The sequence below is a fragment of the Salvia miltiorrhiza genome, chromosome 2, assembly GCF_028751815.1.
Source record: "Salvia miltiorrhiza cultivar Shanhuang (shh) chromosome 2, IMPLAD_Smil_shh, whole genome shotgun sequence".
In the NCBI taxonomy this organism is placed as follows: Eukaryota; Viridiplantae; Streptophyta; class Magnoliopsida; order Lamiales; family Lamiaceae; genus Salvia; species Salvia miltiorrhiza.
In genome coordinates, this window is record NC_080388.1 from 19,025,806 (window position 1) to 19,097,894 (window position 72,089).

Here is a 72,089-nt window from a genome sequence, read left to right on the forward strand (position 1 = left end):
AGATAACATCTAACAATCACATACTAAAGTTATGAGGTTATAACACATTCTTTAACATATATCAGATAAGGGTTCCGCAGGGCGGGAATGTTCCCTATCTCTTTAGGGCTTCGTTCTCTTTTCTCCAGAGCCTTCGTCCTCTCCCCTGAGCTTCCGTCGGCGGCCTTCTCCGCCTGTTCTCCTTTCTTCCTTCCCCTTGTCATCCCCCAGCTTGTTTTACCCCCTCTGGTCTGGTGTCTGTTGATTTTGGGGGTTTTGTGTGGTTTTTTCTGTTTCATCGCCGGACTCTCCCTGTGAGTGGCGAGGTGTTTGGTATCTGGTTTTTCTGTTTTGGTTGTCCTTTCTGCAGGTATGGAGCGCGGTGGACATTCGTCGGATTTTGGGTTTGCTGAAGGAGCTGAGGTACGCACCGACCGTGAGAAAGAGGTTTTTGAAATCACTGGGCTATCGAACACGGATAACACTGATAAAGGCTCTTCTCCCTGTTTGGTTGGACGCCTAATCTGCCAACGGCCCCCAAATGGGTTTCATCTTCTTGAAATAATGAAAAAATCTTGGAAAACTCGGAAGGAAGTCACTGCCCGTGAATGGAGGAAGAACTTGTACCTGTTCACCTTCGCCTCCCACTCAGATAGGGATTGGGTCATCCAGAGGCAACCGTGGCACTTTGACGGACATCTCCTGGCAATCTCAGTACTGGATGAATCGGCCCAACCCTCAAACATCAAGATCGAAAGATGCTCCTTTTGGATTAGGGCTTATGACCTGCCTATGAAATGCACTCACCCAACTGTCCTAAGGAAAATTGCTAGTCAGATTGGAGACGTGGAAGACATAGACACAGAGGATAATCATGCCGGGTGCTTTGCTCGATTCAAGGCGAACATTGACATCACTATTCCCATTCTTCGTGGCATTACCATTTTGTTCGAAGGACAGAAATTGTGGATCCCATTAAAGTATGAGAACCTTCCAATCTACTGCTACAGATGTGGAAGAATGGGCCACCAAACACGCGCTTGTGAGATGGAAGTGGAGGAAGACGACAATGGAAAGTGCTTTGAAGACCTCTTGTATGGACCCACTCTGAAAGCTTCTCCCTTGAAGCGCGTCCGCCATGTCGGACAACAAACCAAAGAAAACTACAATACCCACATCCCGGCATCCAACCCAACCCACCATAAATCCGACACCCATCTATATACCCCTGACACCAATAACCCCCGCAGCAAACCACGACCACCACCCCTCTCGTACAACCCAATCGAAAAGCACTTAAATGCTATTATCCCAAACACCACCAACCCCTCGGCAAACAAACCTCATAAATACTCATCCTCTATTTATCTCCCACCACATGCCATCCGCCAATCACTCATTTTGGAACAGCAGACAAAAGCTACCCCTGGAAAAGCTCTAGCACCCACAAATACGCCCCAAGCCCCAACCATTTCCAATACAAAGAACACTGCCCAAACTGACTTTGTCCCCTACACACCCACCTCTGTCCTGGTCACCCAACTGCAACTTAATCCACAACTAAACCAATCCCACCAGCTACCCACACCCCTCACCAAACCTAACAAAACTACCAAATGGACCCGCCGAGCTCGCTCACCGAATGTCCCCGAGGTGGCAGCTCTCCCTTCACAACCACAGGACAGGAAACGACACTCTTGCGAGGAGGAGAGTGTCGAATCCAAGAAGTACGATGTTGATATTGAGCTGGTTCAAAAGAGGCTCAAAGGACCTTTACTTCAAGAACTTATCCCCTCAAATGCGAAATCGGCGGAGATTGCCTCGGAGCAATCCCGCCGGGCACAATGATTTGCATACTTTGGAATTGTCGAGGGCTTGGGAACCAATCGACAATTCGGCAATTGGTTTGGCTTACCAAACAAAAGAAACCCGACTTGGTTTTCCTAACGGAAACCAAATTGCTTGCGGAGGAATGGGAACCGATTATCGTGAGGATGGGTTTTAGTAAGTTTGCTGTTGAAGATTGTGATTGTTCGTCTGGAGGCCGAAAAGGAGGTTTAGCTTTGCTTTGGATGGAAGATATTTTGGTTACTGTCAAGTCCGCTTCAACTAACCACATTCTTGCCTCGGTGAATGACGGTATTCACCCCCCTTGGGATTTCTGTGGGATTTATGGGTGGAGTGCTGTGGAAGAACACTACAAAACTTGGGAACTCTTGAAGAAGCTCAGTAGCATGGCAGCCGATGCTTGGATTTGTGGAGGGGACTTCAACGAGACACTTTTCCACTTTGAGAAAAAAGGGGGAAACACTAAATCTGATAGACGACTTCAAGCTTTCCGAGAGGCTGTGGACTCTGGTGGTCTGACCGATCTGGGATTCACCGGTGATCCTTACACATGGACTAACAATCAGAGCGGAACCGACCTTATCATGGAACGACTCGACCGAGTTTTTAGCAGTAATTCTTGGATTCAGATCTTCCCGGGCTTTGAGGTGACACATCTCCTCCGAAAATCTAGCGATCATTGCCCGCTGTTACTAACTCTAGAAAGACCGGAGGACGACTTCATACACCGGCAGAAACCCTTTAGGTTTGAGGCAATGTGGCTCAAGGATGAGCGAGGCAAAGAAACCTGTGCAAGGCTTTGGGCTTCAGGTGGGGATGCTCGAACTGTTGAAGGCACCAAGAACAAACTTCAAGCTGTTGGTCAGGAATTGAAACTTTGGGAAAAACAGGAGTTCGGCCATGTGAGAAAGCGTAGCGCTGAAATCAGGAAGGAGTTAGCTTCTCTTCAAAGCCCACAACAGGCCCCTTTTTCGAAAACAGAGCAGGGACAGCTCGAGAGAGAATTAGATGACTTGCTTAAGAAAGAGGAGATCATGTGGAAGCAACGCTCTAGAGCCGATTGGTTGGCCGAAGGGGATCGAAACACTGCTTTTTTCCACAAAATGGCGGAAGGAAGAAAAAAGAGAAACTATATCCGTGAGATTCACAAGGCAGATGGCTCCAAAACTAGGAAGAGTGTGGAGATTGAAGAAACTTTACGGTCTCACTTTAAAGAGCTCTTCTCCGCAGGCAATACCCAAAATCCGGTGGACGCCCTCGCTGCTATCGAACCTGTGGTTACGGACGCTATGAACAGAACCATGACCTCTCCTTACACTCAGTCGGAGATCGTCCAGGCGCTTAAACAGATGCACCCACTCAAGGCCCCCGGCCCCGACGGTATGCCTGTTATCTTTTACTCCACGTGTTGGTCCTCTGTGAGTCCTGACCTTATTCCTATGTTACTTAGTGTTCTCAATGATGGCATGTGTCCTTCGCCTATCAACTCCACGTACCTCTGTTTGATTCCGAAGAAGAAAAAATGTACTCACCCAACAGACTTTAGGCCTATTAGTCTGTGTAACGTCGTCTATAAACTCATCTCCAAGGTCATTTCAAACCGTCTTAAAATCATTCTCCCTTCCATCATCAACGAGAGTCAGTCCGCTTTTGTGCCGGGTCGTCAAATCACCGATAATGCTCTCTTGGCTTTTGAAATTTTCCACATGATGAAAATGAATTCGGCTAAGAAAAAAGGAGTATTTGCTTTTAAATTGGACATGGCGAAGGCTTATGATAGGGTCGAGTGGACTTTTCTTGATTGTATGATGCGAAAACTTGGTTTTCATACGTCGGTTGTTGAGTTGATCATGCGTTGTGTAACTACTGTCTCGTTTGGTGTCTTGGTGAACGGTTTTCCTGGGGAGAGTTTTGAGCCCAGCCGTGGTCTACGGCAGGGCGATCCCCTCTCACCTTTCTTGTTTCTTTTTTGTGCCGAAGCTCTTTCAGGTCTTCTCCGGCAAGCCGAAACCCGTCAGCTCATTCATGGGGCCCGCCTCTGCCGCACGGCTCCTCGTGTGAGTCACCTTCTCTTCGCAGACGACTGCATCATTTTTGGTCAGACTTCTCCCAATGAAATTGCTCTGGTGCGGGATATTCTCGGCGTTTATGAAAGCGCCTCTGGGCAAAAAGTTAACTTGGAGAAATCCTCGATCACCTTTAGTGGGGGTACCCCTGAGGAGATTCGGGCGGCCCTTGCTGAACAACTTGGAGTGGCGTGTGGAACGAGACATGGGACGTATCTCGGCATCCCTAGCACCGTGGGCAGATCAAAAGCGGAAATCTTTCAGATGCTCATTGATCGGACTCGGAAAAAGGCCAAGGATTGGAAACGGAAATTTCTCTCTGGGGCTGGAAAAACGGTTCTTATCAAGGCTGTTCTCCAGTCTATTCCATCCTATTTAATGAGTTGTTTCGCGATCCCGGAACAAATCTGCCAGAGACTTAATAGTATTGCAGCTAGCTTCTTCTGGGGCCAAAAAAATGACGAGAGAAGAATCCATTGGAAGAACTGGAAAAAGCTTTGCATCCCTAAGGAGAGTGGAGGGCTCGGTTTCAGAGATCTCAGCCTTTTTAACCAAGCTTTATTGGCGAAACAAGCATGGCGTATCCTTAATGATGAAACGACGTTGTTGGCCCGCTCTCTTAAAGCTCGGTACTTTCCTCGATCGGACTTGCTCCTTGCTAATAATGCGCATTGTCCATCCTTTTCATGGAGAAGCATTTTAGTAGGACGTAATCTCCTTTCCGAGGGAATAGCTTGGCGTATTGGAGATGGCTCGAGGATTAGGATTGGTCAAGAGGCGTGGCTACCGGATGGTAATGGGCAGTTCAAGAAGGCTTCGGTTCCGGTGTTTTGGATGGATAAATGTGTTAAAGAGCTTCTGTTAGAGTCGGGAGGGTGGAACTTGGATGTGGTGCAAACGGTGCTTCCACCGGGGGAGATCTGGAAATTCACAAACCAACTATCAGCTGACCCTCTGTTTCCCGATCGGCCTTTCTGGCCCCTTGGCAAGGGTAATGCCTACTCTGTTAAAACTGGGTACAGGTTGGCATGCTCTCTAAAGCACCGTCTTGAGGCCTCGGCTTCGGGAGGCATGGTGAATCTCTTTAAATGGATCTGGAATTTGGAGGTTATTCCAAAAGTCAAGTTGTTCTTATGGAAATGTTTGGCTGGGGCCGTCCCGACTGCGAAGGAGCTTTTTGACCGCTCGATTAACGTTGATCCGATTTGTCGTCGATGTGGTGAGCACACTGAGACTGTTGAGCATGCACTCCGCGACTGTGCTTGGGTTAAATTCTTCTGGGAATCTTCCCCCCTGCGGTTACAGCCTGTCCCGGATGGAGAATTTTGGCCCATCCCCTTTTGGCTCAATAAGATTTGTGACTCCCAACACAAAGAAGTGCACCAAATCTTCGCCAATCTCGTCTGGTCCCTGTGGTACGCCCGAAATCTTCTGATTTTTCAAGGAAAAAAGATTAGCCACCAAGACTGCCTCCTCATTGCGCAAAGGGCGACGTGGTCCGAACCCACCTGCTCTCCGGCAGCCACGATCAAACCTCTGCGCGTTTCCTGTTCAAACCCCGGTCAGGTTAGGATCTCTTATGATGCTTCTGTTACGATTGGTGTCGGAATGGGCTTTGGGGCGGTTGTTACTGAGGGAGTGGAGTCGCCATCGGGCTGCCGTTTTGGTTTTGTTCCTGGTGCTGTTTCTGTGCTTGAAGCGGAAGCCTTAGCTATCCTTGAAGGGTTGCGGCTGAGTGAAAAGTTGGGGCTCCAAGATGTGATTTTGGAAACGGACAGCCTGGGGCTTTTCTGGATGCTCTCAAAAAAGGAGTCGGATCTCTCCTACCTTGGTGACACGCTCAGGGCGATTTATAACCGGGCTGCCACCCTCTCAAGCGTCGTGTTCAGCTGGACATCGAGAGAAGGAAACATCATAGCCGATAGGCTTGCTAGCTTTGCTTTTGTTTCCCGGGCGATGCCCTCGTTTGCAGGCTCCCTTCCTGCTTTGTTGAACACCTTTTCTTCTTCTTAATGAAATCCTTTCCCTTTCTCAAAAAAAAAAAAAAAAAAAAAAAAACATATATCAGATAACTCACATAACGCTTAATGACTTCACCATGTGGTTAATTATCTCAAGAGAACCAAATTTGGTTAAGTAAATTTATCTCGGAAAAGTATTACATCTAACATATATATACCATTAGCATTTTTATGAATTACTAAGGTGTATAGTTATCGCCATTAACACATGCAATTAACCAAATCAAAGGTAGGTGTACTTGTGAAAGACCATACTTGACTTCATATACTCTGTCCCAACTTCAAGTAATAAACTGTTTTATCTCGGAACTCTTCTGGGTTTGGGACTCATATTATTTGAGACCTCTTAAAGTCTAGTTTCATTTAAAAAAAAGTAGGTTGTCAAATTCTATGTGATTTAAGAGATATGACCATTTTCCTACAGTCTACCATATTCGACAGTTTTGTGCAACTGAAAGTTTTGATTTTAGAAAAATAGTAGATCTTGTCGAAAAGACTTAAACTTTTATGGATAGCTATTTAACATGTTCATATTGTTCATATAAAAATTTGGAAACCATAAACTCACGAGAAGCTACTGGAAAAGTGACTCTAGTATCTGTTTCATCCACACTTTCGGTAGAAAGTTGCAGTTGGAGACTCATAATTTAAAAGGTTATCAAACGATATTCAAATGACCTCAAATTTTACATGAACGTTCCTAACACTTATATATACTTACCATAAAATTTTCAAGGTTTTTGGGTATCAATAACCCTGTCGAATTCAATCAAGTCAGTAGCTTAAAAGCTAGCCAATTAACTCATCAACCTAGTCCATTTTAAGCATATAGCCAAGCATACTTTATTTTCTTGTCAAACCAATTCATCATAATCTTTATCAATCATCATTAATCATCATTTTAATCCATCAACAATCATAGCTACAATCTCATAAGCTCATTTTTTTATACTCTAGCCCTTACTTTCTTCATGAACTTTAACTTTCCAACATCACACAACCAACATCTTTATAAACCATATCTTAAAATCAAATCATGCTTTTCATTCAAAGACCAATAAACAACATCTTAATAGCATGCATATACTTTCCATCTTAAAGTTAGAAGACGGCAAAATTTTAGAAGACTTCCAACCCTAGTAATCTTCGAAAATTACCAACTTGAATTAGGAGTTATTTTCATGCTTTGATCCTCCATTTACATGCTCATAAAGCTTAGATATAGGTAGATTCATGTGTTTAGAAGCTTACTCTTATGGTCTGTATAGAGAACAGTAAAATTCCACCTTCTGGACTCCTAGCTCAAACCTTCGTCCAGCTTTCGTTCTATGGATATACGAGTGTTTTCAGCTAGATTTAATCGGTGGTTATGGGATACAAGTAACTTACGAAGGTTTTTACCAGCTTATCAATGGCGTTGGGTGATGACAGTCGAGAGAGAAGAGAGAGAAGAGAGAGAAAAGAGATAGGAAAGGGACGTCTGTTATGGGAAATGAAAGAGAAAGGTGTTATTTATATAACCCTAAAAACTTAGCCTTCAAGTATCGTATAACAACACATGCTTAATTATCCACTTGCTTAAAATATCTTATCTGATAACTCTGTTTATCCACTTGCTTTGACTTCTCTCTCTCTCTTACGTCAGTTCTGCATCCGAGCAGAGGAATGCTCGCCAGAGGAATGCATTCTCTGTCTGGGCAGAGGAATGCCTTCTGGGCAGAGGAAAAGACTTCCCCTCTGTCTGGGCAGAGGAATGGCTTCCCCTCTGTCTGGGCAGAGGAATGCCTTCTGGGCAGAGGAAAGGCTTCCCCTCTGTCTGGGCAGAGGAAAGACTTCCCCTCTGTCTGGGCAGAGGAATGCCTTCTGGGCAGAGAAATGACTTCCCCTCTGTCTGGGCAGAGGAATGGCTTCCCCTCTGTCTGGGCAGAGGAATCGGCTCCCCTCTGGCAGGGCAGAGGAATGAGCTCGCCTCTGGCAGGGCAGAGGACTCGGCTCCCCTCTGGCAGGGCAGAGGACTCGGCTCCCCTCTGGCAGGGCAGAGGAATGAGCTCGCCTCTGGCACGGCAGAGGACTCGGCTCCCCTCTGGCAGGGCAGAGGAATGAGCTCGCCTCTGGCAGGGCAGAGGACTCGCATCCCGAGCAGAGCTCACAAGCCAGAGTAAAACTCCCAAACCAGAGCAGAACCCAAGGCCAGAGCTTGGCTACACACTATCAAAAGAAAAGACTTTTTAACTTCATCATCGTTCAACCATTATCTCTATACCCCCTTATTTCCTCAAAGTATTTCATTCTCTAATCTCATCATCGAAAATATAATAGCTCAAACTATTGGACTATCTCATCTCATCAAAAATGTAACTCTAATGCTCAATATCTCTATTTATCATCATAACTCCATCTCATCTTAATTAGTATAAACTTATTTTTATATCTCAGTGCTCTCAGTGCTCTTAAAACTCAAAATATTTAATAAGGAAAAAGCGGGGTGTTACAAAAGTACTTGTGAAAATTACACAAGTAAGCCACGTGGGGTGGACCGTTACTGCATAACTCCCACTACTTTAATGGATTTAAATATTTTTTATAGAAACCTCTTCTGACAAACTTATGAGAAACAAATACGAAGTAAGCCACGTGGGGTGGACCGTTACTCATATTGCTAAACACTTTGTCTAGAGACCGCATGTGGAGGTCTATATAATTTTAAGAATAAAAATTATTTCAAAATAACCACAATCTAACTTTGAAATTAAATTTTCGAATTTGACATACTCACTCGGACCATGCTGCATTCAATTTAATTTCTTAGTTATCTTATTTAATTCCATCCTCTAAAGTACTCGTGAAAATTATACAAGTAAGCCACGTGGGGTGGACCGTTACTGCATAACTCCCACTACTTTAATGGATTTAAATATTTTTATAGAAACCTCATTTGACAAACTTATGAAAGAACAAACATGAAGTAAGCCACGTGGGGTGGACCGTTACTCATATTGCTAATCACTTTGTCTAGAGACCGCTTGTGGAAATCTAAATAATTTTTAATCATCCATAAAATTATTAAGCTTAGTCTTTTTTTCTTTCAAAAGGTTTATACATGCTCAAGCACATAATCCTAATCATGCTTTTCTAGAACGCAACATGTAAAACATGCTCGCAGAATTCTAAAACATGCTTAAGAAAACGATAAACCTACTATCATGCTTGTCTAAGCGCAGTTAATAAAACACATTAACAAGCAGAGACGAACAAAAGTAGGTAAAGAGCATAAGGGATTAACACCACGACATGCAAAGAACAGAAATAAATAATTAAAATTCTTCGTGACCCATTCGTGGAATCCCAACATCTATTCTATTTTAAATAAAAATAAAATAAAAGGAAAAACCAAAAACTAAAACTCGGCCCGAACACTTTAGGCCCGTCTTTGGAAAAACTAGGGTTTGGGCCTCCTAGGGTTTGAGATACGCAGCTAGCCGCCGCCTCCCTTGGACAGCCGCCTCTTGGCGCGCAGCGGCGGCCTGGCGCGCGCAGCGGTCCGGCGTTTGCAGCTCGGCCAGCAGCCCGCCGGTCGGCAGCCTTCCAGCATCGTCCAGCAGCAGCAACAACACTCCTCGACGCCTCCAGCAGCAGCAGCAGCAGCGGAGCAGCTCCAGCGCACGGCACCAGCAGCGACAGCGCGTCGCCCGCCGGGCGCGCAGCTCGCAGGCGCGGCCCCGGGCGCGCACTGCCCCTGCCGGCTGCCTCCTTGCCGCCTCGCCCAGCCCATAGCCCGCAGCAACACGTCGCGCACGGCATGCACGGCAGCCTGACCAGGCGCGCGTGGCACACGGTGCGCAAGCGCTCGTGCGCGCGCTGCCCTCGGCGCCGGCAGCCCTTGCCGCACCGCACCGGCACGCCTCCTCACACCGTTCATCCGTCGTTGATTCGTCGTCGTCCTCATCTCGTTTCTCAGTTTTACAGATTACAACGAAAAAACAAATACAATTTGAAATCCTAATCTAACCACGAATTTTCTCGCGGTAAAAAACGATTAAAACGTCAAACGACGTATTCCACGAATCAACAGACCACGAAGAACAACAACAGTAAAAACAACGCACATTATTAATCGTACATAAATTAATAATAGAGCCAAGAAATTAATCCTGGGCTCTGATACCAATTGAAGGAATATTAAATTGAATTAACGTTCCGTTCGCCCGATGATCGTTTCTTGGATTATTATTAATTTATCATACAACGATTAATCTTAAACATGCTCCTATGAATTTAACAGCTGCACGTAGGTGTTAGGAATACTTACTTGTAAAGCGGATGCAGAGGTCGTTGATGATCGTATCGAAAGACTCCAGTTCTGATTTTCTCGACTGTATCCCGCTCAGCTTTCACCGTTGGATGGACAACGAGCTATGAAAGTCCCAAGCTGGAAAATCCCACACGTTTCCTGCGCCTACCAGCTCTCTCAAAAACTCTAATTTTATCAGTGTGTATTTCCTGAGAGCTGACAGCTGTATTTTAAATAGAAAATACAGAGGGAGGGGGCGCAGGTTTAGGGTTGGACGATTTCCAGCTCTTTCTGGGCTAGGAGACTTTGGGCCAGTCCAGGGACCAGATGGAACTGTTTCTGGGCTTTCCAAACCCTAGGCGGCGCTTTTCTCAAAGAAACCCTAGGCCCAATGGAACTATTTTGGGCCGAGCTTTCAGTTTTATTCTTTTCTGTTAAATGTAATAGATTAGAATTGGGTTTTCATGAATGGGTCACGAAGAACTTTATTTTCTTTTATTCTATTCTTTGCATGTCGTGGGGTTAATCCTTTATGCTCTTTGCCTGCTCGTTTATCTCTGCTTGTCGATATGTGTTTATTAACTGCGCTTAGACAAGCATGCAAGGTTTATCGTTTTCCTGAGCATGTTTTAGAATTCTGCGAGGATGTTTTACGTGTTGCGTTCTAGAAGTGCATGTTTAGGATTATTTGTTGAGCATGATCAAACCTTTTGAAAGAAAAAGACTAAGCTGTTTTAATAATTTTTATAGTGCTTAAAAATTATTTTAGACCTCCACAAGCGGTCTCAAGACAAAATGATTGAAGATGTGAATAAACGTCCACACTAAAGTGTCTTACTTCATGTTTTGATTTCACGAGTTTGTCAAGTTGAGATTTCTTTTGAAAAATATTTAAATCCATTTATGTAGTGGGAGTTATGCGGTAAACGTCCACACTAACGTGGCTTACTCGTATGATTTGCACAAGTACTTTAGAGGATGGAATTAAAGAAGATAACCAAGAAATTAAATTGAAAGCGGCATGGTCCTTGTGAGTATGTCAATTTCGAGAATTTAATTGTCAAGGTTAAACTGTGGTCATTGCTTAGATATCGTATCAAGTACAATGTACAACTCCCCAACGGAGTCCTTTCTTGAATATGATATGGTCTAGTTAAAGTCCAACTATTAATTTCTTTTGTCAAAAAGGTTAAGTTGACGTGGATTGAAATTAAACGACTAGGTGTATAGTCTGGTTGAGGGGTTCATGTTTAAACGTCCACACTAACCTGGCTTACTCATGAGATCCTTTGGGCAGTTGGAGGTTTCAATCAATATTATTTTATCAAAAGGTTTCAATATTGTTGTCACGAATTATGTGCTTTTAAGTTTGTTTGTTTTTTTTCAGATATGTCTATGTCTCCAATTTATTAATTTTCTTTCTTGCACAAGTCTTTAAACCGGTCCTTTTTAAATGGAAACACAATTTGGAGTTTATCTTCATCACAAAGTAGCACATTTTTGTGTTTCTTGCTACTCCGCATTGAAGGAATATTAAATTGAATTAACGTTCCACTTTGCCCGATGATCGTTTCTTGGTTATTATTAATTTATCATACAACGATTAAATCCTAACATGCTCCTATGAATTTAACAGCTGCACACAGGTGTTAGGAAAAACTTACTTGAGAATCGGATGCACAAACTGTTGATGATCGTGTCGAAAGAATCTGACTCCAGCTCTGATCTTCTCGACTGTATCCCGCTCAATTTCCAACTTTGGATGGACAACGAGCTATGGAAATTCCCAAGGCAGAAAGATCACTCACGTTTCTGCGCCTCCCACTGCTCTAAAAAACCCTAATTTTTATCAGTGTATTTTCCTGAGAGCTGACAGCTGTATTTAATAGAGAATTAAATACGTATGGGGCGCTCCTTTCTTGTGAGGGACGATTTCTGGCTCTTCTAGGGCTAGGAGACATTGGGCCAGCCCAGGGACCAGATACAAGGAATAAAGATGGGCCTCAAATAAATTAATTTATCTATGGTCAGCCCAGACCATAATTAATTTATAAATATCAGTTCATTCCACTAGAGAACCGATACTGACTTACCCCTTTATTGCCGGTGATGAGTCGGGGCTTGTATTTAGACTTATTAAATCTCCGTATTTAAAATATCCGACATCCATTAATTAATTAGAGCTCTGACAGCTTAAATTAATTAATCTCTTAATAATTCCTTAAGCAGTACCACTCAAACTTTATTATTACGCCTGAACTTAATCAACCTGCAGGGTTTAGCGTAATAAACCTTATTGAGCTCCTTAAGGGGATGTCATTATCCTATACCGGATACGGGTACTAATACAGATAATCAAATATCATATATTAACCGCTATCACCCAAGATACAGAGTACTCGAGTTAGTATATAACTTTCACCCATAGTAAGTCAAAGTGATATACGAATTAATATATATATCTGAATACTTATTAGTATTAAGATTTATCAGTCACCGAGATCTTGATTCTTCACTTAAGTCAGATAGAAGAATACATCTCAAACTGTGGTCCTATCAATACGTAATGACGTACCAGTATAGACAAGTAGCCAAGACAAACTACTTCCATCTATACTGCAGCCTAAACCAATAACTTGTCCTAGAGTTATTTCGGCTGTGATCATATTATATCTCTTAAGGTTATTCCAATTATATGGTCTTCTGTGATCTACAACACACCATATAATCTACTTATACAGAGATAAAGAACATACATATGCAATCATGAACACAATCAGATAGGAGATAGGAATAGTGAAAACAGGAATCATTGTATACAAGCATAAAGTTCTTGCTTTCAGTATACAAATCCAACAATCTCCCACTTATACTAAAGCAAAACTTTTAGTATACAATGTGTCTAAATACTAGCTATTACAAAAACTTCACTTCATCTCTCCCACTTATACTGAAAGTTTTTCTCTAAGTGGGTGGCATCAACCGCAATCCCATCCCTCGAGCATGCTTCTCATAGGTCTTTTGCGGTAAGCTTTTCGTGAAAGGATCAGCTAGGTTCTCTAATGTATCAATCTTTTCTACTAGCACATCTCCTCTGTTTACGATTTCTCGTATGATGTGGTACTTTCTCTCTATGTGTTTTGACGCCTTGTGGCTCCTGGGTTCCTTAGAATTTGCCACTGCACCCAAGTTATCACAATAAATTATGATACTCTTAGGCAAATTAGGGACCACTCCTAGATCCAAGAGGTAGTTCCGGAACCATACAGCCTCTTTAGCAGCTTCCGAAGCAGCTACATACTCGGCTTCCATGGTGGAGTCTGCAATGCACTTCTGCTTTGCACTCCGCCACGATACGGCTCCACCTCCCAAGGTAAACACATAACCAGAGGTAGATCTCTTCTCATCCCGGTCAGCCTGGAAATCCGAATCGGTGTAACCCAAAGGAAATAGACTGTCTGACTGGTAAACTAGCCTATAATCTCGAGTCCGTTTTAGGTACTTGAGAATATGCTTTACCGCAGTCCAGTGTCCCGGTCCAGGGTTCGACTGATATCTTGCAACCATGCCAACGACATAGCAAATATCAGGTCTCGTGCATAACATCGCATACATGAGGCTACCTACGGCGGAAGCATAGGGTATCTTCCTCATCTCCTCAACCTCACTAGGCGTCTTAGGACACATGTCCTTAGACAGAGGAATGCCATGTCTAAAAGGTAGCAAGCCTTTCTTGGCATTTTGCATGCTAAAACGAGCAATCACAGTATCAATGTAAGACGCTTGAGATAAGCTCAACATCCTTTTCTGGCGATCACGAACGACCTTGATCCCCAGGATGTACGCTGCATCTCCTAAGTCTTTCATTTGAAACTGTTCGGATAACCACTTCTTTATGTCCGATAATAGCTCAACATTGTTGCCAATGAGGAGGATATCATCTACATAAAGTGCAAGGAAAACCACGTCACCATTGGCATCTAAACGGTACACGCAACTTTCGTTCTCACAACGAGTAAATCCATAGGATTTAATGACCTCGTCAAAACGTTTGTTCCATGACCTCGAAGCTTGCTTAAGTCCATAAATGGACTTCTTAAGCTTCCACACAAGATGCTCTTCGCCCTTCTTCACAAACCCTTCAGGTTGCTGCATATAGATGTCCCTTCCTTCTTCAAGTAAACCGTTTAGGAAAGCGGTCTTGACATCCATTTGCCAAATCTCAAGGTTCATGTGGGCTGCTATGGCAAGGAGTATTCAGATAGACTTGAGCATGGCAACCGGCGAGAAGGTCTCATCATAATCTATACCCTGTTCCTGGGTATAACCTTTCGCCACCAGTCTAGCTTTGAAAGCTGCGACTTCGCCATCCGAATCTCTCTTTCTCTTGTATACCCACCTACTACCTATAGCTAAAAAGCCATCTGGTAGTTCGGTCTTCTCGTATACATCCATAGCACCCATGGATTCTATCTCAGAAACCATGGCCTCGTACCAAGAATCTGCATCTTGATCTTTCATCGCTTGTCTATAGTTATCAGGGTTGACATCCTTTTGTTCATCAACAGGGAGTAGATCCGAAGATTCTCCCAAGAACATAAATCGATCGGGTTGAACTATAACCCTCCCACTACGACGAAGCGGTGGTGGTACAGCTGTGACAATGGTTCGTGCAGTGTCTTGTGGTGCATTCACTTGCACACTTGGCTGGGGTTATGGAATCGCCTGCCCATTGCCTTCGATTTCTTGAAGGACAATCTCGGACCTAGACTTGTGGTTATCTATATAATCCTGTTCCAAGAATCGTGCGTTGGTGCTAACAACCACTTTCTGATCCTTAGGATTATAAAAATAACCACCTCTCGTTCCTTTAGGATATCCTATAAACAGCATTAATTCGCATCTAGGTTCCAATTTCTTCGCTTCCTTGTCTAGCACGTATGCAGGACAACCCCATACCTTTATATGGTGCAGGCTGGGCTGACGCCCTGACCATAACTCGATAGGAGTTTTAGGAACCGATTTGGACGGTACCTGATTCAGCAAATAAACCGCTGTTTCCAAGGCATATCCCCAAAACGAGATAGGCAAAGATGCATAGCTCATCATAGATCGTACCATTTCCATAAGAGTTCTATTTCTTCTCTCCGCCACACCATTCTGTTGGGGAGTACCCGGTGCAGTCAATTGGGATGTAATCCCTGAATCTGACAAGTACTGCAAGAACTCGTTCCCGAGGTATTCGCCACCGCGATCAGACCGCAATGACTTGATAGATTTACCCAATCTCTTCTCCACTTCCGCCTTGAATTCTTTGAATTTCTCAAAGCATTCAGACTTGCGTTGAAGTAGGTAAATGAAAGTGACGAAATACTCATATCTTGAGTAATCGTCAATGAAAGTGACGAAATACTCATACCCTCCACGAGCCTTTGTGGACATTGGTCCACACAAGTCAGAGTGAATCAATTCTAACACATGCGAGGCCCTATTCCCCTTGGCCTTAAAAGGCCTTGCCGTCATCTTTCCTTCTATACAGGATTCGCAGGTTCTAAATGGAACAGCTTGAAAGTCTTTCAAGACTCCATTTGAAACGAGCCTTTGGATCCTATTTAGATTGATGTGGCCTAATCTTAGGTGCCACGCATGTGTATATTGTTCATGAGAATAATACTTCCTCTTATTTGGATTTGGAAGAATTTGTGATGTAGATGCAACATGGACAGAGTTATTCATTGGACATGTAATAGTATAGAGAGAGTTGTTCAAAATTCCAGAACAAATAATCTTGTTATCTCTCATGATAGAGACACCCCCATCAAAAGTAACAGAATATCCATTCAAAAACAACTTTGAAACAGAAATTATGTTCCGCCGAAACTCCGGCACATATAAAATATCTCTCAAAACTAAAATGTCATCACCAAAACATAAAGATAAATCTCCAATAGCAACAGCTGCGACCTTCGACGCATTGCCCATGGAGATGGTGATCTCATCACTTGCTAGCTCCCTTGTTGGGTTGAACCCCTGCAAGGTGTAACAAACATGGTCAGTTGCCCCCGTATCCACTACCCACGAATGAGTAGAAAACGAAGCTAAACATGTTTCTGTTACCAAAACTTGTGACGTACCTTGTCCCTTTGCCTTGAGCACTGGACAATCTTTCTTCCAATGCCCAACCTTGCCGCACTTGAAGCACTTTCCCTTGGCCGTTGGCTTGTTCACGCCGCCGGTAGGGCCATCAACTTTGGCTTTACCGCTCCCACTAGCTTCATTGTCATGCTTGCCCTTTGGACCTTTCCACTTCTTTTTCCCGCCTTTCGACGAAGAAGTAGATCCCTTGGCAGCAACAAGGACCTCTTTCCCACGGCCCATCACTCCCTCTGCCGCAACTAGAGCATTCAACAACTCATTAAGAGTGTAGTTGACTTTGCTCATAACGACATTGAGACGGAAGTGCTCAAAAGTTTTGGGGAGAGTATTGAGGATGATATCGACCTTGGCTTCGCCTTCGATACCCCCTCCTAGCAGATCAAGCCTGTCAAACAAATTTGTCATATGCATGACATGATCGTGCACAGGACTGCCCTCGCTCATCCTACAAGATAAGATTTCTCTCATCAAGTTAAAGCGAGCAGACCTCTCGGACTCCCCATAAACCTCCTTGAGGTTTAACATGATGGTCGCTGCGTCATCCATGACCTGATGCTGGAGTTGCAAAGTTTGCGACATAGTCATCATAATATAGCACTTGGCCATATTATTCGACTTGTGCCACCTTTTATGCGCCTCACGTTCCGCATCAGTCGACTCATCAGTTAAGGCCGCGGGACGTGGAGTGGTAAGCACAAAATTGTGCTCATCAGCGTCAAGTATGTACATAATATGGCGTTTCCATTCGGTATAATTAGGACCGATGAGAGGATTGTTTGCTAGAATGTTAATTATCGGAGACATAGACATATCTGAAAGTAAACAAATAAACATGTAAGTGCATGAAACTCATATAGTTCGTAACAATAATATTGTAACCTTTTGATAAAACAATATTAATGAAACCTCCAACGGCTCAAAGAATTCTATGTGCAAGCCACGATGGGTGGACGTTTACACATAAACTCCTCAACCAGACTATTAACCTAGTCGTTTAATTTCCATACATGTCAACTTAACCTTTTGACAAAGGAAATTAATAGTTGGCACCTTAACTAGACCATATCATTATCAAGAAGGGACTCCGATGGGGAGTTGTACATTGTACTTGAAATGATATCTAAGCAATGACCACAATTTAACCTTGAAAATAAAATTCTCGAAATTAACATACTCACGCGGACCATGTCGCTTTCAATTTAATTTTCTTGGTTATCTTATTTAATTCCATTCTCCAAAGTACTTGTGAAAACTATACAAGTAAGCCACGATGGGTGGACGTTTACTGCATAACTCCCACTACTTTAATGGTTTAAATATTTTTTATAGAAACCTCTTCTGACAAACTTATGAAAAACAAATGTGAAGTAAGCCACGATGGGTGGACGTTTACTCACATTGCTAATCACTTTGTCTAGAGACCGCATGTGGAGGTCTAAAAATAATTTTAATTGCTTAAAATTATTAAAACTGCTTAGTCTTTTTAACTTCAAAAGGTTTGTACATGCTCAAGCACATAATCCTAATCATGCTTTTCTAGAACGCAACATGTAAAACATGCTCGCAGAATTCTAAAAAATGCTTAGGAAAACGATAAACCTACTAGCATGCTCGTCTAAGCGCAATTAATAAACAAATATTAACAAGCAAAGACGTGCAAAAGCAGGTAAAGAGCATAAGGGATTAACAGCCACGACATGCAAAGAACAGTAATAAAAGAATTAAAATTCTTCGTGACCCATTCGTGGAAACCCAACATCTATTCTATTACAAAATAAAATAGAAAACAAGAATGGACAAAAAAAAGCCCAAAAAAATGGCTGGAAAACTCTCCAACCCAGCACTTGGGCCCAAAAGCCGCGGCCCACCCGCCCAGGCCCGTTCAGCAGCCCAAAACCGCAAGGAGAAGCCCAGGCCCGCAAGGAGCAGCCCAGACCCGCGCTCAGGACCCGTCGACCCGCGCCCTGCCCGTCTGACCCGCCATCGACCCGCGTCTGGGTTTAGGGTTTCGGAACCCTTTTCGCGCCGCCTAGGGCTTTCTGCTGCCAAGAGCGGCGCCGCTGCCTGCCATCTGCTCCGGTCGGCAGCCTCCAGCAGCAGGTCCTCGGCGCCTCCAGCATGCTCCTTCGCGCAGCCCAGGCAGCAGCAGGCCCCCGGCGTAGAGAAACAGCAGCGGCAGCAGCGGCTGTGCGCCGCCCGCTGGGCGCGCAGCGCGCAAAGCGCGCAGGCGCGGCCCCGAGCGCGCGTAGCCCCTGCCGCCTGCCTCCTCGCTCTCGCCCGACCTGCACACCACCAGCAGCCCACGCAGGAGCCCTGCACAGCACCCTCGGCGTCTCCAGCACAGGCGCAGCAGCAGCAGACCTCGGCGTGGGCGGAACAGCAGCAGCGGCAGCGGCAGTGCGTCGCCCGCCAGGCACGCCGCGCGCACAGCGCGCAGGCGCTGCCCCAGGCGCGCGCTGCCCCCATCGCTCGCCTCCTCCTCGCTAGTTTCCGGTGCCGGGCGACCAGCGGGAGAGACAGCGATTTGTTCCCGTTCTTCGTGTTCTCCGTTTCGTTCTCCAAAAGTACAGATTACAACAGAAAAACGAATACAATTCAAAAATCTAATCTAACCACGGATTTTCTCGTGGTAGAAAAACAATTACAACGTCAAACCGACGTATCCCACGAATCAACAAGCCACGAAGAACAACAGCAGTAAAAACAACGCACATTATTAATCGTACATAAATTAATAATAGAGCCAAGAAATTAATCCTGGGCTCTGATACCAATTTAAGGAATATTAAATTGAATTAACGTTCCACTTTGCCCGATGATCGTTTCTTGGTTATTATTAACTTATCATACAACGATTAAATCCTAACATGCTCCTATGAATTTAACAGCTGCACACAGGTGTTAGGAAAAACTTACTTGAGAATCGGATGCACAAACTGTTGATGATCGTGTCGAAAGAATCTGACTCCAGCTCTGATCTTCTCGACTGTATCCCGCTCAATTTCCAACGTTGGATGGACAACGAGCTATGGAAATTCCCAAGGCAGAAAGATCACTCACGTTTCTGCGCCTCCCTCTGCTCTCAAAAACCCTAATTTTTATCAGTGTATTTTCCTGAGAGCTGACAGCTGTATTTAATAGAGAATTAAATACGTATGGGGCGCTCCTTTCTTGTGAGGGACGATTTCTGGCTCTTCTAGGGCTAGGAGACATTGGGCCAGCCCAGGGACCAGATACAAGGAATAAAGATGGGCCTCAAATAAATTAATTTATCTATGGTCAGCCCAGACCATAATTAATTTATAAATATCAGTTCATTCCACTAGAGAACCGATACTGACTTACCCCTTTATTGCCGGTGATGAGTCGGGGCTTGTATTTAGACTTATTAAATCTCCGTATTTAAAATATCCGACATCCATTAATTAATTAGAGCTCTGACAGCTTAAATTAATTAATCTCTTAATAATTCCTTAAGCAGTACCACTCAAACTTTATTATTACGCCTGAACTTAATCAACCTGCAGGGTTTAGCGTAATAAACCTTATTGAGCTCCTTAAGGGGATGTCATTATCCTATACCGGATACGGGTACTAATACAGATAATCAAATATCATATATTAACCGCTATCACCCAAGATACAGAGTACTCGAGTTAGTATATAACTTTCACCCATAGTAAGTCAAAGTGATATACGAATTAATATATATATCTGAATACTTATTAGTATTAAGATTTATCAGTCACCGAGATCTTGATTCTTCACTTAAGTCAGATAGAAGAATACATCTCAAACTGTGGTCCTATCAATACGTAATGACGTACCAGTATAGACAAGTAGCCAAGACAAACTACTTCCATCTATACTGCAGCCTAAACCAATAACTTGTCCTAGAGTTATTTCGGCTGTGATCATATTATATCTCTTAAGGTTATTCCAATTATATGGTCTTCTGTGATCTACAACACACCATATAATCTACTTATACAGAGATAAAGAACATACATATGCAATCATGAACACAATCAGATAGGAGATAGGAATAGTGAAAACAGGAATCATTGTATACAAGCATAAAGTTCTTGCTTTCAGTATACAAATCCAACACGCGTTCTATCTGTCCGAACGATGAGTTAACTGATGGGAAAAAAAATTTGCATAAAAGGTGACATAAGACGAATAATGTGATTATATGCTATATTATGAGAATAATGTCGTAAATCTTGCAGCTCTAACATCAGGGCATTGACGATGCTCTTAGCATCATGCTAAATCTCAAGAAAGCGTTCGGAGAGTCGGACCGAGCTACTCGTTTAAATTTGATGAGAGTAATCTTGTTATTTTTATGAGCGAGCATAGCTCAGTGTACGAGCATGTCATGCATTTGGCAAACTTATTTTTGATGGACTTGACTTGCTTAGTGGGAGTATCGACGGTGAGGCAAAAGTCGATATTATCCTGAACCATCTTCCCGAGTCTTTTAATTAAGAAGTTCCGCCACAACGCTATTATGAGCAAGAATAATACTCCCTCTGTCCCTGAAATAAGTTCATCTTTTTCCTTTTTGGGACGTCCCTCAAATAAGTTCCTCTTTCTTTCTTTCCATTTTTGGACAACTACCCCACCACTAATAATACTTTATTTATTCTTACTTTTCACTTTTTCACCACTCCCAATACTAATTATAACACCTTTTCACCTTTTCACCACTCCCAATACTAATTATAACATATTTTTCTCCACTATCAATACACTTTACTATTTTTCCTTAAAACCTGTGCCGTCCCCAAAGAGGAAATTATTTTGGGGACGGAGGGAGTAATACTTTTTTCGAGTTGTTGAATGCTCTAGTTACGGCTAAGGAAGTTGTGGGAAAGAGATGTGCAAGCACTTGTTATTGCCAAAGGAGGCCATCTTCTTCGTCGAAAGACGGGAAGAAGAAGGGTCTAAGGGGCAAGAAAGACAAGGAAAATAGTGGGAGTAGTGGTGTGATAAAGATTGAGTATTGGAGAATTTTTCTTTCAATACTTAAGGCAAAGGGTTAAGGTGCTTCACTTGCTGTAGTAACTGAGACATGTCAAATCATTTTCTACTCAGTTGTAAGTAGTGGATAACGAGGGAAACTGATCATGATTGTTGCACCTTGCATGGCTTTTTAAGTTGACAAGGAAACTGAAAAGTGATGAGATGATTGTCTTCATAGGCAACGCGACAAGAGTCGCAGTTGTTGCAATTGGAGACTTGTCTTTATGTTCTAAATACATAGTTTAGTTTTTTGAGAGTTACTTATCATGTTCTAAAAGTTTGAATAGATGAATATTATGTCATTTTTGATAGTGGTGTCTCTATCATAGGAAATGACAAAGTTGTCTATTCTGGTATTTTGAATATCTCTCTTTATACTATAACTTGTCTACATAATACCTTTATATTGCATGTACATCATCGAACAAAAGAAAGAGAAAAGTTAAGGCTAATCTCTCATGAGGATCTTACACATATATTGATACCCTAGATTAGGTCACATTTATCTTAACAGGATCCAAAGGCTCGTGTCTAAATAGTACATTGGATTCAATCCAAGTTGTACCATTTGGAACCTGTGAATCATGTATAGAGGAAAAGATGGAGACTGGGTCATTCATGGCAAAGGGGATAAAGGGCCAATAATGTGTTAGGAATGATCTTTTCTGATTCATTGTTAGTGTTTGGGATTCCAACCCAGTTTACTACACCGTGTAATCCCTATATACGATGGTGTGGTGGAGAGAAGAAATAGGCCACTCGGAAAAATATGTTCGGTGATGAGTTTTGCATCTTTGCAATTAGTCCTAAAGAATCAGAAGATGGTTATTAGCAATGACATACGATTCTTAGAAGTGGACTATGTGAATTATCAGTCATCCAAGTCAGATATTATGCTTCAAGAAATTGAAGGCAATAGACAGGCGTTTCCATAACCCAAGCCGAGTGTGCAAGAGTTTGTACCACAAGACACTGCACACACTGTTGACATATACGTGCTACCATAACTCCATTGTAGTGGGAGGGTTGTGGGACAACCCGATCGATTTATGTTCTTGGGAGAATATTTAGATTTGGTCCCTGATAGTCAATATAAGAAAATCGACCCAGATATCTACTTGGAATTAGTGGGAGATGAGAATGTAGATTCCTGGCACACCTCAATGGAGCAATCCATTAATACCATGGGTTGTATACTAGAAAAATCTTGCTACCAGAATGCCGTAAAGTCATAGGTTGCAAGTGAGTATACAAGAGAATGATAAGTCCGAATGAGAAAGGTCGTAGCTTTTAAAGCAAGACTGGTGGCGAAAGGTTATACCCAGTATGTATGAGGGTATAGATTATGATGATGTTCTTTCGCCAGTTTCTATGCTCAGGAATTCGAACCATTTTACCCACAGTAGCTCACTTAAACCATCAAGGTCTGGCAAATGGATGTCAAAAATATTTTTCTAAAACTATTACCTTGGAGAAGGCAGGGACATCTATGTGCAGCAGCCTTAAGGTTACGTGGGGAAGGAAGAGAAGCATCTCGTGTCATCGGTGATGTGGTTTACCTGCATTTTATGTAGATAGTACCCTCCTAATTGGCGACAATATGGAGTTATTATCAGACATAAAGTAGTGGTTATCCAAACAGTTTCAGATGAAAGACTAAAGAGGTATGGTATACATCTTTGTGATCAAAGTTATAAGGGGTCACTAGAAAAAGATGTTGGGCTTATCTCGAGTGTCTTACATTGATACTGAGAATACTCGTTTTAGTATGCATACCGCCAAGAAAGGATTGCAACCTTTGAGCTATGGCATTCCTTTATCTAAAGACATATGTCTTAAGATGCCAATTGAGGTTGAGGAAATGAAGGCAGTATTCTACGTTTCCGCAGTGGATTGCTATGTACGAGATCTGATATTTGCTATGCAGTTAGCATGGTTGTAAGATATCAGTATAGTCTTAGTTAATGACATCGAACTGTGGCAAATTATATTCTCAAGTCCCTGATTAGAGAATAAGGATAGTTTACCAGTTAGACAGTTTAGTTTTTTTTTGGATTATACGGTTTCGGATTTCCAGGCTGACCGAAACAAAGAATAATTACCTCGAGCTATGTATTTTCCTTGGGAGGTAAAAATCATTTGGTTTGACCACTACCTCCAGGATCTAAGAGTGATTTCTAGTTTGCGTGAGAGGATTACCTTCGTGATAACTCAAGTGCAGTTGCAAACTCTAAGGAATCTGTAAACAATCTCAAGATCGAAAGCAATATAATCAGAACAAGAAAAAGAACAAGACAACGCGAATTTACGTGGTTCGGCTGTAGCCTACATCCACGGAGGTCAAACGTTCTTTATTACTCAATCGCCGGAAATCTACCGAACTCACAATCAATACAACAATCCAAGAAACTCAACTTGGATCTCACAGTGTATTTCTCACCTTTCTGTAACTCTCAAGACTCACGCAAAAGAGATGAAGAAAACGACACACAGTGACTAACTAACTAACCTAATATGCGTTTATAATAATGAGCACGAAACGGTGTCGTTAGAGAATAAGCGTGTGAATAATAGAATCGCTATTACTACTCAGACTAATCTATATTACATTCAAGTCCCTGGACTACAAACTAATATCAGAAAAAATCCAAAATCTTCGAAGGCATAGCTCTTCACAAATCTCCGCCTTGCCAAGAAGATTCTAGAAACAAAGCTTCAACGTCTTTCCCTCAATCATGCCCCGTTACAGGGCATCCAGAATATATCACTGAGAATGAGATTTGAGGCACACTAACCTCTGACAGTGCTTAAACTTGGAGGTAGGCAGCGTCTTGGTTAGCATGTCTGCAGCGTTTTCTTCAGTTCGAATCTTTTGCACATTCACCAATCCTTTATTTACAATATCTTTGATGAAGTGGTGTCGAACGGCGATGTGCTTCGACCTCTCATGAAACACATTGTGCTTCACTAAATGAAGCGCGCTTTGACTATCACAGAATATAGTGACTGATTTCTGTGATATGCCAAATTCCTTCATCATTCCTTTTAACCATAAACTTTCCTTCACAGCTTCGGTTAAAGCCATGTATTCTGCCTCCGTAGTAGACAATGCTACTACACTTTGAAGTGAAGACTTCCATGATACAGCTGATCCATAGAGGCAGAAAATATAGCCCGTTTGTGATCTCCGGTTATCCAGGTTTGCAGCATATTCTGAGTCAACAAAATCCATCGAAGCATCACCATTCCATCCTTTATCTTTCTGGAATAAAATGCCATAATCTTCGGTTCCTTTCATAAACCTCAAGATCCGCTTCAGTGCTTCCCAATGATAATGGCCTGGGTTTGCCATATACGTACTTAAAACACTTATTGCATGAGCTAGATCCGGCCTCGTACAGACCATATTGTACATAATGCTCCCTACTGCGTTTGAATATGGCACATTTTGCATCTCATCCTGCTCTGCTTGATTCTTTGGTTGTTGATCTGCACTGAGTTTGAAATGCGGCCCCAAAAGAACAGATATAATCCTAGCATCGTGCATGTTGAATCGCTTTACAACCTTTTTGATGTAACTCTCTTGCATCAACCACAGCTTCCCTTCCTGCCTGTTTCTACATATGTCCATACCCAAAATCCTTCTAGCATCTCCAAGTTCCTTCATTTCAAAAGTACTTTTCAAATCTCTCTTCAACAGCTTGATCTCAATCTTACTTTTGCTTGCTATAAGTATATAATCAACGTACAAAAGTAAGAAAGAGACAACATCACTCCCAGCATTCTTCACATATACGCAATTGTCATGTGCAGATCGTGCATATCCAATCTTCGTCATATGGTGGTCAAACTTTAGATACCACTGTCTGCTGCTCTGTTTTAGACCATATAAACTCTTTTTGAGTAAGCACACCTTATCTTTGTTTTCTGGAAGTATGAATCCCTCCGACTGCTCCATGTAGATCGTTTCTTCAAGGTCACCGTGTAGGAAAGCGGTTTTTACATCTAACTGCTCCAATTCCATATCATATTGAGCAACAAGAGCAAGGAGTATCCTTATTGAGTTATGCTTAACAACTGGGGAGAACACTTCGTTATAATCTATTCCCATTTTCTGATTATAACCTTTAGCAACTAATCTTGCTTTAAACCTTAGTATCTCCACCATCATCACTTCTATCTTTCTTTTGAAGATCCATCTACACCCAATAGTCTTTTGTGTAGATGGTCTGTTCACTAATATCCAGGTGTTGTTCTTGTGAAGAGACTCCAATTCCTCATGCATAGCTAACAGCCACTTGTCTTTATCTTCACATTTCACAGCATCCTGATAATTCTTTGGTTCATAATATAGAGCATCAAAAGCCACCATTAAAGCATAAGCTACAAGATCATCATCTCTGTACCTTATAGGGGGTTGTATAACTCTTCTAGTCCTGTCTCTGGCCAATTGATATCCTGATAAATGTTGTTGACCTTCTGTGGCTGTATCATTCTCCACCTCAACCTCTGAATCATCATTCTCTGATTCAGCATCTTGTTGGCCATCACCCAGACTTTCATACTGAGGCTCCACCTCAATCTGAGTACTATCCAAATTTTGTTGTTGGTGAGTCTTTGTATTGCTATTTTCCTGTGATTTCAAGAATGGCATGACATCTTCATTGAAGACGATATCTCTGCTAATGATGATTCTTTTATCATTCTGCTCCAGACTCAATAACCTATACCATTTTATTCCTTCAGGATACCCAAGGAAAACACATCTCTTTGCTCTAACATCAAGCTTATCTTGCTTGATGTGAGCATAGGCCAAACACCCAAAAGTCTTTAAGTAGCTGTAATTGACACTCTTCCCTGTCCACCTTTCTTCGGGAACTTTAAAACCTATAGCAGATAAGGGACATCTGTTAATCAAATAGGCTGCAGTGGCAATGGTTTCACCCCAGAAATGCTTTGGCAGTCCAGTCGACAATAACATGCACCTAACTCTTTCAAGGATGGTTCTATTGATCCTTTCCACAACTCCGTTCTGTTGAGGATTGCCTGGTACAGTGAGATGCCTGTTGATTCCTCTTTCTGCACAGTAATTCTTGAATTCTCCTGACAATAATTCCAATCCATTATCTGTTCTGAGGTACTTTATTTTCAATTCTTTCTGTACTTAAACTGCTTCATGTTTAGCCCTATTTTGTGATGATTTTATGGGTCTTTTTGTTGTGCATTCGAGCATGCTTCGTATCTTTTTGCTCTATCCTTCACTTGCTCGATGTTATTTGGGTGTGCTACTGTCGTGTGCAGGAATCGGGAGTTACCGAGCGTTTTGGCATCGTTGGGAGCAATTTCTGGTGAAATCAGCGAAGACCGCCTACAGCGCCGCCGTGTCACGGCGCCGCCGTCTCACGGCAGCCGCCGTCACGAAGCCGGCCGCTGCCCCACGGCGCGCACCGTGCAAATCTTGGAGAGATCAGCGAAGGCCCTCCACGGCGGCGCTGTCCCACGGCGGCCGCCGTCCATGGCGGCGCCGTCCCACGGCGGCCGCCGTCCCTGGAGATCGGCAGTTACGTTTTTCCATATAAAAACCCTTTTTTAGGGTTTTTCAACACACTTCTGACCCCAGAGCCTCCTAGGCGATTTTCCCTTGTTTTCCCTTAGTTTTAGAGTAGTTAGAAACATCACAAACATCTTTGGATTCGTTAGATTAAAGTTAATGTCATTTTGCATTCCGTTGGATTGGATTTCCGGATCGTACGCTTATGTAAGAACTCAGTTTATGTTTTCTATACGAATGAATGCTAGTTTATTTCCATTGCTTAGTTTATTGATGCTTAGTATTCAATTGATTAAATATTTATTCTTTTATCTTGCCTAGATAATCGTTGTTATGATTGTTGAATTACCTAATGCTTTCTAGATTGCTAGTTAGAACCCTAGGTTTATTAGTTCCCTGCGTTCTTAATCTGCTTCCTATTTTTCGCCTAGATAGATTTATATGCTTTCTGTTGATTCTGCATTAGATAATTTTACAAGCTTCATTTAATTACGCCTAGATTTAAAGAGAGAGTGTCAGACCCAACTACCCGATTAGAGTGTTTAGGTTTCCTTTCCTGTTTCCTGTGGGTAGCACGATCGAAGCCCTGCTAAGCCTTCCTTGAGACACGACTTGAGTCACCTTACCGCCCTAGGACGACCTCGTATAAATTCGAGTCCATCCGCTAGGTGTTTTTTTGGATGAGTCAAATTTTGGCGCCGTTGCCGGGGAAGGCTTTAGGCATTTGATTGTGTTGCATTGTTTTCCGTGTTTATTTTTGTTTCCTTCTTTTAACTTGGGTATTTTCTCCCTCCGGTGCGTTTGATTTGTTTGTTCGTGTTGTGTATGCAAGGACGCAGAAGCTTGAAGAGAAAGCTTGCACCTTACTACGACAATATTCACCGACCTCGTGAGGTCCTTTTAAGCCTGGAGGAGGAGTCCGAGTCCAGTTCGAGAAACCTTGTGGAATCACAGTTTCGAGAGGAAGACTGTGAAGAGAGAATCGCTTCCAACCCCATTCTGGAAGCCGTTGAGGAGACACCTTCAGTGCATTCCGAAGAAGAAGAAGAAGCTCGGCCCAATCCTGACCAAGAAACCATGACGGAGCGGAATGTACAGTACATGGGAGATTTCTCCAGGCCGGTCATCGGGAACACTAGCACCTCAGCGATAGTGCTTCCCACAGCAGTCCGGAATTACAATATGAAGCCCAACGACTCAAACCTGCTGCCGCTCTTTCATGGGATGCCCAGTGAGGACGCCTTACAGTTCATCCGTGACTTCTGCACTCAAGTGCAGACCTTCCCACTGTTGGACCTCACCGAGGATCAGTTGAGACTCAAGTGCTTACCTTATGCACTCAAGGACCGAGCTAGGACGTGGTTACTATCCCTGCCGCCGAACTCCATCACCACATGGGGAGAGGCATGCGAGAGGTTCATGCTTAAGTACTATCCTAGTCACAAGACACAGGAGATTAGGAGCCAGATAATGAACTTCATGCAAGAAGCTGATGAGCCCCTCCACGAGGCTTGGGAGAGATTCCAAGAGCTCCTCCGCCAGTGCCCACAGCACCAGTTAGCACCTGTCATGTTGATGCAGTTCTTCTATGACGGATTGATTCAGACGGCACAGTTCATGGTGGACAGTACTGTAGGGGGCAACATTGCCCGGAAGACAGCTGATGAGCTCAAGGAGATTTTCAACACACTTGCCGTGAGTTCTCAACAGAAATCAGTTAGAGGAAGGAGGGTTGAAGCCAATGCAGTAGCTCCCAAAAATGAGCTTCAGAAGCAAGTAGCAGACTTGATGAGGCAAGTTCAACAACTCACGATGAACCAGGTGGAGGCTCCACCCGTTCGCGCGCCACCAGCAGAAGGATGTGGCATATGTGGCGATTTTGGTCATGAAACTAACGCGTGCCATCGCATGGGGGATTTCATACCTGAAGGAGGAGCAGAGGTCTATGCTGCTCAGAGCTATCCGGGGAGGGCTCAATTTGAACAGGGGCCCAGCTTTAATCAAGGGCAACAAAGCTCCAACTCGGGTTGGAGAAATGAGCAGAATTCGGGATGGAGGAACAAAGCCCCTGGCCAAGGGTCGGGATCTAACCAAGGCAATCAGTTCCCCCGACCTCCACGGCAATTGGGGTATCAGAACCAGCAGCAGTTCTACCCACCTCAGCAGCATTACCCTCAACCATATCAGCAACAGCAATCACCGCAGCAACTCTACCGACCTCAGCAGCACCAACCTCCTGGCCCCTTATTTGAAGATTAGATGCAAGCTTTCATGCAAGCCAGCAAACAGGCGATGGAGGCTCAGAATGCGACCATCAAGCGCCTCGAGACTACAGTTGGGCAACTAACAGGAGCCTTGAATCAGTTGCAGCAAGAACAGCCAACTGGGATGTTCCCAAACCAGGACCAACAGCCACATCAAGCTCATGCCGTGGCGGTAATCAAGGAACATGCCCCAATAACCACGGGGAAATGCCGTGCAAGCAATCAAGGCAACCCAATGCCCCAGTGAGCCACTCCCACCTGTCACTGTTGCACCAGACCAACCACCACCCAAGCAAGGAGATCCAGGTAGCTTTATTTTTTATATTAGCTTAGGTGGGGTTGAAAAGGTTTTGGGAATGCTTGACTTGGGCGCGGCAGTCAATTTGATGCCGCTTGATATTTTTGAGAAATTGGGAAACAAAGAGCTAAAATGCACGAATATTAAGATAGAGCTAGCTGACGGCTCCATTAGCAGCCCACGAGGCCTTGTTGAGGATGTTGCGGTGGTCGTGAGGGGGATTAGAGTCTTGGCTGATTTTGTTGTCCTGGATGTGGGAAAAGGGATTAGAGGCGAGAATGGGCATCTCGTGCTACTTGGCCGACCCTTTATGGCTACCACCCATACTCGCATCGATGTGGGTACGGGAACTGTAAGTATGGTAGGGGCAAGTAGAGCGGTAACATTCTCTGTTTTTGATAAAAAATCTACTACCCCCCAGTCCCTTAATTCAAATCTGCTCTTATGTTGAAACATTTGATGCTTTAGATTAGGATTGGATTGTGCAGGACTTCCTTAATAAGCTACAGGAAGAGGACGAGATCGTAGAAGAATTTCTTGTTAACTTACAAGATGAAAGTGAGGTTGAGAGAGGATTCCTGGATAAGCTACAAGAGGAAGAGGATAAAGAGCAAGGCTTTCTGTGTGCCTTGCTACTGGAAGAGAAGCTAGATGAGGTTGGGTCACTCAATTCCGTTGGATGTGTGGATAGAGGGCCATTCCAGGATATTAGCATGGAGGACTCATTTGGAGGACCCGCAGCTGCAATTCAAGAAGATGTGTTTACAAGGGCGCTAAGGCAGCTGGAGCTTCAATCGGATTTTGGTTAAGGGTTTCTCTTAGTCGGGCTGGCGACTTAAAAACTAGCGCTGCATGGGAGGCAACCCATGTTTTCTTGCTTTTTCTTGTTTCGTTTTTCTTTCGTTTTGTTTGTGTGTGTTTTGTTGCTCCTGTTGTTTGGTGCAGGTTGTTGCGTTCGAGACTGCTTGTTCTTTGGACGAGAGAGAGGCAGACATCGTGGGACACTACAGACTCACCACTGGATCGGTATCTAGGGAAGTTTCCTCTTTCACCCCTCTGTTTGTTGCACTGAGGACAGTGCCAGATTTTAAGTGTGGGGGGGTGCTTGTTGCACTACTACAAAAGTTTACATACATAACAGTGCATAGATAACGGTTTTTTTCAAAAACCGTTATGTATGAGCGCACTTTTAGGAATAGATAACGGTTTTCGAAAAATTCGTTATCTATGTAGTGTTGTCTATATGCATAGATAACGGTTTGAACAAATGCGTTATGTTTTTGCATTATCTATTAGTTGCATACATAACGGTATTACAAAACCGTTGTGCCACCGTTATCTATGACCATCTTTTATAACGGTTTATTTATAACGTTAAAGAACCGTTATGTATAAGAGTCATTTACAACGGTTTTTGAACCGTTATGTATGAGCGTCTCTAAAAACTATTATGTATAATTTTTTTTATTAATTTTTTTAAAATAATATTATATTATCTTATATTATATTAAAAAATAACAAATAAATTATTTATCCTAAAATTTGAATTTATTCCTAGATATGGACTTTGAAAAATAAAAAATTCATAACATTTTTTTATTTTATTAACACTTATATAAAATCTAAATTAAATATCTAAATTAGAAATCTAAATACCAAAAATTGAATATTAAAAGTGAAAAAAAAAAGAAAAAAAATTAGGAAATTTAGAAATTAACCCCCAAAACTAGAAGCCCTAGTTTTGTTCTTCCTCCCTGTCTCTCTCGACTCTCTCTCTCCCCTCTCGACTCCGCCGCCGGCGCCGCTGCCCCGAGCCAGCCCGTCGCCGCCCACCCTTGTCGCGCTGCGTCGCGCCGCTGCCTCCCACCCTCGCTGCGTCTCATCTCCTCCCCAAATCTCTCTCTCTCTCTTCGCGATCTCGCTGTCATTTCACCCTCATCGCCTCTCTCTATGGCCTCTGATGAAATCCGGCGAGCCGCCGCTTTCAACGGCTCTGTGCTCTCTCTCCCTTCTTTGTCTTCCACAGAACCCCAAATCTAGAACCCTAGGACTTCGACCTCTCCGTGCCGCCCTTTTCTGCCGACCTCTCCTCACGCAGCCTGTACACGCCCAAACCCCTTTCAATTCCTCAATCCCTCTTGCCCAATCACACGATTCGACTCTCAATTGTGTGGAAATGCCAAAGCTAGGGTTCAAATGAAGCTGGAGGGCTAAAATCTTCTTCTGCTTCCAATTGATTTGTCGCTGAGAAAGAGGATGTTCGTCGCTGAACTGAAGGAGCGGCAGCAGCCATGGCCGCTGGCACACCAGACCCTAATCACCTCTCTTTCTTCTCCAACTCCCGGCGAGCAGTGGCGGAAACGATGCCACCGGTCCACCTTTCTCTTTCCACCGAATGGACAGCAGCGCCGTGCAACCGCCGTCATCTCCGGTGGGAAGTTTCGAGGAAATGGGATGCCAGAATGATCTCTTCTTCACCTACATGGACATAGAGAATCTGAGCGCCGGACCTGGATCTGGACCTGCCGACTCCGCCTTCGACAATGCTGCAGCCACTGACGACGACGCAGAGAAAAGCGGTGCTCTTGGTGATGTTCAATAAAGCTGATCTTTCTTCATACAACTTCCCTGGTGCTATTGTGATTACCCTTTGCGAGGTGATACAGAGAGCTCGTTTATGGTAATTTCTTATTTTGTTCAAAGATTGATTGGATTACAGACTGTTTTCTTTGGTGTACATATGTGTTGCAGATGGCATCTTCATGCTATTTTCTCTATGCACTAAGGCGCTTAAAGCTTATATCGTTTAGTGGTTTATAGGCTGGATTGGGGGTGGATTTGGGTTCTGGTTATTTGCTGAGGGATGAATTGGGGGTTTTCGAGCTATGAGCTCAGGGAAGGATAGTGTAACGCCCTGAGCCCACGGGGGTGGGGTTTCGTTATGCATTCGTTATAGATAGCTTGCTAGAGAACATGAGTTTCAGATACTTCAGTATTTTGAATGCAGTCAAAAAGTCTAGGTTGGACTGTATTTCTATTTGTTTTCAGTTTCTGTAGGAATTAGTTCAATTTAGTGTTAGTAATTAGTCAGAAACAATCATGAAATTGTAGTTGCAGTGTGTTCTTATTTGGGTTTTTTGAAGATCTATATGTGTGAAATCCAATTTTGTTTCGTTTGAATATTTGCTCTGTTTTATACAGTAGTATATTATTTATATATGTGTGTAGATTCTTTATGTTAAGAAATTCTGGTTGGTGAATATTGTAGAGTCTCGGAATGGTTGTGTTTTGACTATGGTGTATGACATAAATTTATTTTTCTCTGAACCTTAGTGGCATATGTTCTTAACCACAAGATATGAACTCGCATACAACACTTTTGTTTGATAAGTACTGTTGGTGATAGACACCAGCCTTGAATAGTTGAAGTGTGTGTACTTATCTAGTAGGTAAGCTTATTTTAAGAAGCTTATAAGCGAATTTTAAGGAGGTTATAAACTCCTACTTATTTCTCAGGTTGTAAAATTATCTTATGTTGAAAATAAGCTCCAAGTACTTGGATGGAGTTCGTAGAATGTTAATAATATCAATACTATAGTTACAATGACACAAATATTGTTAATTTTCCTAAGCAAGATCTTTTTGTTGAGAAAAAAAAAATTGATTATTAAAGAGTATGAGCTGCTAACACCTAATCTCAGAAGCAAATATTTCTTTTGAATGGTGCCCAGACACTTGAAGAAGTGGTCTTAAAGAGGTTATAAGCGCAGCTCTACACCATCTAAGTCATCTTTGCAGAGTAGTGCTATAGAAGTTGTAACAATTCCAAGTCTAAAAAATTAATTGCTGATGTAGCCAAAATGCATTTTGCTGCAACTACTCTTACTGAAAGTGAACCTTAGAATGGGCCTGCACTAATGTATTCCCTTATGAAATTGCCAGTGAGCAGACAAGGGTCTTGTTAACCAGCGCAGCTTTTGTTCACTTGAAAGAAGGCGATTTCAGTAAGCACATACGAAACCTTTCTCCAGCAAGCCGTACGATTTTGCTCTCTGGACCTGCTGGTAAGTTGTTATATATAATTATTATTTTGGTTTCTTTTCATTTGTGCATTTCCAAGCATCTTACGAGAGTATTAATTGTTTCACTTACTTCTTTCTAAGAGCTGTATCAGCAGATGCTAGCTAGGGCATTAGCACACTATTTTGAAGCGAAGCTGCTGTTATTAGATGTCACTGATTTTTCTCTGAAGGTAAGTGGAAGAGCATTGAAACTTGAGCTTCCAGTTCTGATTGTTGAGGATGTTTTTTTCCTAATATATGAGCGGTTTCATTTTAGCAGATGCTTAGCAAGTATGGAGGTCTTAATGCAGGATCTGTAAGTTCAGCAACACACACACATACACAAATATAGTTTCTTCCTAGCTCGTAGACACCATTCTGGTGTTCTATGCATAAAGTGACATAACTTGTGAATGTTGCTTACATCTTTGGTGCAGTCTTTTAAGAGGTCTGTATCTGAAACAACTCTAAGTCGAATGTCTGATTTCATTGGATCACTATCGCTACTTCAACAAAAGGAGGTCAATACTGGTAAGACGGGTTGATACTATTGTTTATCCCCTTTTTTTTCACAACGAGATTATTCGATTGTTCAAAGGATTTATTGTTGCTTAGTGTGAAACTGTTTTTGGTGTCTCAGGATGTGAACCCAAATATTTTACAGATGGTGTTAGTGTTGCAAGTGGTAATTTCCTGGCAGCTAAGGTTAGAAGACGTCTTCTTCGGTTTCGTTTCTTGTTCAATATCATGTCATTCCTACAACTCATTTGTTTCTTGATCATTGGTATGCTGAAATTTGGTGTCCTTGGCTTTGCAGAGAAGAGGAGTAGTAGAAGGAATTGATTATGGATCAACGGGTGCAGTAACGAAGCCCTCAAGGAAGAGATGGAAGAGAAAAGAAGGGCTCAGGTGCACTTTAAGCTACCTCATACGATTGCCTATCTTGGTGCCTATTTTTTTAGTTTGTCACTTTAATAATTCTGAAGGTAGCGGTCATTCTTCATTTTTCACTAAATCTCTATTGCAGATTACTTTCATGAGGAAGAAGGATTTCAGGAAAGAGCAACTAGTTCTTGAGGACTTAGTGCTAGAATACATAGTATGATAGATTTTTGTTTTAGCTATAAGGTAGTTGGTATTTTCAATTTTGAATCGGAATATGCAATGATGATGTATACTTGATATTTGGTTCATTTGTATAATAATGTATGAATTTTTTGGATGATATATAATATTGTTATCGTTGATTTTATCATTTTGTCGTTTTATAAAAATTGCAAAATTTAAAAATATACTACAATTATATAAAGTGCAAAAAATTGTTATAAAAGGTGCAAAAAATCGTTATGTATTCTAATTAAAGATAACGGTTAAAATCGTTATAAAAACTGCAAAAATCGTTATAAAAAGTGCAAAAAATCGTTATGTATTCTATCAAAGATAACGGTTAAAACCGTTATAAAAAGTGCAAGAAACTGTTAACTATGATAAAAAAAAATAAAAAAATTAATACATAACGGAAAAATCTTAATACATAACGGTGAAAAACCGTTATGTATTCTATCAAAGATAACGGTTAAAACCGTTATAAAAAGTGCAAAAAACTGTTAACTATGATAAAAAATAAAAATAAATAATAATACATAACGGAAAAATCTTAATACATAACGGTGAAAAACCGTTATGTATAACCTTTATAGATAACGGATGCGTACTGTTATGTATGACGCATCGTACCGTTATCTATGCTACTATACATAACGGTTTTGAAACCGTTGTGTATGACGTATAGAATAGATAACACCACTATACACAACGGTTTTTTTGCTCATAGATAACGGATAAAATCCGTTATCTATGAGCGTTTTTCTAGTAGTGTTGGTATTTGTAATTCCTGTGGGTGTTTTGTTGTTGTGTTCTTGGGCTTTCTTGTGTTGGGGCGAATGGTCCCCTTGTCTTGTTTTCTTGCTTGTTTTTAAGTACATCGCATGTTGATAGTGGTTCATTGGCGATTCTGGATTGTGTCTGTGTTGTTTGTTATCTTTGTCTTTCATGATTGATTTGTTCCCAACGAAGTGTAATTAGTTTAAGGTTTTGGTGCAACACCCTGATGAGCAACTTTTGACGTGATTTGTCCGGTAGATGCTAGGGGAGTGTTTTCAGTGCAAATTCCTAATATCTTTCTCTGTGTTGAAGTGTTTGGTTGGTTGTTGAGTTTTTGATAGCTCTGGGTCTCTGCTCCTCTAATGGCTTCATTATGAGCATGGGAAACCACACGAGAACATTTTGGATCACCTCCAAAAGTTCAATCTCGTGAATTTTGGCCCATCTATTAAGAGCGAAAATAACTTGACCCCAAAAAAAAGAGAAGTGTAATGTGAAAAAATGAAAGAACATGAAAAAGGAATGAGATATGAATATAAAGGAAATTGCATTAGGAAATTCACCCTTAGCGGAGAATTGGGTCTGATCGGATTGAGTTGTATCACCTTGTTGTCGCATTTTTAAATCTTAGCTTTGAACACTTGATTGGGGGACATTGATATCTTGAAGGACTTGGATTGGTTTGTGTTTGCTTGGTGAGAAGAATCGCTTGTGGATTTTCTTTCGATGTTGTGATTGTTGCTTGAGGACAAGCAAGGATTTAAGTGTGGGGGGGTTGTTTAGCCCTATTTTGTGATGATTTTATGGGTCTTTGTGTTGTGCATTCGAGCATGCTTCGTATCTTTTTGCTCTATCCTTCACTTGCTCGATGTTATTTGGGTGTGCTACTGTCGTGTGCAGGAATCGGGAGTTACCGAGCGTTTTGGCATCGTTGGGAGCAATTTCTGGTGAAATCAGCGAAGACCGCCTACGGCGCCGCCGTGTCACGGCGGCCGCCGTCACGAAGCCGGCCGCTGCCCCACGACGCGCACCGTGCAAATCTTGGAGAGATCAGCGAAGGCCCTCCACGGCGGCCGCCGTCCCTGGAGATCGGCAGTTACGTTTTTCCATATAAAAACCTTTTTTAGGGTTTTTCAACACACTTCCGACCCCAGAGCCTCCTAGGCGATTTTCCCTTGTTTTCCCTTAGTTTTAGAGTAGTTAGAAACATCACAAACATCTTTGGATTCGTTAGATTAAAGTTAATGTCATTTTGCATTCCGTTGGATTGGATTTCCGGATCGTACGCTTATGTAAGAACTCAGTTTATGTTTTCTATATGAATGAATGCTAGTTTATTTCCATTGCTTAGTTTATTGATGCTTAGTAATCAATTGATTAAATATTTATTCTTTTATCTTGCCTAGATAATCGTTGTTATGATTGTTGAATTACCTAATGCTTTCTAGATTGCTAGTTAGAACCCTAGGTTTATTAGTTCCCTGCGTTCTTAATCTGCTTCCTATTTTTCGCCTAGATAGATTTATATACTTTCTGTTGATTCTGCATTAGATAATTTTACAAGCTTCATTTAATTACGCCTAGATTTAAACAGAGAGTGTCAGACCCAACTACCCGATTAGAGTGTTTAGGTTTCCTTTCCTGTTTCCTGTGGGTAGCACGATCGAAGCCCTGCTGCTTCCTTGAGAGACGACTTGAGTCACCTTACCGCCCTAGGATGACCTCGTATAAATTCGAGTCCATCCGCTAGGTGTTTTTTTGGATGAGTCACTTCACACCAGCTTCTGAACTTAACAAAAGCTTCATCCTTTGTTTTCAGGATATACATCCAAAGCTTTCTTGTGTAATCATCAATTAAGCTTAGGAAGAATTTTCCTCCTTCCATAGTATATACCCTACTAGGCCCCCACAAATCCGCATATATGGACTCCAATGGCTTTGTTGAGAAGTGCTTACCAGTAGGATAAGGCTGCTTCTTATTCTTTCCTAGAATGCAGACTTCACACTTCTCCAACTTGATGGCTCCACCTAAATTGAGAGCTCCTTTCTTGGTGAGATAGTTTAAGCCTAATTCACTTAAGTGCCAAAGCCTTCTGTGCCACAACAATCCTTCATCATTGTGGGCCACATCCGATTCCCCCACAACAGTTGTTCCATCAAGATTATACAATCCATTCTTTCTTGTACATCTTAATAGAATTTTTGAACCTTTCATGACCATCACAGCTCCTGATTTTGAAGCAAAATCCTACCCCTTTTTTTCAAGCATACTAAGAGAGATTAAGTTTCTCTTTATTTCCGGTATATACCTAACTTCGGTGAGAGTTCTTAAAGAGCCGTCAAACATCCTTAGTTTGATGCTTCCAATGCCTTTAACATCGCATGAATGGTCATTTCCTAGAACAACAGATCCCATGGTTTTTTGCTGCAAATCAATGAACTATTCTTTGTTTGGACACATATAGAAGGAGCACCCCGAATCCATGATCCAAGAATCACTTGCTGACCCATCCGTTACGTTTAACACCTCATGGTTGTCATTCTCCTCTGCTACATCTGCCGAATCTTGGACCGTGGATCCCTCATTCTGCTGTTTCTTTTTCCAATCATAACAGTTCTTTTTTATATGCCCTGGCTTTTTACAATTGAAACACCTTTTTACATCATCTCCATCAGTTTCTTTTTGCTTCGATTGTGACCCCTTTTTGGACTGACTGTTGTTCTTCTTGAATTTGCCAGGCTTCCCCTTTTTGATATTCAAGCTTTCAAGTTGCGAACTCAATTTTACCCCTCCATTCCTTTGCATATTCTTTGCTTTAAGCGCACTAACCACATCCTCCAATGTGATCACACTTTCTCTGCCGAACAGTATGGCATCTTTAACATTCTCATATGATTTAGGCAACACATTTAGGAGAAGCAATGACTTATCCTCACTTTTCATACAACCATCAACATATTCAAGATCATCTACGAATTTTTGAAATTCATCTAGTTGTTCATCTAAATCCTTATCATCAGAAATCTTGAATTGAAACAAAAATTGTTTCACTTGAAGTCTGTTTGCAATAGTCTTCGCCATATAAAGTGAGTTGAGTTTATTCCATACCTCAAGAGCGGTGCTCTCCTTGCACACTTCTCGGAGAACTCTATCAGACAAGTTCAAGAATATGGCACCTCGCGCCTTCTTGTTGATTTCAACTCGACTGACTTTGGTTCCGATTTTTACTTCCACCTCTACTTTCGGATCTACCGCCTTGGCTTCAATCAAGGCATCCTCCAAACCCTGCTGAATGAGTAGGGCTTCCATTTTTACTTTCCAGAGGTGAAAATCATTCTTTCTGTTGAATTTCTCTATTTCGAATCTCATCGCAGACATGGCCGTGGATTGGGTTCCCACAGATGGCGCCAATTATAAACAATCTCAAGATCGAAAGCAATATAATCGAAACAAGAAAAAGAACAAGACAACGCGAATTTACGTGGTTCGGCTGTAGCCTACATCCACGGAGGGTCAAACGTGCTTTCTTACTCAATCGTCGGAAATCTACCGAACTCATAATCAATACAAAAATCCAAGAAACTCAACTTGGATCTCACAGTGTATCTCTCACGTTTCTGTAACCCTCAAGACTCACGCAAAAGAGATGAAGAAGACGACACACAGTGACTAACTAACTAACCTAATCTGATCTTATAATAATGAGCACGAAACGGTGTCGTTAGAGAAGAAGCGTGTGAATAATAGAATCGCTATTATGACTCAACTAATGTATATTACATTCAAGTCCCTGGACTACAAACTAATATCAGGAAAAATCCAAAATCTTCGAAGGCATAGCTCTTCACAGAATCCATGAACCACAAGGGGTCAAACATATTGAGAGCAAGTACCAAATTATACGATTATTCGTAAATCGAGGTTATGTGCTCATAGAATGAAATAACATATATTGTAGAAATTTACTAATCTTAAATGGTCATTTAATGATGGAAATGCGATTGATGCCACCCACTTAAGAAACTTTAAGTATAAATGGGAGAAGTGTTAGGTGATTGGTAAATAGACACATTGTATACTAAAAGTTTGCTTTAGTATAAGTGGGAGATTGTTGGATTTGTATACTGAAAGCAAGAACATTTTATGCTTGTATACAATGTTTCCTAAATTCACTATTTAATCTCCTATTTGATTGTGTTCATGATTGCATATGTATGTTCTTTGTCTCTATATAAGTAGATTATATGGTGTGTTGTAGATCACAGAAGACCATATAATTGGAATAACCTTAAGAGATATAAACTGATCACAGCCGAGATGACTCTAGGACGAGTCGTTGGTTTAGGCTGTAGTATAAATGGAAGGAGTTTGTCTTGACTACTCGTCTATACTGGTACGTCGTAACGTATTGATAGGATCACAGTGAGATGTATTCTTCTATCTGACATATGTGAAGGACCAAGATCTCGGTGATTTAATAAGATCTTAATACTAATAAGGTTTCAAATATATATGTTGATTCGTGTATCACTTTGATTTACTATGGGTGAGAGTTATATATTAACCTGAATACTCTGTATCTTGGGTGATAGCGGTTAATATATGACATTTGGTTATCTGTATTAGTACCCGTATCCGGTATATGATAATGACATCCCCTTAAGGAGCTCAAAATGTTTATTGCGTTAAACCCTGCAGGTTGATTAAGTTCAGACGCAATAATAAGGGTTGAGTGGTACTACTTAAGGATTACAAAGAGATTAATTAATATAAGCTGTTAGAGCTTTAATTAATTAATGGATGTCGGATATTTTAAATACGGAGATCCAATAAGTCTAAATACAAGCCCGACTTATCATCGGTAATAAAGGGGTAAGTCAATATTGATTCTCTAGTGGAATGAATTAACATTTCTGAATTAATTGTGATCTGGGCTGATCATAATAATTAATTCATTTGAAGCCCAACTTTATTCCTTGTATCTGATCCCTAGACTCTCCCAAAGTCTCCTGAGCCCAGTAGGAGTCGCCTACTACAGTTATTAAGGGCCTAGGTCTGTGGTTTGTCTTTAAATACAGATATCGGCTCTCAGAATAAGATACACAAAAATTAGGGTTTTAGAGAGCAAAGCAATAAGAAGGCGCCAACGGTAGGGGTCGAATTCTCTGGGAGTTCTCATAGTTCATTTTCCATCCAATGTTGGGAACTGAGCAGGACACAGTTCAGAAGATCTGAGCTGGAGTCAGATTTTCGCAGGAAACCAAGTTCTGGCAGTCTCTGATAAATAACAATAACTTCCTCTACAGAACCCCGATTGAGTTGAAACAGATGACCACGGAAAGCTCTTTCGAAGACGAAGAAGTCGTATTTGTGTAATAAATACGATTGGAGGTGGTTTGAGGGGTCAAACGGAGCGTTAAAGTTGGCTGACCTGTTCAGTGACGAATTGGGTCAGAACTGGAGTCTTTTGATTCAATCGTCAACAGCCTCTGTGTTCAATTCACAAGTAAGTGATTCTAACTCCAAGGTGAAGCACTTAAATTAATAAGAGCATGCTAGGTTTAATCGATGTATGGTGAATTAAGATAATCCAAGAGACGATCCTCGGGCAAATCGAGTATTAATTAAATTTAATATTCCTTCATAAAGATCCATCTAAGTAATACCCCTAATGTACTAGCTATCCAGTGAAACCATCACAAAAGTATTCAGTCACGAAATGCCCCGTGGTTCGGGTGGTCACAATCCTAACTACCGCACATCAACATCGTAAGATCGTAACACTAGACTCGGGTATAAAAGACGAAATCTCTATCATGTTGTGTCTAGTACTAACTAAGGTTCGGAAGGAGGCAACTCTATTATGCCGCGACTAGCTAAGCATGTATATAACACACTCATCGCTACGAGAAATGCTCAAGATATTCGTTTGATTAAGACAATAGCTAATTCGGTGTTCCGCCTTGCGTGAACAATCCGAATGAAAAATTATGCTCGTGTCACTAACTAGCGAGCGACACATTTCTTACACTTCATTGTATCTTGATTGTCAGTTTCTCATGTCTCCCTGCAGTGAAAAGTAATTGGGTTTCCGCTAACTTGCTTCTACTGTTTTCCCCACAATAGTGATCATGCATCCTCAATGCATCTAAGTTTACTGAGTGGTCTTCTTAATACAAGACATAAGTATGATAATAAACACCTGCGCATCCGCGCAAAATATAAAACTTTCAACGTCTAATCCTTGTTTTGATGATACCAAAATCCATAGGTCTTAATTGTAATAGACTAGAACGGTTTTGAACTCAAGTGTTAGAGTTCGTTTCTAGTTTAGCTTGCGGTTCTGAAGACTAAAGACTGAAGACTGAAGACTGAAGAACGAAGGATTGAAGACTGAAGACTGAAGTTACCAACTGAAGTATCAGTTGAAGAATCAGTTCGGAACTGGTTACTTAATGCGTGCCGCGTGGACCCAACGGACTGATACTAAAGTCAAGTATCAGTTAAACATTCTTCCTCAGACTGAACTTCCAACGTTCAAAGGAAGCCACGTACTCAAAAGTACAGCCACCTTAAATGCAGAGATCTCGGGATCTTTCTCTCTCTGCAGAGGTCATTCCTATTTGGTGGCTACTTTTTCAGAGACGTCACATCTCCTGCTCTTCAAGATAGTCGTTCCCACCAAACAAGGAACCTCGAAGATTGAAGCCTCAGCCCAAATTCAAAATGCTCTCTAACGGAAGAAATCTTGAAGACGTTCTCCGCCAACGGATCTATTCAAGATCTCTCCTACAAATAGCGTTCGAGGATCACTTCAATCTTCACCGATTCAACGACATAAGCTGAAACTCTGCCAAAATAGTTTCTCAGCCAAAAGCTTAACCTCCCCAAAGCTTGAATCGAAGAAGAGAATTCCAAAGCCAAAATCAGTCACTGCTGATTACACACATTCTCTTAGACCTTAGGCAAACCTCTGTTTACCCAGAAGCCAAGGTCAAACTTGCTCCAAAGAACTTGTTCTTTGAAGTATAGTTGGCAACCGTTCAAACCTCCTTTCGAAAAGAAATAGACGAGTGTTTGAGTGATTCGGAGTTCAGGAAGGTGCTCTGACTCTGAGAAATCTTAGCGCGGGTTGTGCTAAGTGTGAGAAATCCGACACGAGTGAAGTGTGGGCACTGAAGAAGTGGTTTCTTCAGTGGTACGGTTGTGTGCACCCGGCAAGCAAACGGTTCGGTTTGCAGTGCACCAGTTAAGCACTCGCGGAGAGGATTGTTGGTCTGATCAACCGACCGTGGATGTAGGAAGTGTTTTTCGAACCACGTAAAAGTCTCTGTGTTATTTACAGCTTTCAGTTTTACATTCTTACTTGTGTTGTTTCATAGATAAACTGAATACTGAATAACTGCAAAGAGAAACCTAAGACTAACAACGTGCTCAACCAAGGCTATTACGAAACTAAATTTATTTCCGCTGCGTATGATATTAGTCTGACTAATCTATCCTCTGATAGTCAGGAAGAGTGTTATCATCTCTGTTTTAGCAAACTCGACAGAAGCCCTTACATGCATCAGTTAAGTTCCAGTAACTTAACAGAATACTCCTTACTGAAGAGTTTTCAGTATCAGTCGTCAACCATGTTTGGTCTAAACTCTTTTCAGTTAACAGGCGTCATAGTTTGCATGTAAAGTTTTGTTAAGCTCTCTATCTTGAGATCTGATCACTATTTTTATAGCAACAAAAACTGCAACTAACACAGGCAATTGTAGCTAATAATAAGTAACCGAGTATCGTATCCACAGGGACTGACACAACGAAATTACTCTAGCTATCTCCTAAACACACTATAATAGTAGACAGGCAACAGAAAGTAGAGATTGATTGACTTAAACTAAAACGCAAATAACAAGAAACAAAATTACGTAGGAAAAATCAAATAATAAAAGACTCTGACCCTAGGGATGTACTTTTACTAATTAACTACATGCATTTAATCTATTGATTCAATTACCAATTTTAATCCAACCCTGATGAGAGATCACAGAACTATTCACAAGCTTCTCTAACGAACACCTATGAAAGTAGATTAGTTTACCCCCCTTCACATTCAAGACTCCAAGGAATAAATTAACTCCCAAGCGTACACAAAGAATAGCTCCCTATAGTTTCACCTATCCCATTCAAGTGTCAAGGCTACTACTATAACATACATTCCTGAATCGGCTGAACAATTATCGCATTCAAGACTCCAAATCGAACAACTAGACATGTAAATTATTGGCCAAATAATTCACAAGAAATTAAGCACCAGGAATCATGAATCACAAGTTGGAAGGCAAATTGATATCAATAAATCATACACACATAATTAATCAGCTATGTACAAACCCTAGGTTCAGAATAAAAGAACTAGCTGGACATAATAAAATCAAACATAAACATAATTAAATTTAACGCAATTGTAAAAACTAAATTATATAAAAACTGAATGAAAACTGAAGTAGCGACTTGAATCTTCAATCTTGATCCAAGCCTTGAAAACTAGAAAACTAAAATATTCTAAAACTATAAAACTAAAATATGAATGCTGGGTTCGGGGGATTCTTGAATAGGTCAAAAGAGGACCTATTTATAGATTTCAGATTTCCTATGATCACCATGGAAGTTGCCATGCAAAGTAGAATTCTAATGGTAATAGAATCGTGTAAAATAAGGCAACTCTCCAGCTGGATGCGCGCTCCGGAAAATACTCCTACTTTTGCCGAATTCGCAGCTCTCGCCAGAGGAATGGCTATCTCTTGGGTCACGCCAGAGGAATTGATGATTTCTCTGACCTCGCCAGAAAAATGGTTATCGCCAGAGAAATGGTGATTTCTCTGCTATCGCCAGAGGAATGGGTCGCGCCAGAAGAATGGTGATATCTCTGACCTTGATTTCTCTGGCTTTGATTCCTCTGGCTTCTAGATTCCGCTGAACTGACTTCTCTCCCCTCTGCTCTGCAGCGCGTGGCTTCTGCTCTGGCTTCTTGATTTCTCTGACGAGTGTTGACTCCTCTGGAGATTGATTTCTCTGACTTTTCACTTCTCTGCTCTGCATCCAGAGAAATGGCTATTTCTCTGCTCTGACTTATGAGCGCTGGGCTTTAATTCTCTGGTGCTGGCCCTTCTCTGCTCTGAAGATGTCGGTTCCTCTGCTCTGGAGACCAGAACACCTAGAAAACGCCAAATTCATCCAAAATTCTCCAAAATTGCATTCTTCCATCTCGAAAGCCTAAATCTCCTGCAAAGCATAAAATACACCATAAACGCACCAATTTCCAGAAGATTATCTTAAAATACGCACATACAAACCCTTAAAAATAGAGTAAATTAAGCATAAATCAAGATCCCTCTGATTTGAGGAAAGAAAAATAGCCCATAGGTGTATTCCCCCCCCCCCATATACCTATTCGAGACCCTCCGGACCTAACAATTGGTATCGGAGCAGGTTGTTCACAAGAACACTCTGTTTCTGATTAGGTTCTAATTGAAATAGATCTTTTTTCTCAAAGGTCTCGAAAACTTTTCTCTTTCAAAAAGTGCTTGCTATTTGCTCTATCTGTTGTTATCTGTTCTCTCTTTTTTGATGGAGACTAACTACAACAGATTATCCTCTCTACCTATGTTTAGTATTGAAAAATACGATATATGAAAGTTTTGGCTTGAAAGTTTCCTCACCGCCCAACATTGCCGAATGTGGGAAGTCATCACCAAATGACCAATCACCATCACCGAAACCGTCAAAAGGGTTCCTGTTGATCCAAATCAGGATCCTTATGATGAGGTCCAGCCCAAGAAAAAGGCAGACTTCTCCACAGAAGAAAGGAAACAAGATGAGCTAGACAACCTCGCCAAAAGCATCATCTCCGGCACTGTTCCTGACAAGCACGTCACCAAGATCATCAAGTGCGGAACTGCAAAGGAGATGTGGGACATTCTTGAAAGAATGTGTGTAGGTTCCGAGGAAATAAAGGAGAATAAGCTATCCATAGCTTGCCATAAGTTTGACTCCTTCCTCATGCTCAAGAATGAATTTGTCGAAGAGATGGAACTCAGATTCAATCAAATCTTGAATGAAGTTAAATCCGTCTCTAAAACAAGTACACTCAACGAGAAATCAACTTGAAGATTCTTCGAGCACTGCCACGAGGAGAATGGCAGATCTACTCAGTCGCTCATCAGCATAAGCCTGGATTCAGTCAGCTCCGGACGAACAAGCTTTTCTCTGATCTCTTGGCAAATGAGTTTGACCTTCAGAGAAATCTTGGAATCAAGAAGGCTGGAGGATCAGATGAAGATGGTCCATCAACCTCAAGAGGAGCAGCACTGAAAGCTTCAGCGAGAGAAGGCAAGAAGTAAACCAAGGAACCAGCGGAACTCAAGCCCGAGGACTTCTTCAGTCAATATGCTTTGTTGAATGAAAGATTCAACAAGATGGAGTCCAAGTTCCGCAAGTACAGAAGGTTCCACAAGCAGCACTACAAAGGAAAGGAAAGAGAAAGCAACTCCAGACATTCCACTGATCGAAGCGGAGAAAGAAAGTCAGCCGCTTACGACATCAAAAACATGGAATGCATTGGATGCAGAAAGAAAGGGCACTTTCGAAGTGAATGCCCTGAACTGACTCAATCTGAGCGCCAAGAGCTGAAAGCCAAGAAGGATCGCAACTTTTCGAAGAAGAAAACGATGGTTGCTGACGATGCTGAATCTTCCAAAGACACATCAGAATCATCCGACTTCGACTATGCCAGCTCAGATGATGAGAGCCAAGCCCTGATGGCCAATGAAACTGAAAGCGTGGCCGACAACAGCTACGACAATGGAATAAATGGCTCAGAGGTAATCTCTCATTCAAAGACTCATTATACAGATAACTTCCTGATGTTTTCAGGAGACCACTCAGAATTTGGAAAAAGCTCATCCGATGAAACTGACGAGTTCGATCAGCTCATGACTGATCACTGTCAGTTGAAGAAAATGTTCGAAGACCTCCTAAAAAAGAATCAAAAAATGGAAAAAGAGATCAATGATGAACGAGCTAAGAATCAGACAATCATCTACTTTCCGGATGAAACTTGTCTTGATCAGTTGATCATGGAAAACAATCAACTGGAAGAAAATATCAGAGTCTCCAACTCAGAATGTGATAGAGCATTGACACACACCCGTCGTGCGGTGCGGACAAAATACTTGTGTATGCCCAGTACAGACAATACACGCTCCTACGTCTCACAACAAGATCTCAGTCTTAGTGGCAAGTGTAGGGTCGAATCCCACAGGGAGTGAGGAACCACTTTCTTCTCCAACGACAAACTGAGGTGTCACAAGTCTCAATCTGTATACTCTGCACAAGAAAATAACAAGATCAATAATAACAAAGGGGTGAGGTTATTCGGTTAGGTCATAACTGTTGTTAACATTCGTTTCGGTCATAGGCATACTGATAATCCGTCCATGATCCATATAAATCCAAGACGTGGCCCAAAAACATTGGGCGTTTCAAGGGGTTATACTTCACATGTAGGATGGTTGATCCCATTGTGGTCACTTGGTCCGAAGGTCACACATTCCCCGGTCACAAGACAGTGCTTCACTTCTCCTTAGATGGTAGTCATACCCGTTACTCACCAAGTATGGCCCTCACCAACCTTCTCTCCCGAGGTCCCCAACTCCGCACTTTGAGTGACACATGTCTCCTGGACACACCATTTCCGTCTTTGTCAGCCGACCAGTCATAGACATGCTACGGCGCCGAGATTGCTTTCCTCATTTCATAACCATGGCTTTATGCCTCGTCACAGTAGATGGATAGTCTCTAGAGAAGCCCAAGAGTGAGGAAGGACAGTGTATCCCATCAATCCTTTCCCCACCTTCTGGATCTACAACGTCTTTTGTTGACGCTGCTCAGCTACTCAGTCTTGGGTATACCGGTTGTCACGCCCTGGTATACCCTGGCCTTTGCTTGACACGGACAGTATTTTACCGAACGGAGATCACCCGTTAGGCCCCTACTGTCCATGGTTTCGAACAGATCCTTCCTGAACCACGAGATTCAACCGAAAGAACAAATGCCTCACGAATGTTTACATGTTAACAACAATTATTTCCACCCCTAAAACCTCACCTAAGGAATTACTCACACATAACAGAATTCATAAATACGAAATGAATTAAACACATTATGGAACAAAAGGGTAATACCTGAATAGATAAATAATACCTAAGGCTTCAAGCCTTCAATCTTGTTCGAATGCAAAACACAACGGAAATAGGAAAATAGTACTGAAACGTAAATTGTTTTGGATGCCACACACGACGAATGAAAGTAGTAACTAAAGTAAAACAGGAGTTCAAAAGGGTTGCCAAGAGCTTGTGCACGCTGCACATCATCAATCTTTTATACTGCCGAATGGTCGAGGTCTAACCCTAGCTGCGCCAGCTCCAAATCTTCGCCGGGATCTTCTTTCCTTTTTTAGCTCAATCTTTGATTGATCCGATTGAAGATGGCTTCCAGCTGCATGCTTAGTCAACCTTTCCCATTCTTCAGATCCTTCCAGTTCCTTCCTCTTGCTTCCGCTTGCTTCTTCAAAATCTCCGAGATTTACTTTCCTTTCTTGGTTCCGGCTGACTGCTTCTCATGGTAGCGATCAGACGGATTGCTTTCTTCGGTGTAATTCATACCAGGTGGGTTGCTTCAGGTTCCCATGCCCCAAGTTAGACTGTGGAGGTACTTGTTGGCCGAAGCTCCATGCTGGTAAACATGACGTAGCAATCTGGGCTCGGTAATGCCCATTCCGACCGCATTTTCTTCGTTTCCGCTCCACTGACCTTCCTTCCTCCACAACTTTGTTTTCCCCCTGGACAGACCTGTACTGACACAAATAAAGAGAAAAATAGGGCCAAATGTCCCAAAAGTTGAAGACGCATCACACCTACACACTTAAAGCATACTTGCCCTCAAGTATGTAGGTGGATTCACAGAAGACACGGACGAAAAGTTTGAAAGAAAAGAAATAAAACTAAGAGACACTAAACTTGCATAGATTTCAGGATCAGATCATACTAACATGCATCATTCAGTTCAGTCAAACCACAAACCAGAGTAATGATCATGCATAAAGTGTGATAGTAGTCTCTCTTTCGCTCAAGTACCGGGCTAAGTGTATACACTCTTAATTTGTTGTGCCAGTTCTTCTAAGAGTTTGATTGAAAACTACCAGTGGAACACACTAGTATGACTCATCAGAGGGTCTTTGTTTTGGTTGTAATGGGGTATACGGAGCTAAGGTGAGGTAAATAGGGTTCAGTGGCTAATTCAGTATCACCCTTACTCAGTATATACATCCAGTAAAGCTACAACCAACCCTTTTATTCCCCCATTTTCAATGGGGTTCATCTTTTCTTTGATTTTTGGCAATAATTTTCATTCATCAAATTTTTTTGTGCCCAGATTTTCTTTCTTTTCTCCAGTTCCTTGTTTACCATTTCATGCATCTCATCAATTCTTTCTCCAAGATATAGCAGTGGAAAGACTCAAGAAAGAATGAATTCGGCTCAAATTGGCATACAAGGGATTCATTTCACATTTATCAACAAAGAAGAATCTGGGGCCCTAATCAAAGAAACGTGCCCAAATCACACAAGTCATTCACTAGCAACATAAGTTCTCAAACAAAATCTCGATTCCCTAGCACAGCAAAGTCTCACCAAAAATATGCAATTTTTCAATTTGGCCCTGATCTCACTGGTGGGGTATTCTCAGTAACATCACCACTACCACCATGCCAATCATACTCAACCACCAAATCAAACCAAGACTGAAATCAGCATGCAGAATCCCATCACCATCAAATAATGCAAGTAAGACTCGACTCAAACACAGACTAAAAGACAAAATAAAACCTAATCTACGAGTTCAGGGGAAAAGAACTTAGTCATTTTGGTCGGAGGATCTCTCCTCCGCATTCAATCGGTCCATGATTGCTTTGAAGCCAGCATCCATAGCCTCCCTCAGGGTTGTGATCTCCGCGCTCAGCATCAGCAGCTCGTCTTTCACTTCTTTCAGTTTGACCGTCTGCATGACAATCTTGTTACTGGTTGGGCGAGAAGTTCCCTGTTCCTTTGCAATTTTCGGTTCAGGTCTCACTGAGCTGCCATCCGGTTGGACCAAATGGTAGCCGCCTCTTTCATCCACCTCAACACTCCGCCAACGCACAAGCCGCCCGATATCAAAGAGTCGGGTTTCTGCCACAGCTGCTTCATCCGGGGCCTCATCGTTGAAACATGCAAGCTTCTTCGCCAGGAGGGTCACCAGCGGGCATAGGGAGAGGTACTTGTTGGTATGGGTTACCCCAGTCTGAAACTGTAGTGCCGCGGTGAACCCAAAGTTCACCCTCTTTCTCTCCACCATGCACCAGAGCAAAAAGAGCTCTTGCTGCGTGACTACGTTGGATCCCTCAATCCGGCCGTAAATGTTGTAGGCCAACCAACGATGGCAAATTTGCAGGGCTGGGTCGCGGAGTTCATTGGACTTGCTGATATTCTTCACATATTTGGCCCCCGTCGAGAGTTGAGACCAGTAAAGGTCAATCTGACTACGCCACTCGGGTGGAGCCATGGTTTCAGCTTGCTTATACTCATCATCGTACACCTCCTTGTCCTCGATCACTCCCAGGTGGATGTTCAAGTCGTTGATGGAAACTGGGAACATCTTCCCCCGTAATTGGAAACGCAGGGTACCTGGTGTTTCAATCGAGTAATTTCCCTTCGGCTTGAATTCCACCGTGCTCATGAACTCTTCCGATATTTGTTTGAACGCCAAAAATGTTCCATTTCAGAATCTTCCCCCAATCGATGCTCTTAAAATATCCCTCCACACGTTCTTTTATCCCGAAATCCTCCAACACTTCAGTCACCAGAAAATACCAAGGGGTTATCTCCCGGTTCTGCAAAACGGCATACCTCTGACTGTCCCTCGGTATGACCGTCTCCATAGTGCTGGGTTGTACCACCCCCTTGCGCTTGACGCCCTTGGGTTTTGAGGTGATTGTGCTCGTCACCGGCTTAGCAGGGGCGATCACATCCTCTGAGTTGGAGCTTTCAACTGTCTCGGTTCTTTCTGGGTCTACTTCCATCGGCTCTTCCACCTCCTTGGCCTTCCCTTTTTCGGCTGTAGTGGGCTTCCTTTGTTTCTTACTCTGTTCACCTTTTGTTTGGGTTTTACTGCCTGTCAGTGCTGGTCTGGCCTTAACTGGCAGTGGGGGCTTCGCTACATCAAGCTTTCTTTTCACTCCGGGTCTCTTGCTCTATGGTGTCGGGACCTCTACCTCCTTCTCCTGAACGGCCTCAACTTCCTCTACTTCATCAGCCTCCTCCTCGTCCACCTTCTCTTCTCCCCCTTTCTCCTGTTCTTCTTCTTCCGTATCCTCGGAAGTTGTTCTCCCCTCCTGCATGGAGGTTTCTGGAATTTGCGGTTGAGGTTGGGTTTGAACAGGTGGTGGTGCGACAATGGATCGCGCCGGAGTTGCCTTGCCCGTCTGGGCCTTCTTTGACTTCTTCACAGGAAGGGTGAGCTCGGGCTCCCCTTCTTCCGGTTGTTTTGACTCGGCGGCTGTTCTTGCTACTTCCTGTTCCTCTTGTTGAAGGACTTCGGCACGCCCTCTGTCCTCGGGCTGGATATTCAGCAAAGGGTCTTCGGTAATTTTGGTGGAGGTCTCCTCCGAAGCGGTTCGCCTCGTGGTACGCTTTGGAGGTGGAGGTTTGGTGCTTTTCTTCTTCGGTGGTTGGGTGCTTCCGGAGCCTGCTCCTCCTTTGGTTTTTGCCATTGTGATTTGCAGAGATAAAAAAGACTGAGAATTCGCGCGAAAGTTTTTGGATTTTGTGGGGATTTTGGGGGTAAGGTTGGCCTTTAAGAAGGGTGATCAGCAGTTATGGAAATTTAGGGTTTGGGGCGAGTGGAGATCGTGGTGTAGCAGTTTTAGGAGGTTAGGGTTTGTGGGAGAAAAAAAATCGTGGGTTAAGGCTTTAAAGATGGTAAGAATGGCGGTTATGGCAGAAAAGAGAAATTTTTAAGGAAAGAAATCATGGCCGAAATTTGAATTTCAAATTTCTGCGGAAACCGAAGGGCTGCAGTCACATCGCCGCCTGCCTCTGACACGCTCACGTCATCTCTCTTCGTAAGCCCTCTTCCAGATTATTCCAACCCCCAACTCTCCACCTACACACTTTGCAACGCAAAGTGGGCTCGGATTCTCCTCTGGGCCTCTTTCCAAATTCATCTTGGCCCGTCTCCCTGTTGGGTTAGTGCATCCAAACAAAACAAACAACATAAAAGAAAAGAAAAGAAAATTCGGTACAGATCATACCGAAGAAACCACACTGGGTTGCCTCCCAGCAAGCGCTCTTGTTTCCCGTCTTGAGCTCGACTCTCCTTCACTCTTTACTCGTACTCAGGGTCGAGAAGGTGGCATTCCTCCTTCTCCTTTTCTACTTCAGCAAGCTAATGGTAGGGCTTTAGGCGATGCCCATTTACCACAAACGTATCAACTCCATTGTGATCGTAAACTTCTATGCTTCCGTTTGAAAAAATTTCTTTGATCACGAATGGTCCTAACCACATTGAACGAAGTTTCCCAGCCATCATCTTGAAGCGTGAATTAAAAAGTAGAACTTTTTGTCCCACCAAGAATTCCTTCTTCCTGATCTTGGCATCATGGATCCTCCTGGTTCGCTCTTTATAGAGCACCGCATTGTCGTAAGCCTCCAACCGAAGCTCTTCCAACTCACTCAGCTGCAACTTTCTTGCTTCTCCTGCTAAGGTCATACTGAGGTTAATTTGCTTGATTGCCCAGTACGCCTTATATTTGATTTCCACCGGCAAATGACATCTTTTCCCATAAAGCAAGCGGAACGGGGACATTCCAATGGGTGTCTTGAAAGCAGTCCTGTATGCCCACAACGCATCCCCCAAATGGTCACTCCAGTCCTTGCGGTTGGGGTGCACTACTTTTTCCAGGATGCTCTTTATCTCTCTATTGGAAATCTCGGCTTGGCCATTTGCTTGGGGGTGATATGCAGTGGTGACCTTATGTGTCACCCCCATCTTCTTAGTTAGTGCTCTGATAATGGCATTACAGAAATGAGACCCCTGATCACTGATTAGAATTTTGGGTATACCATACCTCCCGAATACTTGCACCTTCAGGAACCCTGCCACGGTATGAGCATCATTGCTTACGGTTGCCTTGGCTTCAACCCACTTTGACACGTAATCCACTGCCACCAAAATGTACTCGTGGTTTCTTGACTTTGGGAAAGGCCCCATAAAGTCAATCCCCCACACGTCGAAAATTTTGACTGGCATGATTGGAACTTGTGGCATTTCATCCCTTGCGGTAATACCTCCAGTCATCTGGCACTTCGGGCAGCTCTGTACCCATTTTCTTGCATCCGCAAATATGGTGGGCCAGTAGAATCCACTCTCCAAAATTCTGTGGGCCGTGCGCTTTCCTCCAAAATGCCCGCTGTTTGCTGTTCCATGACACATGTCCAAAATTTGGGCATGCTCATTCTCAGGTATGCATCTCCGTATGACCTGATCTGCTCCAGTCCTCCAAAGATATGGATCCTCCCAGTAGTAAAATCGTGCTTGCACAAGTAGCTTCCTCTGTTCAAACCTTGTCAATCCTGGGGGCAACTCTTTAGTGATCAGATAATTAGCTATATCGGCATACCAGGGCTCCTGTTTGGTCAGAGCATACAGTTCTTCTTCTTTCTCTCGGGTGCTCATGGAGTATAACTTCTCGTCTGGAAAGGTATCGGTAATGGGCATACCGTCATCCTCTTCTAATTGCAACCTGCTCAAATGATCTGCCACGAGGTTTGCAGCTCCTTTCTTGTCCCTTATTTCTATGTTGAACTCTTGTAGCAGTAAGATCCACCTGATGAGTCGAGGTTTGGATTCCTTTTTGGCCATCAAGTATTTCAACGCAGCATGATCCGTGTAGACCACCGCCTTTGTTCCCAAAAGGTAGGAGCGAAACTTCTCTATGGCAAACACCACTGCTAAGAGTTCTTTTTCAGTAGTAGTGTAGCTGCATTGTGCCAGATTCAGAGTTTTGGATGCGTAGTAGATCACGCAACTCTCTTTGCCTTTCTTCTGCCCTAATACAGCTCCAACGGCTTGATTGCTGGCATCACACATGATCTCAAACGGTAAGTCCCAAACCGGAGGTTGAATAATGGGGGCCATCACCAACTTGTTTCTCAAAATTGTGAATGCCTCCTTACAATCGTCATCAAACTCAAACGGCACATCTTGTTGAAGAAGTCTGGTCATGGGTTGGGCAATCTTGGCGAAATCTTTGATAAATCGCCGGTAAAAGCCTGCATGGCCAAGGAATGCCTGTATGTGCTTTACTGTTGTCGGGTAGGGCAATTTGGCGATGGAATCAACCTTCGCCTTGTCCACTTCAATTCCCCTTTCCGAAATCACGTGCCCCAGCACTATTCCTTCATTTACCATAAAATGGCATTTTTCATAGTTAAGGACCAGGCTCTTCTCCACGCACCTTTTCAACACAAGCTCTAGATGTTTCAAACATGTGTCGAAAGAGCTTCCATGTACGGTGAAGTCGTCCATGAAGACTTCAATGCAATTCTCAAGTAGGTCGGAGAATATGCTCATCATGCACCGTTGAAAGGTTCCCGGTGCATTGCATAATTCGAACGGCATTCTCCGGTATGCAAATGTTCCAAATACGCAGGTGAAAGTGGTTTTCTCCTGGTCTTCATGTGCCACAAAGATTTCCATATATCCAGAATATCCGTCGAGAAAACAGTAATAGGCATTACCAGCCAATCTTTCCAGCATCTGGTCGATGAAGGGTAATGGGAAGTGGTCCTTCCTGGTCGCATCATTCAGCTTCCTGTAGTCGATGTAAACTCTCCATCCTGTTTGCAATCGAGTGGGAACAAGCTCGCCTTGATCATTCTCCACAACCTATATTCCCGACTTCTTCGATACGACATGAACTGGACTCACCCATTGGCTATCGGATATGGGATAGATGATTCCCAATTCCAACAGCTTAAGAATTTCTTTCAGTACTACTTCCTTCATGACCGGGTTCATCTTCCTTTGAGAATCTCGAACGGGTTTGGCTCCCTCCTCAAGGTAAATGTGTTGCATGCACTCCGTGGGACTGATGCATTTTATATCAGCTAAGGTCCAACCGATGGCTTCCCTGTTCTCTCGTAATACTCTGACCAATCGATCTTGTTGCACAACGGTTAGATCAGCACTGATGATAACTGGTAGTGTCTCTTCTGATCCCAAATAAGCATACTGTAAATGCTTAGGTAGTTGCTTGAGCTCCAAAACGGGTGCCTTCTGAATTGAAGGTAACAGTTTCTCGTTCTGCCCATACTGAGCCAATAACTCTGGTTTGCTTGCCTCCGTTCCCCCAGCTAGATAGACCTCCTGGATTAATTCCTTGATCTTCTGATCTACCTCCACCTCAGCTTCCAAAGTACTTTCTCGAAGAGAGTAAAGTTCCATGATGGCTTCCTTCATCTCATCATCCTCCATATGTTCTGCATCCCGATCAGTTAGACCATACTGGATTACTTTCTCCGTGGTATCCTTGGAACCGAAAGCAATTCCTTGTTCTTGCACCAAGGGCTCAAATACGTCGATCATGTCCACCGTTTCCATTGCTTGTTTCCTCTTCATGGTCTCATAGATGTTGAATTCCACTTGGACTCCATCGAACTCACATGTCAAAATTCTAGTTTTCATATCAATCTTAGTTCCAGCGGTCATCATGAATGGCCTTCCCAATAGTATAGCATTCTCTCCTGTTTCGGGTCCGGTGTCCAGAACATAGAAGTCTGCTGGAAAAATCAAATCCCCAACCTTGATCAATACGTCCTCCACCACTCCTTCAGGGTAGGCGTTGGACCTGTCAACCAACTGTATGACCACACGGGTGTTCCTCATCTCACCAATATTCAATCTCTTGTATACGGCCAATGGCATCACATTAATGGAGGCTCCCAGATCCATCATTGCGTTATCCATGTTGGTTCCTCCTATGTTGCATGGAATGGTGAACATCCCTGGATCCTTTCGCTTCGTGGGTAACTTCCGTTGCATCACCGACGAAACACTTTCTCCCATCACATAGCGGACTTCTTCCTCCATCTTGACCTTTCTCGAACAAAGGTCTTTCAAGAATTTGGCGTATTTTGGAATTTGCCTGATAGCATCGAGTAGAGGTATGCTTAATTCAACCTTTTGAAACATCTTCATCATTTCGCTTGCCTCCTTCTCTTTAGCTTTCTGTCTCAGGCGTCCTGGGTAGGGTGCATCGGTTGGGTTGCTACCCTCAGCTTGTTCGTCAGTTAGACCCTTACCACTCTTATTCCAGCTTTCTTGAAGCAATTCAGCCTCTGCTAACAACTCTTCTTCCTTTTCCTCCCCCTCAGGAAACTCAGTTAGCACAACTTGGGCATGTTCTCTAGGGTTGATTCCCATGGCTGAGAGTTTACCAGCGTTCTCCTCCAGTTTGGCCACTGCTTTAGTCAAGTGACTAATTTGTTGGTTGGTTTGGTTCATGCCGGCACGAATTTCATTGCGAAATTTCTCGCTCTCCTTAGCCATGCTTTCGATGGCTTCTTCCCAAGGTGCTCTCCGATGTGGTGGTTGATAAGGGGGTTGTTGTTGATTCTGGTTGTAGTGTGGAGGTGGTCCCAACTGGTATTGTTGTTGATGCTGGTTCTGATTATACTGAGGGTGTTGTATCGGTGTGCCCATACTGTTCTGCTGTTGGGGCTGACCATCTTGTTTCCACCGGAAGTTAGGGTGATCTCTCCACGCTGGATTGTAAGTGTTTGCATAAGGATCATACTTCCGTGGATTACCGTCATGTCCTCCGATGGCATTGACATCAACAATATCCTCGCCGAAATTGGGACAATTCTTAGATTGATGTCCAGTGGTATCGCAAAGGCCACACTGGCGAATCTTCTTCGGTATAGTCAGGCCCGATAGAAGTTCCTTGAGTTCGTTCATGCTCTTCTCCATAGTTTTCTCCAGTTTGGACATCTCCTCCTTCTCTTCAGTTTTTCTTGGTTTTTCCAGATTTCTTTCATGTCCTTCATCGCGTGATTCTTCTGCCATGGTGCCCAACAATTGGAAGATCTCCAATGGAGTCTTACTCATCAACGATCCATTGCAGGCTGCTAGGACCAAACTGCGATCGTTTCTCCGCATGCCCTTTACAAAGCTCTCCACCTGATCTTTTGGAGTGATTTGGTGATGAGGGCAGTTGCTTAACATTCTCTTGAATCTCGTCCAGTACTCGTAGAAGGATTCTAGCCCATCTTGCCTTATGCTGTGGATATCCCATCTCATCCGCTCCACTCGTGATGCTGGGAAGAATTCTTCCAAGAAGGCCTGTTGCAGTTATGCCCATGTAGTGACACTGCCTTCGGGTAGGTCATACAGCCATCTTCTTGCGTTGTCCACCAAGGTAAAAGGGAAGAGTATCAACTTGACATACTCTTGCTGCTCATCATTGGATTGATGCATGATTGTCATCTCAAAATTTTGGAGATGAGTGTGAGGGTCATCTCCTTGGTATCCATTGAACTTCGGTAAGATCTGAAGTAATGAGGGCTTCATGTCATATCGACGAGGTGCGAACGGATTTGCGGGTAAGGTGATTCCGTTCGGCCTCAAGTTGAGGTTAGTTGGGTACGCCAACTGTCTGAGGGTCTGCTCCGGTACGGCTTCTGCCTGTTCAGCCTCTGCCATAGCTTCGCGTCTCGCTATTCGTGCTCCTGCGCGCAGTCATCTTTCTGTACGATCAATATCAGGATCAAACACCAATGCTCTTACAACTCGACGAATTCCACGTATACACCAGTAGCGGAAAATGGAATGAGGAGAGAACAAAATTGCTGCGCGTCACTCCTCGGCAACGGCGCCAATTTTGACACACACCCGTCGTGCGGTACAGAGACATTGGGGCGTTTCAAGGGGTTATACTTCACATGTAGGATGGTTGATCCCATTGTGGTCACTTGGTCCGAAGGTCACACATTCCCGGTCACAAGGCAGTGCTTCACTTCTCCTTAGATGGTAGTCATACCCGTTACTCACCAAGTATGGCCCTCACCAACCTTCTCTCCCGAGGTCCCCAACTCCGCACTTTGAGTGACACATGCCTCCTGGACACAACCATTTCCGACTTTGTCAGCCGACCAGTCATAGACATGCTACGGCGCCGAGATTGCTTTCCTCGTTTGATAACCATGGCTTTATGCCTCGTCACAGTTGATGGATAGTCTCTAGAGAAGCCCAAGACTGAGGAAGGACAGTGTATCCCATCAATCCTTTCCCCACCTTCTGGATCTACAACGCCTTTTGTTGACGCTGCTCAGCTACTCGGTCTTGGGTATACCGGTTGTCACGCCCTGGTATACCCTGGTCTTTGCTTGACACGGACAGCGTTTTACCGAACGGAGATCACCCGTTAGGCCCCTACTGTCCATGGTTTCGAACAGTTCCTTCCGGAACTACGAGATTCAACCGAAAGAACAAATGCCTCACGAATGTTTACATGTTAACAACAATTATTTCCACCCCTAAAACCTCACCTAAGGAATTACTCACACATAACAGAATTCATAAATACGAAATGAATTAAACACATTATGGAACAAAAGGGTAATAGATAAATAATACCTAAGGCTTCAAGCCTTCAATCTTGTTCGAATGCAAAACACAACGGAAATAGGAAAATAGTACTGAAACGTAAATTGTTTTGGATGCCACACACGGCGAATGAAAGTAGTAACTAAAGTAAAACAGGAGTTCAAAAGGGTTGCCAAGATCTTGTGCACGCTGCACATCATCAATCTTTTATACTGCCGAATGGTCGAGGTCTAACCCTAGCTGCGCCAGCTCCAAATCTTCGCCGGGATCTTCTTTCCTTTTTTAGCTCAATCTTTGATTGATCCGATTGAAGATGGCTTCCAGCTGCAAGCTTAGTCAACCTTTCCCATTCTTCAGATCCTTCCAGTTCCTTCCTCTTGCTTCCGCTTGCTTCTTCAAAATCTCCGAGATTTACTTTCCTTTCTTGGTTCTGGCTGACTGCTTCTCATGGTAGCCATCAGACGAATTGCTTTCTTCGGTGTAATTCATACCAGGTGGGTTGCTTCAGGTTCCCATGCCCCAAGTTAGACTGGGGAGGTACTTGTTGGCCGAAGCTCCATGCTGGTAAACATGACGTAGCAATCTGGCCTCGGTAATACCCATTCCGACCGCATTTTCTCCGTTTCCGCTCCACTGACCTTCCTTCCTCCACAACTTTGTTTTCCCCCTGGACAGACCTGTACTGACACAAATAAAGAGAAAAATAGGGCCAAATGGCCCAAAAGTCGAAGACGCATCAAGCATGTCATGAAATCAAGAGGCTCAATCACAAACTGGAATAAACAGTCAAGGACTGCATGATGAAGTCTCCCATGATGAGCAACTTTCCATCAAAAGGGCTTATTGAAAGCATTGGAGGAAAGGTTGCAGCTGACAAAGGAAAGAATGTCATGATCAGTTCAAAGGACGATACTTCTGAAATCACCACATCAGAAGAATCAAGAGATCATGATATGGATGAAGTTTGCAAACGCAAACTGATGGCAAGAACAAATATTCCACCTCCACGGAGCTATAGACGAGCAAAGGAGGCCCCCAACCAGATTATTCTACTGAGAAGACTGGAAGTCAAAGATCGGGGAAGGAACATCAGGAATCAAGAAGAATCTTCCTCATCAATCCAGGGGGAAGAACAACCACATCAGTTAGAAACTGAAATCCAGTTTCTGAAAGAACAACATCCATGGAGACAAAATAATGATGAATCCAGACGAGCCAAGCGACATCCACGACGACAAGCGACTGGACATCATATGACTCATATTGCACGATATCAGTCAAGTCTCCATCAGTTTGGAATGACTCGAGTATCTCAAGAAAGATACTTCACCGAGCAAAGAAGACCTCAACAACTCATCAGACAGAACTCCTACAAGAGTGAGGCCTTCAAAAGGAAAACTCAACAGAAGAATGCTCATGTGCCAACTGAAGCGCCAACCACTTCAGTCAGACGATCAGCAAAGCACAAGAGATCAACACGACCAGTTCTGAAGAAGATATGGGTTCCAAAGGGAACTCGAGCTAACATTGAAGGACCCAAATCTTGATTGGGTACCTAAATTGACTCTTCCTTGCAGGTCAAATGCAGAAAATCCAAAAAGAAGGAAGAAGTCAAGGTGTCAATCAGAACGTGGTATCTTGATAGCGGCTGCTCAAAGCACATGACTGGCTACAAAGAATATCTATCTCAGTATGTTGAGAAAGCTGGATCCAAAGTTGCATTCGGAGACAACTCAATCGGAGAAACAAAAGGCTATGGTGTGCTCAACATGGGTAACACCAGTATCAGTAATGTTAGCTTTGTTTCTGGTCTTAAACATAATCTGTTGTCTGTGAGTCAATTTTGTGACAGCGGTTTCACAGTGAAGATCAAAAAGGATGAATTCACTGTTAGAAACATTCAAAAGAAGGTGGTTCTGAAAGGATTCAGACAAGGAAGTCTCTACGTTGTCTGATGGGAAGACAGTCCACCAGAAACGTGTCTCATCAGCAGAAGCAGCTCGGAGCTCAACTGGCTGTGGCACAGAAGACTCAACCATCTCAATTTCAAGACGATCAACAAGCTTGCTAAACTTCAACTGGTAGAAGGTCTTCCTTCTATTGTGTTCCAGAAGAAGCAAGAATGTGAAGCATGTCAAAGAGGAAAGCAGACAAGGACGTCATTCAAGTCAAAGTCAGGACACTCCTCTGAAAGAATTCTCCAACTACTTCACATGAATCTGTTTGGCCCAATCTCTCCAAGAAGCTACAACGGTAGGAAGTATACCTTAGTTGTTGTGGATAATTATTCACGATATACTTGGGTTATCTTTCTCTACACCAAGAAAGAGACACTGGAAGAATTGCCAAAGCTGCTGAGAAGACTGAGCGTCGAAAAGGAAGTCAACATCATCAGCATCAAATCAGATCATGGGACTGAGTTCTTCAATACTGTCATTCGTGAGTATTGTGATGAACAAGGAATCAGTCATCAAACTTCTGCAGCAAGAACTCCTCAACAGAACGGAGTTGCAGAAAGAAGAAACAGGTCTTTGAAGGAAGCAGCAAGGACTATGCTAGCCGAATCAAAACTCTCCTTGAAGTTTTGGGCCGAAGCAGTCAACAACGCATGCTACACTCAAAATCACTCCTTCCTCACTCAAAGACATGGAAAAACTCCATACGAGCTATGGAAGAACATGAAGCCTTCAATTGCATATTTTCATACTTTCGGTTCTAGGTGTAGGGGTGTGCAGCGGGTCGGACCCGGACCGACCCGGACCGACCCGCCAGGTTTGTAGACCCGAAATTTTTAGAAAAACGGACCGACTCGGACCGAAATTTTCAAGCGGGCCGGTTCGGTCCGGGTCAGACCCGCTAATAACCTAATTTGTTTTATTTTTTTTCTTCCTATTTTTCCACCTATTTTTTAGATCTAAAACATTAATTATTTTGATTCAAAATTCAAATTGGGCATTTGATTCAAAATTCAAATTGACTAATTGAGGATTGAGGCGTCAGACAGTCAGTTAGTATTATTAGGGTTAGATAAGTTAGATTAATATTATAAATATTAATTATTAAATATAAATATTAAATAATAAATTTTTAATAGCACGGGTCGGTTCCGGGTTCGCCGGGTTTCGACCGGGTTCGACCCGGACCGACCCGAAAAACTTTTGGTCCTCAAAATAAGACCCAACCCGGACCAAACACCTATAGTGGGTCGGTTCGGTCCGAACCGAACCCGTCGGTCCGGGCGAGTTCGGCGGGTCCGGGTTGGGTTTGCACACCCCTATCTAAGTGTTTCATCCACAACAATAAAAAGAAGAGGTTGAACACATTTGATAGCAAGGCTGATCCAGGAATCTTTCTTGGATACTCTGGAACAGATCGATCCAGCAAAGCCTATCGAGTGTTTAATTTTCAAACTCTTTGTGTTGAAGAAACACCACATGTTGTCTTTGATGAGTCTACAGATGATTTCAGGAAGCAGGAAACTGAAAGATGTGTTGAGAACACTGAACTTTCCAAAGCTGAAATCGACAACACCGAGCCTTCTACTGTCTTGGTATGGGGACCAGGAAAAGATGAAGATACTGAGAAGCTTTAGTATCAAAAGATCAGCCAAAGGTCCGAAGTTCAGACTGGAGCCAATGCAGATGGCATCAGTCAAGGGGGAACTCCAGTTGCTGAAGATCGAGTTGAACATGCCGAACCTACTCCAGCTCAACTCTCCCCTGCTCCAGAAGGTGCTCAACACTTCAGGACCATTCTGACTGAAGAAGCCCCACCATCACCAGAAGAGATCAAGAAGTATCGAAGATGGTTTGAACTCCATTCAAATGAGAACATCATTGGAGAACCATCAGACGGTGTCAAGACTCGGAGATCAATGTGCAACCTCGTCTTTGATATCAATCAGAAATGCATCAACGAAGATAAGAATTTCAGTTGTTTCTTATCATCTACAGAGCCCAAGGATGACGAAGAAGCTCTGAAGTCCACTCAATGGGTCATCGCAATGCAAGAAGAACTCAATGAATTCAATCGGAATTCAGTTTGGGAGCTTGTGGATCGACCAGACGACGCAAAGGTGATTAGTTTGAAATGGATTTTCAAAAACAAGAAAGACGAAGAAGGAAACGTTGTGAGAAACAAAGTAAGGCTTGTAGCAAAAGGTTATAGTCAAGAAGAAGGCATCGACTACGATGAAACGTTTGCTCCAGTGCCAGATTGGAAGCAGTCAGACTCTTCTTAGCCTTCGCAGCTCACAAAGGTTTCAAGGTACATCAAATGGACGTGAAGTGTGCATTTCTCAATGGAGTGCTCACCGATGAAGTCTATGTGGAACAGCCTCCAGGCTTTGAGGTTGGCTGGACCAGAAAAAGTGTACAAGCTGAAGAAAGCGCTCTATGGCTTGAAGCAAGCTCCAAGAGCATGGTATGATACTCTCTCGGAGTATCTTGTTGAACAAGGTTTCAAGAAAGGATCTGTGGACAGAACGCTGTTCACTTTCAAAGAAGGAGAAGATCTCTTGCTTGTTCAGATTTATGTCGATGACATAATTTTCGGATCCAAATCCGAACGCATGTGCAAGAAGTTTGCTGACGTCATGACCAAGAAGTTCCAAATGTCCATGATGGGAGAAATGAATTTCTTTCTCGGATTGCAAGTCAAGCAGACCAGCGAAGGAATACTGATCAGTCAGTCCAAGTATGCCAAGGAACTGATAGCCAAGTTCGGTATTCAGCACATGAAATCAGTCAAGATCCCAATGAATACAAACTGGAAAGTTGATCCAGGTTCAGAAGAAAAATCTGTCTCTTCGACGAAGTACAGAGAAATCATTGGATCATTGCTGTATTTGACTGCGAGCAGACCAGATATCGCATATGCAGTCGGGGTTTGTGCAAGATATCAGTCAGATCCAAAGGAAGCTCATTTGGATGCAGCAAAGCGAATTCTGCGATATCTCAAAGGCACACCCAATTTAGGATTGTGGTACCCAGCAGACGACGACTTCAAGCTCACCGGATATTCAGACTCGGATTTTGCAGGATGCAAAATTGATCGCAAATCAACCTCCGGAACCTGTCAATTCCTAGGCAACAAGCTCATCTCATGGTTTTCAAAGAAGCAGACTTCAGTCGCCACCTCCACAACTGAAGCTGAATATGTTGATGCCGGAAGTTGTTGCTCACAACTCCTCTGGTTAGTCCAACAGTTGAAGGACTATGGGATAGACGAAAAGGAAGTCCCAATATACTGCGACAGCTCCAGTGCTATTGCAATATTTCAGAATCCAGTTCATCACACCAGAGTCAAGCATATTGCTATTCGTCATCACTTCATTCGTGATCACGTCGAAAAGAAAAATATCTCTGTTGAATGGATTCTAACTGCTGTTCAGAGAGCGGACTTCCTGACCAAAGCTCTTCCAGAAGAAAGATTCAACGATCTGTGTGGAAGGATCGGTCTCATCAACTCAAAAGAGTGATGCTGTGTTTGAAGATTTTCTCAAACAGTCATGCTGACTGGTGGTCAACCAACTGCTGTTCTACGACCACTGACGTGGAAAGCAATGAAGACAAACGCTCATCTGAAGAAAAGTCATCCTGATGAATCAACCAGGATCAAGTGCTATCGACTGACTACAATGGTCAGTCGATCAGTAAGTATTTTTTAAGCTTACTATTTAAAATCAGTTATTTCAGTTAAGAGTTTTGTGTTTTAAGTTCAAAATCTTTCTCTAACTGATCAGTTTCTTTCAAAAACTTTAACTGATTGTTGGAAAATGGAATATCCGAGAAGGACAAGTATTTTAAAAGGAAAATCGAATTTGATTGAACTTGCCCTGATCTTTTCTAAAAATCTTTCCAACCTTTTTGCCTCTGTGATCAAATTTCTTGAGAACCTCATTGACATGACATAATGCAATGATGCCTCTCACCTTTTTGAAGCTTCTGTTCCTTGCAGTGACGGCGGACGTGAATTTTTACTTCAAAAACATTTTAGACACAGTCTTCGAAAAACTTTTCATCTTCTTACTTGGTAAAATTTGTCTATTTATACCATGTTGTCTTCACATATTTTCTGCATCAACTAACAACTCTCCACAGCCTTCACTGTGAGAAAAATTTCCTATCTTTCCAAAGTTTGCAGAGAGAATTTGTTCCGACAAAAGGAGAAATCAATGACTGCAAAGTCATGGAGTGGGAGAATGACGCTCACATACTTGGTCTTCACCGGACCCTTCCACTGGATCTCAACGTCTCTCCGACGTCAAAGTTTGCTCTACCCTCACTTGTATCCACCAAAGCGAGTGTCTTCCATCCTCATGCCTGGCGCCAAGAAGCTTCACAGCTTCTGGAGGAAATCGTCCTTATCGCAGATATTGCACTCCTCCCTGGCTTGCAACAAACAACGAGACCTCTCTCGTTGTTGGCCGGCATCTTCAGCCGCACAAAGTCTATTCTTCAAAGACCTAGTGCTGGCGAATCGACGGTGTTAGTCTTCTCAGCTACCACCGATTCGATTCTTCCTTCTCACACCCTTCTTCATTTCTCTCCCTCTTTCTCCATCACCAGCCCTTCCTTCACCTTTCAAGGCAGCCTTCTCCCTCTTTAAGGCAGTCTTGTTCTCTCTTCCGTCTTCTTCATTCCCTCGTCCTTCTCCACTTCTCCGTATCCCTCCTCACCTCACCTCCCCACTGGCGTCTTTCTCTTCTGCATCTCTGGACTCATCATATTCTCGAATCTTCTCAAGAGCTTCTGAGACTAGGAGTTGGGTACCATCCGATCATAGCTTCCATCATCAGCTTTCTTTTTTATGTTGCCAAAAAAGGGGAAAAGTGGGAAGTCAGAGAAAAACCAAAGGTTTTTCCTGCATCTTCTTTCTTGACTGAAGATGGGACAGCAAAAGGATCACCAGAAGTTGTAAGGATGACGTTTCAGTAAAGACCTCAAATCAACGGAAAACAAGTGAGAGTGGAACAAGCTTAGGAACACGAAGACAGAAGATGAAGATCAAGAAGTTCAAGGCGCAGCGATGCAGACTGCTGGAGTCCATAGGTTTCCCATGATGTTTTTGTTTTTCTTTTTACTCCAATGTAAGTCTTGCTCTGTACCTCGACTGATGGCTTATCAGTCTTACTTTAATGAAAAGAACTTCTTTTTTATCTCAACCTGAAGACAATGACTCTTTGTCCAGGCTCTGATTAATGTTTTTATGTCTTCTCCTTGTTCTGTTTTAGAACTGTTTCGTTCTTGACTCTAAGTACAAGTTTTTAGGTTCTATTGTTAAGGGGGAATTGTATTCACCCAGTTTTTAGACCTTGTGCTGTGAGTTCAGTCTTTTTGTTTGTCTAGAACTGCTGTATGGTTTTGGCATCATCAAAAAGGGGGAAATTGTTGGGAACCTTGTGGAATATCCTAATCCTTGTTTTGATGATACCAAAATCCATAGGTCTTAATTGTAATAGACTAGAACGGTTTTGAACTCAAGTGTTAGAGTTCGTTTCTAGTTTAGCTTGCGGTTCTGAAGACTAAAGACTGAAGTTACCAACTGAAGTATCAGTTGAAAAATCAGTTCGAAACTGATTACTTAATGCGTGCCGCGTGGACCCAGCGGACTGATACTAAAGTCAAGTATCAGTTAAACATTCTTCCTCAGACTGAACTTCCAACATTCAAAGGAAGCCACGTACTCAAAAGTACAGCCGCATTAAATGCAGAGATCTCAGGATCTTCCTCTCTCTACAGAGGTCATTCCTATTTGGTGGCTACTTTTTCAGAGACGTCACATCTCCTACTCTTCAAGATAGCCGTTCCCATCAAACAAGGAACCTCGAAGATTGAAGCCTCAGCCCAAATTCAAAATACTCTCTAACGGAAGAAATCTTGAAGATGTTATCCGCCAACGGATCTATTCAAGATCTTTCCTACAAATAGCGTTCGAGGATCACTTCAATCTTCACCGATTCAACGACATAAGCTGAAACTCTGCCAAAATAGTTTCTCAGCCAAGAGCTTAACCTCCCCAAAGCTTGAATCGAAGAAGAGAATTCCAAAGCCAAAATCAGTCACTGCTGATTACACTCATTCTCTTAGACCTTAGGCAAACCTCTGTTTACCCAGAAGCCAAGGTCAAACTTGCTCCAAAGAACTTGTTCTTTGAAGTATAGTTGGCAACCGTTCAAACCTCCTTTCGAAAAGAAAGAGCCGAGTGTTTGAGTGATTCAGAGTTCAGGAAGGTACTCTGTGAAGGAATATTAAATTGAATTAATACTCTAATGCCCGATGATCGTTTCTTGGATTATTATTAATTCATCATACAACGATTAATCCCTAACATGCTCCTATGAATTTAACAACTGCACGTTGGTGTTAGGAATACTTACTTGAAAAGTGTATGCAGAGGCTGTCGATGATCGAATCGAATGACTCCAGTTCTAATCTTCTGAACTGTATCCCGCTCAGCTTTCACCGTTGGATGGACAACGAACTATGAACGTCCCAAGCTAGAAAACTCCCACACGTTCCTGCGCCTCACAGCTCTCTCGAAAACCCTAATTTTATCAGTGTGTATTTCTTGAGAGCTGACAGCTGTATTAAATAAGAAATACAGAGAGGGGCGCAGGCTTTAAGGTGTTGGGCGAATTCCAGCTCTTCTAGGGCTAGGTGACTTTGGGCCAGTCCAAGGACCAAATACAAGGAATAAAGATGGGCCTCAAATAAATTAATTATCTATGGTCAGCCCAGACCATAATTAATTTATAAATATTAGTTCATTCCACTAGAGAACCAATATTGACTTACCCCTTTATTGTCGGTGATGAGTCGAGGCTTGTATTTAGACTTATTAAATCCTTGTATTTAAAATATCCGACATCCATTAATTAATTAGAGCTCTGACAGCTTTAATTAATTAATCTATTTGTAATCCTTAAGCAGTACCACTCAAAACTTATTATTGCGTCTGAACTTAATCAACCTGCAGGGTTTAACGCAATAAACATCATTGAGCTCCTTAAGGGGATGTCATTATCCTCTATCGGATACGAGTACTAATACAGATAATCAAATATCATATGTTAACCGCTATCACCCAAGATACAGAGTAGTCAAGTTACTATATAACTCTCACTCATAGTAAATCAAAGTGATACACGAATTAACATATATATTCGAAATCTTATTAGTATTAAGATTTTATTAAGTCTCCGAGATCTTGATTCTTCACTTAAGTCAGATAGAAGAATACATCTCACTGTCGTCCTATCAATACGTTATGACGTATCCGTATAGATAAGTAGTCAAGACAAACTACTTCCATCTATACCGCAGCCTAAAACGATGACTCGTCCTAAAGTCATCTCGGCTGTGATTATATTATATCTCTTAAGGTTAATCCAATTATATGGTCTTATGTGATCTACAACACACCATATAATCTACTTATATTAGAGATAGAGAACATACATATGCAATCATGAACACAAACAAATAGGATATTAAAACAGTGAACACAGGAATCATTGTATACAAGCATAAAATGTTCTTGCTTTCAGTATACAAATCCAACAATCTCCCACTTATACTAAAGCAAAACTTTTAGTATACAATACGCCTAAATACTAGCTATTACACAATCACTTAACTTCTTCTCCCACTTATACTGAAAGTTTTCTCTAAGTGGGTGGCATCAACCGCAATCCCATTCCTCGAGCATGCTTCTCATAGGCTTTTTGCGGCAAGCTTTTCGTGAAAGGGTCAGCTAAGTTCTCCAATGTATCAATCTTCTCAACTAGCACATCTCCTCTGCTTACGATTTCTCGTATGATGTGGTACTTTCTCTCTATATGTTTGGTCACCTTGTGGCTCCTTGGTTCCTTAGAATTTGCCACTACACCCGAGTTATCACAATAAATTATGATACTCTTAGGCAAATTAGGCACCATTCCTAGATCCAATAGGTAGTTCCGGAACCATACAGCCTCTTTAGCAGCTTCAGAAGTAGCTACATACTCGGCTTCCATAGTGGAGTCTGCAATGCATTTTTGCTTTGCACTCTGCTATGATACGGCTCCACCTCCCAAGGTAAACACATATCCAGAGGTAGATCTCTTCTCATCCCGATCTGCCTGGAAATCCGAATTGGTATAACCCAAAGGAGTTACACTGTCTGATTGGTAAACTAGCCTATAATCTCGAGTCCTTTTAAGGTACTTGAGAATATGCTTTACCGCAGTCCAGTGTCCTGGTCCAGGGTTTGACTGATATCTTGCAACCATGCCAACGACATAGCAAATATCAGGTCTCGTGCAAAGTATTGCATACATGAGGCTACCTACAGCGGAAGCATATGGTACCTTCCTCATTTCCTCAACCTCACTAGGCGTCTTAGGACACATGTCCTTAGACAGAGGAATGCCATGTCTGAAAGGTAGCAACCCTTTCTTGGCAGTTTGCATGCTAAAACGAGCAATCACAGTATCAATGTAGGACGCTTGAGATAAGCTCAACATCCTTTTCTGGCGATCACGAACAACTTTGATCCCCGGGATGTACGCTGCATTTCCTAAGTCCTTCATTTGAAACTGTTCGGATAACCACTTCTTTATGTTTGATAATAGCTCAACATTGTTGCCAATGAGGATGATATCATCTACATAAAGTGCAAGGAAAACCACATCGCCATTGGCATCTAAACGGTACACGCAACTTTCGTTTTCACAACGAGTAAATCCATAGGATTTAATAACCTCGTCAAAATGTTTGTTCCATGACCTCGAAGCTTGCTTAAGTCCATAAATGGACTTCTTCAGCTTCCACACAAGATGCTCTTCGCCCTTTTTTACAAACTCTTCGGGTTGCTGCATATAGATGTCCCTTCCTTCTTCAAGGAAACCATTTAAGAAAGCAGTTTTGACATCCATTTGCCAAATCTCAAGGTTCATGTGGGCTGCTATGGCAAGGAGTATTCGGATTGACTTAAGCATGGCAACCGGCGAAAAGGTTTCATCATAATCTATACCCTGTTCTTGGGTATAACCTTTCGCCACCAGTCTAGCTTTAAAAGCTGCGACTTCGCCATCCGAATCTCGCTTTCTCTTGTATACCCACCTACTACCTATAGCTAAAAAGCCATCAGGTAGTTCAGTTTTCTCGTATACATCCATAGCAGTCATGGATTCTATTTCAGAAACCATGGCGTCGTACCAAGAATCTGCATCTAGATCTTCCATCGCTTGTCTAAAGTTATCAGGGTCGACATCCTTTTGTTCATCAATAGGAAGAAGATCCGAAGACTCTCCCAAGAACATAAATCGATCGGGTTGAATTACAACCCTCCCACTACGACGAAGCGGTGGTGATACAGCTGTGACAATGGTTTCTGCAGTATCCTGTGGTGCATTCACTTGCACACTTGGCTGGGGTGATGGAATCGCCTGTCCATTGCCTTCGATTTCTTGAAGGACAATCTCGGACTTAGACTTGTGTTTATCTATATAATCATGTTCCAAGAATCGTGCGTTGGTGCTAACAACCACTTTCTGATCCTTAGGATTATAGAAATAACCACCTTTCGTTCCCTTAGGATACCCTACAAACAACATTACTTCACATCTAGGTTCCAATTTCTTCGCTTCCTTGTCTAGCACGTATGCAGGACAATCTCATATCTTTATATGGCTTAAGTTGGGCTGGCGCCCTGACCATAACTCGATAGGAGTTTTAGGAACCGATTTGGAAGGTACTAGATTTAGCAAGTAAACCGCTGTTTCCAAGGCATATCCCCAGAACGAAATAGGCAATGATGCATAACTCATCATTGATCGTACCATTTCCAAAAGAGTTCTGTTTCTTCTCTCTGCTACACCGTTCTATTGGGGGTACCCGGTGTAGTCAATTGGGATGTAATCCCAAGATCTGACAAGTATTGCAAAAATTCGTTTCCGAGGTATTCGCCACCGCGATCAGACCGCAATGACTTGATAGATTTACCCGTTCTCTTCTCCACTTCTGCCTTGAATTCTTTGAATTTCTCAAAGCATTCAGACTTACGTTGAAGTAGGTAAATATACCCAAATCTTGAGTAATCGTCAATGAAAGTGACAAAATACTCATACCCTCCACGAGCTTTTATGGACATCGGTCCACACAAGTCAGAGTGAATCAATTCTAACACATGTGAGGCCCTATTCCCCTTGGCCTTAAAAGGCCTTGCCGTCATCTTTCCTTCTATACAGGATTCGCAGGTTCTAAATGGAACAGCTTGAAAGTCTTTCAAGATTCCATTTGACACGAGCCTTTGGATCCTAATTAGATTGATGTGGCCTAACCTTAGGTGCCACGCATGTGTATATTGTTCATGAGAATAATATTTCCTCTTATTCGGATTAGGACAGATTTGTGATGTAGATGCAACATGGACAAAATTCTTAATTGGACATGTAATAGTATAGAGAGAGTTATTCAAAATTCCAGAACAAATAGTCATGTTATTTTTCATGATAGAGACACCTCTATCAAAAGTAACAGAATATCCATCCAAAAACAACTTTGAAACAGAAATTATGTTCCGCCGAAAATCCGGCACATATAAAATATCTCTCAAAACTAAAATGTCATCACCAAAACATAAAGATAAATCTCCAATAGCAACAGCTGCGACCTTCGACGCATTGCCCGTGGAGATGGTGATCTCGTCACTTTCCAGACTCCTTGTCGGCTTGAAGCCCTGCAAGGTGTAACAAATATGGTCAGTTGCCCCCGTATCCACTACCCATGAATGAGTAGAAAACGAAGCTAAACATGTTTCAGTTACTAGAACTTGTGACGTACCTTGTCCCTTTGCCTTGAGCACCGGACAGTCTTTCTTCCAGTGCCCAGTTTTGCCGCACTTGAAGCACTTTCCCTTTCCACTTGGCTTCTTTACACCGCCAGTAGGGCCAACTGCCTTACCACTCCCACTAGCTTTCTTGCCACCTTTGCCCTTTGGACCTTTGCGCTTCTTTTTCCCATCTTTCGACGAAGAAGCAGGTTCCTTGGCAGCGACAAGCACTTCTTTCCTATTGCCCAAGACTCCCTCTGCCGTAACTAGAGCATTCAACAACTCATTAAGAGTATAGTTGACCTTGCTCATAACGACATTGAGACGGAAGTTCTCAAAGAATTTGGGGAGAGTGTTCAGGATGATATCGATCTTGGCTTCGCCTTCGATACCTCCTTCGAGCAAGTCGAGCCTGTCAAACAGATTTATCATGTTCATGACATGCTCGTGCACAGAACTGCCCTCGCTCATCTTACATGCTAAGATTTCTCTCATCATGTTAAAGCGAGCAGATCTCTCGGACTCCCCATAAACCTCACAGAGGTTCAGCATGATGCCAGCCGCATCAACCATAACCTGATGCTGGAGTTGCAAAGTTTGTGACATAGTCATCATAATATAGCACTTGGCCATATTATTAGACTTGTGCCACCTTTTATGCGCCTCACGTTCCGCATCGGTTGACGCATCAGTTAGGGCAGCAGGACGTGGAGTGGTAAGCACAAAACTGTGCTCCTCAGCGTCAAGAATATACATTATGTGGCGTTTCCATTCGGTATAGTTAGGACCGGTGAGAGGATTGTTTGCAAGAATAGAGATGATTGGAGACATAGACATATCTGAAAGTAAACAATTAAACATGTAAGAACATGAAGCACATAATTCGTAACAATAATATTGTAACCTTTTGATAAAACAATATTAATGAAACCTCCAACCGCTCAAAGAATCCCATATGCAAGCCACGTTGTGTGGATGTTTACACACGAACTCCTCAACCAAACTATTCACCTAGTCATTTAATTTCCATCCATGTCAACTTAACCTTTTGACAAAGGAAATTAATAGTT

General features: G+C 42.7%; 1 protein-coding gene, 1 long non-coding RNA gene and 1 other non-coding gene across 3 annotated transcripts; 1 reads left to right on the forward strand and 2 right to left on the reverse strand.

The window, feature by feature from the left end:
- Positions 1-28,393: 28,393 nt before the first annotated feature.
- Positions 28,394-28,499, reverse strand: LOC131013815 (small nucleolar RNA R71). The gene has a single exon (XR_009097894.1). It is a non-coding gene; the product is annotated as a small nucleolar RNA R71 (small nucleolar RNA).
- Positions 28,500-33,669: 5,170 nt separating this feature from the next.
- LOC131011474 (uncharacterized) lies at positions 33,670-34,063 on the forward strand. The gene is made up of 3 exons (XR_009096940.1): positions 33,670-33,754; positions 33,844-33,879; positions 34,001-34,063. It is a non-coding gene; the product is annotated as an uncharacterized LOC131011474 (long non-coding RNA).
- A 16,725-nt stretch (positions 34,064-50,788) lies between these two features.
- Positions 50,789-51,307, reverse strand: LOC131008096 (uncharacterized). The gene has a single exon (XM_057934995.1). The coding sequence runs from the start codon at positions 51,305-51,307 to the stop codon at positions 50,789-50,791; it is 519 nt and encodes a 172-aa protein (XP_057790978.1).
- Between the last annotated feature and the right edge of the window lie 20,782 nt (positions 51,308-72,089).

What these genes read in the sequence shown, in the direction of transcription:
- LOC131008096 (XM_057934995.1), bottom strand. Translation starts at nt 51,307, where the DNA reads ATGGCAAAAACCAAAGGAGGAGCAGGCTCCGGAAGCACCCAACCACCG.